Source organism: Schistocerca nitens, chromosome 1 (genome assembly GCF_023898315.1).
Source record: "Schistocerca nitens isolate TAMUIC-IGC-003100 chromosome 1, iqSchNite1.1, whole genome shotgun sequence".
NCBI lineage: Eukaryota > Metazoa > Arthropoda > Insecta > Orthoptera > Acrididae > Schistocerca > Schistocerca nitens.
The window spans coordinates 585,347,838-585,419,926 of record NC_064614.1 but is presented as its reverse complement, the minus strand read 5'-3'; the positions used below and the strand labels follow the sequence as shown (position 1 = coordinate 585,419,926).

The following is a 72,089-nucleotide window of genomic DNA, read 5'->3' as shown; positions in this document are numbered from 1 at the left end:
TATCACCATGTGAACCTTAGTAAGTGTCCCTGTGACAGTGTGTTTGAAAGCTGTGTTTGGCACAGCGGTAAGAGATCTGATTCGCATAAAAAGGGTTGCAGATTGCACTCCGCCCAATAGCAAATATTTTTGTGCTCCTTGACAATGGGTACACTACTGACATCACAATTAACCACAACATTATATAGGTTATTTTATTAATTTATGTAAGCACAAAAAGTATAGGCATAGGATGAAATGCGGGACTGCAAACATTTAAAAAGGGATTGTAGTTAACGCGTACACGGGAGCGTCGTGTACGTAAATCGATACTTCCATTCTTTTGCAATTGATCAATTACATGTACCGGGGTGATACTCATCAAAGAAAGAGGGGAAGCAATAATTTTGACCGCATCTTGCGCACGTTACAAACGCCGCCTTTTTGAAGTGACATGGTTTTTTTAAATGTCTCCTTAGAAAAACGAACTTGATTGACATTCCGACAACAGCTTCTTTCATTGCACAGTCCACGCATAACGCAGCATGTCGCTGAATACGTGCGAGGATAGCTGGTGATGTATAATGTAATGTAATGAGGTAAGTGCAGTTTTGACGTTTTTTAATTAGGTTTTTTACCTGACGATAAAAGTAGACATCGTAGGGTTGCACTAGTGGCGTACATTTGGGCGGGATTACTTTGATACTGCACGTTGGCAATCCCTCTTCATCTTGGAACGGTTCGTCATATATTTTCCAAGGAGCACAAAATTATTTCCCCGTAAGTAACGTCGAAGCCGCGCCCCCGTTACCACGAATCCGTTCTCTTACCGCTGAGCCAAACACTACTCCGTGTCACACGTTCACTGGGACAATTAATAAAGTCCACATGGTGGTACATCCGTATCAAAATTCCTTTTATTTCCTAAACGCTTGACCATCTGAAGTTCCCACTTGGGTCACTTTCACGTCTCCCCACGCCCTACATGTACCATGAATATGGAGGAATATGGCGATGACGAGTAGGCGTCCTCTCCTTATCAGTTATTACACTGAGGAGCCAAAGAAACAGCCTAATATCTCATAGGGACCCCGCGAGCACGCAGAATTGCCGCAACACGACGTGACATGGATTGGACTAATGTCTGAAGTAGTGCTGGATGGAACTAACACCATGAATCCTGCAGGGCTATCCATAAATCCGTAGGAGTACGAGTGGGTAGAGATCTCTTCTGAACAACACGTTGCTAGGCATCCCAGATATGCACAATTATGTTCATGTCTGAAGAGTTTAGTGGCCAGCGGAAATTTTTGAACTCAGAAGAGTGTTCCTGGAGCCACTCTGTAGCAATTCTGGGCGTGTGGAGTGTCGCATTGTACTGATGGAATTGCCCAAGTCCGTCGGAATGCACAATGGACGTGAATGGATGCAAGTGATCAGACAGGATGCTTATGTACGTATGACCTGTCGGAGTCGTATCTAGACGTATCAGGGATCCCACATCACTACAACTGCATACGCCCCACACCATTACAAAGCCTCCACCAGCTTGAACAGACCCCTGCTGACAAGCACGTCCATGGATTCATGAGGTTGTCTCCATACCCGTACACATCCATCCGCTCGATACAATTTGAAAAGAGACTCGTTTGACCAGGCAACATGTTTCCAGTCATCAACAGTCTAATGTCGGTGTTGACGAGCCCAGGCGAGGCGTAAAGCTTTGTGTTGTGCACTCATTAATGGTACACCAGTGGCCTTCGGCTCCGGAAGCCTGTATCGATGATGTTTCGTTGAATGGTTCGCACGCTTACACTTGTTGATGGCCCAGCATTAATATCTGCAGCAGTTTGCGGAAGGGTTGCACTTCCGTCACGTTGAACGATTCTCTTCAGTCGTCGTTGGTTTCGTTCTTGCAGGATCTTTTTTCCGGCCGCAGCGAAGTCGGAGATTTAATGTTTTATCGCGTTACTAATATTCACGGTAAACTCGTGAAATGGTCGTACGGGAAAATCCCAATTACATCGTTAACTCGGAGATGCTGTGCCCCAGCGGTCGTGCGTCGACTATAACACCATGTTCAAACTCACGTAAATCTTGATAACCTGCCACTGTAGCGGCGATAACCGATCTAACAACTGCGCCAGACACTTGTTTTCTTATATAGGCTTTGCCGACTGCAGCGCCGTGTTGTGCCTGCTTAGAAATCTCTGTATTTAAATACGCATGCCTGCACTAGTTTCTTCGGCGCTTCAGTGTATTATTAACGGACAAACTTCCGTGCACCCGTCGCTTGTTGCCCGTCGTTTTATGGCAGTAGTTCCACAACAGCTTTTTTCCGACCTATTGTTATCTGGAAATGTTTTCACGATTTCACATTCGATACTCTGCTTTGCCCTCAGTATGGGAGCGAAAAAAAGACTTGCTAGAAATTACACACTGGATATCTGTCCGAATTTTCAAAAAAAAAAGGAGTCGGGAATGGACAAAGGTGATACAGAATTGATCAGCCTGAGGTCTAGTTTTGCGAGAAAGATTTAATAGCTTGAAAGTAAATCAGCGTAATTAAGAAAAACCCAGTTAGTGATCTGAAAGATAACTGAAATATTACGGGAAGATGTGAAACGTAAATGAAGTGCTATATCAACGAAGTGTCAAAAACTGTCAGATCACAACGTAAACTGCCGGCCGCGGTGGTCTAGCGGTTCTAGGCGCTCAGTCAGGAACCGCGCGACTGCTACGGTCGCAGGTTCGAATCCTGCCTCGGGCATGGATGTGTGTGATGTCCTTAGGTTAGTTAGGTTTCAGTAGTTCTAAGTTCTAGGGGACTTATGACCACAGATGTTGAGTCCCATAGTGCTCACAGCCATTTGAACCTTTTGAACCACAACGTAAACTGAAACTTATCCGCTTACCCTTGATCTACATGCTCTTAATAATAACAGAATAGCGGTAGACACTTACGTATACCATACTTCTTGTTTTCTGAACAAAATTTGAAAATTTAAAACAAATTGAAAAAAATTTGTTAAATTTTTTGTGAAATGATTTGTCTAAAGTAAGGAATGAAATAGATTACAGAAACATTTGACGCTTATTTAAATGATTCTCTAAGTCATATACAGCAACTGAGATGCTCATATGTTAATGCCGTAAGGGGAGTGAAATTCCGTCAGATTAATATCCGATATCCCTCTTTAAAATTCTAAGAGTCTAACGGAGAAAAAACGGCAAGTGCCATACCCCGCTTTCGCAGGAACTTCGCTCAGTGGAAGAGGTCTCGAAATAAGCGAAAACGTTCTCGGCTTTTACGTACATATACGACCGTTTCTGAGAAAATGAACGAGGTACTTTACGTGTCTTTTAGCTATAAATAGTTCAGCCGAAGAGGTGATACAGTCGCTACTTTTTTTATATTTGTTTTTCATTTACCTACTTAAGTCCGTAAAAGATTACTACACAAATGTTTTCCAATGTATAGTGAAATGACTTTTTACACATTCATCTACTAATTGTATGTCTGGTGTATGAATTAAAAAAGGATAAAAAAAGAATGATATTATTTGAAATTCCTTTCGGTGAAATTTCTGTAGTACATCTTCATTCATAATCAACTAAAAGTGCCACTTTTCGGTAAAGTGATGCATTATGTGTCGTTTGCCACGAAATTATTGCCAACGCATGAAATATTCAGTAATGTTAACGACGTTTCTTTACCGAGTGAGATTCATACGAAGAAAGTTACCTTCGCGTGATGCTCGTGGTGTTCGGAATTTCTATGTTTCGGATGTTTCTACGATCGACATCATGCAAGAAAATCTCCCAAATCTTCCCGAAGAATATAAATAAAACACAAGAATAAAATATAAGAATTCATGTAAAAAAGAAATATAATAATGAGAATTTAAAAACGTAACCCCTGAAAATGTCATACGCATGCATACTATGGTATAATAAACGTGTCACAATAACTGTGAAACCCAGTTTATTTTTACGATTAATACAACGCTCTTGTGTCCCATAACTTGACAAGAAACATCTGTATAGTAACCTTCTATGGACATAGGTAGATTGAAAAATAAATAAATAAAAACGATGGTAACGACCGCTGTTCGAAAGCCTAGAAACATTCAATCCACGGCGGTGGCTCGATCAGTGTCCATGCTTTCGATCCACAGCACACATGTGAAGAGCGCGGATTAGATTTCGAACTGCCGGTGTTTTCGGTATCCATATTGGCTGTCATCAAGAAGAGCATTACGTTCAGTGTCCACAGGGAATGGACTCAGAAGACGTACAATTCAGCTAATGTGTGTTGTGAGTGATCTAGGGCCCTAAATGTGTGGATCAGTTCTAATTCCATTTCTGTAGTTCGTTGTGACCAACACTTTATTCCAATGGGAAATCACATCAAAATTGCGGACAGCGATAGCCCTATGGGTGTTCTACACGAACAATCCAGTCCATTTGTCTGTTAAGTTCATTTGGTAGGATTTTCCGGTCGTAGTTTTCCTGCTCTTCGAAAACATCTAGCAGCCTTCTCGGTGTTCCGACTTAAATAATCCTGGGCCAAGCATCAGGCGTGTAACTAAACACATCTTCTGAACAGAGCAAAAATTCGGAAAATTTATCTAAGGAAATCACTGTTTCATCTTGTTTCTACCACGCACAAAAACAGTCTCTTGTAACAGATCCCATACTTCCAAATAGCGCATTTTTTTCTAGCTGAATATTAAACGGAATCTGTGCCAAAAAGGCAAGAGAACTGCAAGAGTGGACACGTATTGCCCTGCATAACAGGAAAACGTCAACACTGTTTACCATCTTTAATCGACACTGCCGCTACATCGAACGTGTCTGTGATGTCCAATACATTGCATACGTTACCAAATCACGTACAGTAAATTGCTCCCCAATATAAACGCTTACCGAACCTTATAAAATCGGCTTTCGGCGTATTAAGCTCACAAAGTGTGTAGGAAATTTACATCATACCCACAGTTTTAAAAATAGCTATTTCGCCGCCGTCTTTTTAGGCACATAATTGCTTAGACGGTTCCGCGTATAAATCTTGCAGGACGCAGAGATAAAGAGACAATAATCGAGATTTAACAGCCTGTCAGTTCAGTAGAAATGTTAATTAACTGAAAATAAATTATGTGTAAAATAAGTCCATGTATTTTTTGATGGACAAGATATTGATCGTCTATTGCAATTACTGTATAATAAATCCATCTTAAGGGTTCGTGAAAGTCGTAGAAAGAAGCGACACTTACCAGTTACCACTTCCTATGGGGTTAATAGACGATGAAAAAGAGTTTGGCTCTGTCACAATTAAATCCGTGTGGGCAGGTCTTGAGGACAAAGCAAAGAATGTGCCTAAACCAATTTGTTGAAGTGGGAGTTTCTATTCAATTGAATCAGAAGTTAAAAATCAAAATTTGAGAACAGAGTTAGGTGAGGCCAGTTTGTTGTGGGATATGTCCTTCGGGGGTAGGTAGAGAAATGACGGAGACACCGCCAGCACCCGTCCATAGACGCGAACCTAGGACTGAGCAACTTGATGGTGGGACGACAGGGGAAGGGGTGGGGGAGAGATGCTTGACCCACGCCCTCACCTGGAAGCGGAGCGCGTGCAGAATGCCACGCTGGAGAGAGGGGGTGGGGGGAGCAGGAGATACATAAGCCCTGCGTCACCTGTTGGGCAGTCAGTTCATCAGTGCACCTGATAATGGCCACGTGGGTGTTTGCCGAAATATTGTGTGTGATCGACACTGACACCCGGTCATTCACCTTTAAACTATTTCCTCACTAAGAAAGCTATTAACATTTATATGTAAAATTGCTTATAATAACAGTATCAGAAGTTACAAACATGTCACCCCATGCGTACGTCACACCATAGGGTATATCTTGAAGACAGCTGTGAAATGACCATATTTTCTTAATATCATTATCATCATCATCATTTAAGACTGATTATGCCTTTCAGCGTTCAGTCTGGAGCATAGTCCCCCCTTATAAAATTCCTCCATGATCCCCTATTCAGTGCTAAAATTGGTGCCTCTTCTGATGTTAAGCCTATTACTTCAAAATCATTCTTAACCGAATCCAGGTACCTCCTCCTTGGTCTACCCCCGACTCCTCCTACTCTCTACTGCTGAACCCATGAGTCTCTTGGGTAACCTTGCTTCTCCCATGCGTGTAACATGACCCCATCATCTAAGCTTGTTTGCCCTGACTGCTACATCTATAGAGTTCATTCCCAGTTTTTCTCTGATTTCCTCATTGTGGACACCCTCCTGCCAGTGTTCCCATCTATTTATTTATCTTAATACTGAACATAAATGCCCGCATCTCGTGGTCGTGCGGTAGCGTTCTCGCTTCCCACACCCGGGTTCCCGGGTTCGATTCCCGGCGGGGTCAGGGATTTTCTCTGCCTCGTGATGGCTGGGTGTTGTGTGATGTCCTTAGGTTAGTTAGGTTTAAGTAGTTCTAAGTTCTAGGGGACTGATGACCATCGATGTTAAGTGCCATAGTGCTCAGAGCCATTTGAACCATTTGAACTGAACATAAATACTAATTGTTATAAATATGAAGATAGTAACTGTTCCCGAAAGAACAGATACCATTGATGACCGTGCAGCTTCTCTAGAATAAATGATAATTAATTGAAACCCTCAGCTGTCGACAGGTGTTGTTGATATACCTCGATGGGGCAGCTGAAAATGTGTTCCCCGACCGCGATTCGAACCGGGAATCTCCTGCTTATATGGGAGACGCTCTACCCATCTGAGCCACCGAGGACACAGAAGATTAGCACGACTGCAGGGAATTATCCTTTGCACGCTTCCCGTGTGACCCACATTCCCAACTGTCCAAGGTCTACATACGTTATGTTCCTAATAGATATTTGCCCATCCACTCATTACTCGCACCAACTAAGGTGACGATTCCCGTAAGAGTTCGGGCAACCTGTGCACATTCGCACAGACGAAGGTCAATGGCCAGGTAGCCATTTAACTGTATATGAAGATAGTAACTCTTACGGGAATCGTCACCTTAGTTGGCGCGATTAATGAGTGGATGGGCAAATATCTATCAGGAACATTACGTATGTAGATTGTGGACAGCTGGGAATGTGGGTCTCACGGGAAGCATGCAAGGGATAAGTACATGCAGTCGCGCTATTCATCTGTGTCGTTGGTGGCTCAGATGGATGCCGGCACGGTAGCTCAGCGTGTTCTGTCAGAGGGTTAGCTGCCCTCTGTAATAAAAAAAACTGAGTTAATGGATCAACGACGAACTTAAACGGATGTCTTACGACGTCAGCCCCGAGCAGACACAACGAACGAAAAACGAGCAAAATGAGATTTTTAAAATAGATGGATAGAGCGTCTGCCATGTAAACAGGAGATTTCGGGTTCGAGTCCCGATCGGGGATCACATTTTTAGCTGTCCCTATCGAGGTATATCAACAACACCTGTCGGCAGCTGAGGTGTCAATTAATTATCATTTATTGTTATAAATAATTTGTTCAAGAGTTGTTAATAGAGTGCCAAAACAAAGAGTTCTACATAGGTACACCATGGAATGGTGTCAGCATTCAGTTATTACCATTTGTTTATTCTCGTTTAATAACGAGTTTTATAATTCAGTGTCAGTAAGTTGCATGTTTGAGTAGCGCAGTATAGCAGCAGCAAGCTGAATAAAGTTACGAGTTTAACTATTGCTTGCGTTTCGTTTTGTAGTGTATACTATATGAATCACAGTTCATTATTCTATATTGTGTAACACGTAAAAAAGTAATATCTGTCTGAAAATTGCCTGAATATGTGCACTGGTGTGCAAAAGTTATGGAAGAAGGTAACTTTAGCACCGCCAAATATGTGTGTGTGTGTGAAATCTTGTGGGACTTAACTGCTAAGGTCATCAGTCCCTAAGCTTACACACTACTTAACCTAAATTATCCTAAGAACAAACACACACACCCATGCCCGAGGGAGGACTCGAACCTCCGCCGGGACCAGCCGCATAGTCCATTACTGCTACGCCTAGACCGCTCGGCTAATCCCGCGCGGCATCGCCAAATAATATAGAGCAATTTGACTTGGACCATACAGAGAAAGAAATGCTACAGTACAGTACATAAGGTAACTTAAGAAGTACAAAATGAAATGAACAGAAATAACACTTTTCTTCAAAGATAACACTTAAGTAACTGCGATTTATGACAGTGCCCTGGGCAATACAAAAGGCGGGACGTGGTTCTTAGTGATCACTGTGGACAACAATGCACGCTCTGAAACGTGTTCCCAAACTGGCCACAGTGCTGGTAAGGAGTCCGTGTAGCAGAGCGTTCCACTTCTCCACCACTACCATTGACAACTGCTACATGGTAGCTGGTGCACGTGGACGGGCTGCAGAACGTGTCTCCAGCGCATCCCATGCGTGTTCAATGGGATTTAAGTCGACGAAAGGGCAGGCCAGACCATTCGCCGAATATTCGCTGGTTCAAAGAGCTCCTCCACCCGCGATGTTTGATGCGGTCGCGCGTTGTCTTGCATAAGTCAAGCCCGACTGCACCTCTGAAAAGACGCACGTGGGGAAGGAGTGCAGTGTCGCAATAACGTTGACCGGTGAGTGTAACGTATTTGAAGGTCATTACGCCGATGCAATATTCAGTTTTGTCACGCCATAGCCGCGCGGTTTGGTCGCCTTGTCACGTTCCGCGCGGCTTCCCCCGCCCGAAGTTCGAGTCCTCCCTTGGGAATGGGTGTGTGTGTGTGTGTGTGTGTGTGTGTGTGTGTGTGTGTGTGTGTGTGTGTTGTCCTTAGCGTAAGTTAAAGTTAGGTCAAGTAATGCGTAAGCTTAGGGACCAATGACCTCAGCAGTTTGGGCCCAAAAGACCTTACCATAAATTTCCCAAATTTTCTCACGCCGCAACATCTAGAGCACCATCACCATTCCGGCCAGGGTGGCCGAGCGGTTCTAGGCGCTACAGTCTGGAACCGCGCACCGCTACGGTCGCAGGTTCGAATCCTGCCTCGGGCATGGATGTGTGTGACGTCCTTAGGTTAGTTAGGTTTAAGTAGTTCTAAGTTCTAGGGGACTGATGACCTCAGAAGTTAAGTCCCATAGGGCTCAGAGCCATTTGAAGCATCTGAACCATCACAATGAAGTACGGCAAGAACACTGTCGAATATGATCGTTTTGGTGTTCGAGTTGCTCTGTTTTGGGAAGCCATACTTTTCCATGTGCATACTCACCTCCAAATCTTCGAGCACAGTATCTTCAAAAAAATGGTTCAAATGGCTCTGAGCAGTATGCGACTTAACTTCTGACGTCATTAGTCGCCTATAACTTAGAACTACTTAAACCTAACTAACCTAAGGACATCACACACATCCATGCCCGAGTCAGGATTCGAACCTGCGACCGTAGCGGTCGCTCGGCTCCAAACTGTAGCGCCTAGAACCGCACGGCCACTCCGGCCGGCACAGTATCTTCACCGGTCAGCGTTATCGTAACACATTACTCCTGCTCCAGTGCGTCTGCCCATGGGTGCATTCGGCCCTGACTTCGTTTTTATGGTTTGTAATGCGCGACAGAATCGACCAGCGAATGTCGAGAAGCAGTTGGAATGAGAGGACAATCGGCGAATGGAGTGGCCTGCCCGTTCCACCGACTTAAATCCCACCGAGCGCGTGCGGGAGGCATTGGGCGGACGTTTTGCTGCACGTCCATATGCACCAACGACCGTGTAGCAGTTGTCAACCGCGAGCTAGTGTAGGAATGGAACGCCCTACCATAAGAAGTTCTTGCCAACACTGCGGCTAGCGTGGTAGTATGGCGCAGAGCAAGCACTGCCGCCGATCATAACCACACTTCCTATTAAGAACCCGTCCAGGGCGCCATCGTGAACCACAGTGACTTCATTTTGAACAAAAGAGCCTTTTTCTGTACGTCTGATTGCGTATTTCTTTCAGTTCTCTTCCGTAGTAAACTGTAACAGTCCATCCGAGGTGTGGTCCAAGATTTATCGAGCTACATTACTTGGCAATGACGCATCGCGAGAAAGTGTTTTCGTCCTTGAGTTTTCCACACTAGTGTAGTATAAATTTAAGTGTTAGGAAGTCTTTCCTGGAAGTATTTGTCTGGAATGTGGCCTTCTGCGGAAATGTAAGGTGGAGGATAAACGGATAAGATAAGAAGACAATAGAAGCTTGTGGAATGTGCCTCTATAGATGAATATTGAACATTAGTTAGGTAGGTCTAACAGATAATGAGTTGATACTGAGCCGAACTAGGGGACATAGAAATTGGTGGTACAACTCCATTAAAAGGAGAGACTGCTCATAGGACACATCCTGAGGCAAAAGGGAGTGGTCAACTTGGCAACTGAAGGAAGCGCGGAGGGATACAAACTCAGAGAGAGGCCAAAGTTTGAATACAGTAAGTACAGGGCGACAATTATTGAGCTGTATGAAATAAAATCGTCATAACTTCCGAACGGTTTGCGTTAGGACGTTCAAACTGCACGACTAGCCGCGGGACATGATGGGAACTAGTGAGTGCATGCATGCATGGTTTAGTGACGAAGCCCACTTTCATTTGGATGTGTTCGTCAATAAGCAAAATTGGCGCATTTGGGGGACTGAGAATCCGCATTTCGCGATCCAGAAGCCTCTTCACCCTCTACGAGTGACTGTGTGGTGTGCAGTGTCTAGAAACGAAATAATCTGTGCGATATTCCTTGATGGCACGGTGACTACCGTACAGTATCTGAAGATTTGGAAGATGATTTCATCCCCCTTATCCAAAGCGATCCTGATTCCAACAAGATGTGGTTCATACAAGACGTAGCTCGACCCCATAGAAGCAGGAGAGAGTTTGATGTGTTGGAGGCGCACTTTGGGGATCGCATTATGGCTCTGGGGTATCCAGAGGCCACTGGCATGGGCCTCGATTAGCCGCCATATTTTCCGGATCTGAAAACATGTGACCCTTTTGTGGGGCTATATTAAAGACAAGGTGTACAGCAATAACCCCAAAACCACTGCCGAGCTGAAAACAGCGATTCAGGAGGTCATCGACAGTATCGATGTTCAACACTTAAGCGGATTATGCAGAATTTCGCTATTAGTCTGCGCCATATCATCGCCAATGATAGCAGGCATATCGAACATGTCACAACCTAAATCCGAATATGTGTACTGACGTTTACTTGTTGAATAAAGTGTGTGCAGGCCGTAGCTTGTAACTAATTTACGTTTTTTTTCATATAGTTCAATAATTATCACCCTGTAGGTTCAACTCGATGGAGGCCGCGATGGTTATGGAGATACGTGTCAAGTAAAGAAAATTTATAACGTTGTGTCTGCTGTCAAATGCCCTGTTTGCAACTCTCAAAATTTGAATTAAAACTCCCACCAAAATACTATCATTAAAATGACCAGATTAAATGAGATCCGCCCTTATCATACAGCACTCGGTTTATTGCCTTTTAATCACTAACAACATTATCCCTACGAGCCTAATCACACTCGCTTTGCAGCTACATTCACACTTTTTGAATATAGTTTGTCGCTGCTTCTAAGTTCCTTACGGTCGGACATAATTTAAAATCCATAGAGTGTATTCGCAATTCTGAATGTGACATCAGATGTATAATGGAATGACAATGAAACTTTGTTCAGGACCGAGACTCGAACTCAATCTTCCCACTTATCACGAGCAGTCGCCTTAGCTTCACGGCCAAGCCCAAACTACCAAGTCTCGCCAGCTACAATGAAAAGCCAAAGAAATTGGTATACCTACGTAATGTCGTATAGTACTTCCACGAGCACGCAGAAGTGCTGAAATACGACGTGGCATGGACTCGACTAATGTCTGAGATAGTGCTGAAGGTAACTGATACCATGAATCCTGCAGGGCTGTCCATAAATCCGTAAGAGTACGAGGGGGTGAAGATCTCTTCTGAACAGCACGTTGCAACGCATCCCAGATATGCTAAATAATGTTCATGTCGGGAGAGTCTGGTGGCCCGCAGACCGCAGAACTGTTTAAACCCAGAAGAGTGTTTCTAGAGCCATTCTGTCGCAATTCTGGACGTGTGGAGTGTCGCATCGTCCTGCTAGAACTACCAAAGTTCGTCTGAATGCACATTGGGCGTGAATGGATGCATGTGATCAGACAGGTTGCTTACGTACGCGCCACCTGTCCGAGTCATGTCTAGACGTATCAGAGGTCCCATACCACTGCAACTGCACACGCCTCACACCATTACAGAGCCTCCACCAGCTTGAACAGTCCTCTACTAACATGCAGGGATTCATGACGTTGTCTCCATACCTGTACACGTATATCGGCTCGATACAATTTGACACGGGACTGATCCGACCAGGCAACATGTTTCCAGTCATCAACAGTCCAGTGTTGGTGTTGACGAGCCCAGGCGAGGCGTAAAGCTTTGTGTCGCGCAGTCATCAAGGATACACGAGTGGGCCTTCGGCTCCGAAAACCCGTATGGATGATTTTTCGTTGAATGGTTCGCACGCTGACACTTGTTAGTGCCCCAACACTGAAATCTGCAGCAATTTGCGAAAGGTTGCACTTCTGTCACGTAGAACGATTCTCTTCAGCCGCCATTGGTCCTGTTCTTGCAGGATCTTTTTCCAACCGCAGCGACGTCGGAGATTTGGTGTTTAACCGGATTCCTGATATTCACGGTATACTCGTGAAATAGTCGTACGGGAAAATCTCCACTTCATCACTACCTCGGAGATGCTGTGCCCCATCGCTCGTGCGCCGACTATAATATCACGTTGAAACTCATTTAAATCTTGACAACCTGCCATTTCAGCAACAGTAACGAGCCTAACAACTGCTCCAGACACTTTTTGTCTTATACAGGCGTTGCCAACCGCAGCGTCGTATTCTGCCTGTTTACATATCTCTGTATTTGAATACGCATGCCTATACCAGTTTTTTTGGCGCTTCAGTGTATGTGTCTACAGCCTGCATTCGTACATCGAATACGTATATAGTCGTAGGGGGGGGGGGGGGAGGAAATATAATTAGAAGAATTCCGCGGTCCGACGCATAAATACATTATTGCAATGTCTGTGTTATTTCAAATTACCATGCAATGTTCCTTCGGACATGCATGCGTCGTACTTCTGAACAACACGGGCACTGTAATACCCTACAATTTAAAATCGTACACACTTCCATAAATTAACGCCTTTTATTCCCGATCAGATACCGCACGGGCAATTGCGATCTTCTCTTTAAGAAGATTGAATAGGGACTGACTCACTTACGCGCCAAAGCAAACGATGTGCGCCAAGCATCGCCCTTCTAGTACAATGGGGGTTCCCCGTCAGGAACGCTAAATCGATGGATAAAAGATACGTTACAGAGATTCGATCTGTCGCAATAGTTGCACAGAGGCGAAGAGAGTTGCGCAAAGTAGACAAGCGTTTAGAGCTGCACCAACTCAATCTTCAGACTGAAAACCACGAAAATAAGAGTCGTTTATCACCTTAGTCTGACGTATATAGCTGTTATATTTTAATAAGAACCTGTCTCTGAAACGAACAGTTTTACACCCTTCTTTTTGTGTTCAGTTGTAAAGGATGTATTTAGGATTTCTGTTGGTGCTACGGTTTAATCTGACATGAATGAAGTAACCTCAAAGAGTACTGTGATGAACTAGAGTCGGCCGTGAGTTCTATCAGATTCTGGATGTCTGCACCGTCACAGCTGTTTTATATTCATGCATACCACCATTACTGTGTTCACAAATACTACACTACTGGCCATTAAAATTGCTACTCCACGAAGATGACGTGCTACAGACGCGAAATTTAACTGACAGGAAGAAGATGCTGTGATATACAAATGATTAGCTTTTCAGAGCATCCACACAAGGTTGGCGGCGGTGGCGACACCTACAACGTGCTGACATGAGGAAAGTTTCCAACCGATTTCTCATACACAAACAGCAGTTGATCGGCGTTGCCTAGCGAAACGTTGTTATGATGCCTCATGTAAGGAGGATAAATGTGTACCATCAAGATTCCGACTTTGGTAAAGGTCGGATTGTAGCCTATCGCGATTGCGGTTTATCGTATCGCGACATTGTTGCTCGCGTTGGCCGAGATCCAATGACTGTTAGCAGAATATGGAATCGGTGGGTTCAGGAGGGTAATACGGAACGCCGTGCTGGATCCCAGCGGCCCCGTATCACTAGCAGTCGAGATGACAGGCATCTTATCCGTATGGCTGAAACGGATCGTGCAGCCAGGTCTCGATCCCTGAGTCAACAGATGGGGACGTTTGCAAGACAACAACCATCTGCACGAACAGTTCGACGACGTTTGCAGCAGCATGGACCAGCTCGGAGACCATGACTGCGGTTACCCTTGACGCGTGTCTTCGGTGGCTCAGATAGATAGAGCGTCTGTCATGTAAGCAGGAGATCCCGGGTTCGAGTCCCGGTCGGGACACACATTTTAAGGCTAGCCGGAGTGGCCGAGCGGTTCTAGGCGCTACAGTCTGGAACCGCGCGACCGCTACAGTCTAAGGTTCTAATCTTGCCGCGGGCATGGATGTGTGTGATGTCCTTAAGTTAGTTAGGTTTAAGTAGTTCTAAGTTCTATGGGACTGATGACCTCAGAAGTTGAGTTCCATAGTGCTCAGAGCCATTTGAACCATTTTGAACCCTTGACGCTGCATCACAGACAGGAGCGCCTACGATTGTGTACTCAACGACAAACCTGGGTGCACGAATCCCAAAACGTCATTGTTTCGGATGAATCCAGATGCTGTTTACAGCATCATGATGGTCGCATCCGTGTTTGGCGACATCGCGGTGAACGCACATTGGAAGCGTGTATTCGTCATCGCCATACTGGCATATCACCTGGCTTGATAGTATGGGGTCCCATTGGCTACACGTCTCGGTCACCTCTTCTGCGCATTGACGGCACTTTGAACAGTGGACGTTACATTTCAGATGTGTTACGACCCGTGGCTCTACCCTACATTCGATCCCTGCGATACCCTACATTTCAGCAGGATAATGCACGACCGCATGTTGCACGTCCTGTACGGTCTTTCTGGACACAGAAAATGTTCGACTGCTGCCCTGGCCAGCACATTCTCCAGATCTCTCAGCAATTGAAAACGTTTGGTCAATGGTGGCCGAGCAACTGGCTCGTCACAATACGCCAGTCACTACTCTTGATGAACTGTGGTATCGTGTTGAAGCTGCATGGGCAGCTGTACCTGTACACGCCATCCAAGCTCTGTTTGACTCAATGCCCAGGCGTATCAAGGCCGTTATTACGGCCAGAGGTGGTTGTTCTGGGTACTGATTTCTCAGGATCTATGCACCCAAATTGCGTGAAAATGTAAACACAGTATACATAGTATAATATATTTGTCCAATGAATACCCGTTTATCATCTGCATTTCTTCTTGGTGTAGCAACTTTAATGGCCACTAGTGTACATGACCTTCTAGTCGCGCCCGAGTAGTTCCTGGTTTTCTCGTGTGAGTCGCAGTCGCCTTGTAACTGGCCCGGTGACGTCTTAAGAGCTGGAGGCCGGGTCCTGGAACGCCAGAGCGCTGCAGTCATTACTGGTGTCCGCTGGAGTGGGCCTAACGGCCGGCCATCAATGTTTCACGGCCGGCCCGTAAACAGCAGCGCCGCGGCGCCAACTTCATTCCAGATATTTATCAATCATTCAGCGCCCGGCCGCGACCGACGGCACCGCCGTTAAATATGGACGCCTTCCCGCCACGTTAACGTCGCGCCCGGCGCCGGCAGAGCGCACCTCAAAGTGACTCCTTCGTGGCCGTAGGCGGTGAGCTTCGGAAACTCGTGGAAGTGCAGTACGCAAGTAGGCGGCGGCTAAATTTCGCCGCGGGCGTGAGTTATTTTCCACATTGTCTGCCAGTTTCATGATAACTAAAACGTCTAACCGGCAGACTTACGTGTATGTCCTCCATTTGCGTAATATTCTTACATTTTCAGAGAGTCCTCGGCTCATTCCGGAATGTACCTGCGAATTAAATACATATTGCTGACGCTGTATCGACTACACTGCACACGTTTCGTTGGAAAGCCTTACATTTCCTCCGTACAAATCCAATCTCTCATCATTCTGTTTCCATATTTCGCAAGCCCTGAAGGAAGACGCGCTTGCCAGTCGATTTGTTTCGTGCGGTGCACGCCGGTATACAATCACGGCTCCGCAGGCAACCGCAAAACATTTTTCTATAAATGTATTGATCCTCCCTCAGTCTGGAATTAATGTAATAACCGTTATGTAAATTACTACAGTTTAGTCACTTTTTTGGTTCAAAAATGGTTCAAATGGCTCTGAGCACTATGGGACTTAAGAGCGGAGGTCATCAGTCCCCTAGAACTTAGAACTACTTAAACCTAACTAACCTAAGGACATCACACACATCCATGCCCGAGGCAGGATTCGAACCTGCGACCGTAGCAGTCGCACGGTTCCGGACAGCGCGCCTAGAACCGCGAGACCACCGCGGCCGGCAGTCACTTTTTTGCACCTACCTCACAGTGAGATAGATTTATTAACAGTTAAGACGACTTCTTTTGAAATAATGAACAGTTTACTTCTTTTTTTTTTTTCTATCTGTCACGTTTTCATGTGAATGCCTCTTATAATGTAATTTCCAACAGGATTAGCCGTATTTTGCGGAAATATGATGTGAAATGTGTTTTTCGACCACCTTCTAAGATTAAGGCCCTGTTGGCGTCCGCAAAAGATGATCTTGGTTTGCGTAAGGCTGAGGTCTATCGTATTCCTTGCAGTTGTGGCATGTCATATATTGGTCAGACAATCAGGACTGTGGAAGACCGGTGTATTGAACATAAGCGTCATACACGCTTACAACAGCCGAGCGAATCCACTATTGCAGAACATTGCCTTGACACCGGTCATCCTATGGAATACAACAACACGAAGATTCTGGCTTGCACGTCCAGCTATTGGGATAGTGTTATTAAGGAAGCTGTTGAAATCAGACTATCAAGCAACCTTATTAACAGAGATAGTGGATTTTGTTTAAATGCTGCTTGGATTCCGGCTCTGTCTCTCATCAAAAAGCAGAGGGACGGAATTAGTGCTACCTCACCTGTTGATTAATAGTAACTATCGATATTTCTGATGTTGATTATCTTTGGTTGTATTGACACTTGTTCTGTGTGTGGTGTCTTCCTTGTTTCTCCTCTGTGAACCGAGGTATTAAATTTGCTTGTACATTTCTTCTTCCTTGCATTTGTGCCTTGAGAATGGCAGGGTGTGCTCCTGTCGAAATAGCGGCGGTGTTCGACGACGTCACCCGGCAGCAGACCCGTAATTTACTTGAACAGTCAATTCCTCGGGAAAAGTTAAGGTCTAACATCGCTTTGGTTCACTCCGAGGAGCCTGGACACTTCCCTTGTTGAGAGCCCTTCCTGGCACAAAGTAACAATGCGGACGCAATCGAACCGCGGTATTGACTGTCTAGACATGGTTGAACTACAGTCAACACGAGCCGTGTACCTCCTTCCTGGTGGAAAGACTGGAACTGATTGGCTGTCGGACCCCCTCCGTCTAATAGGGGCTGTTCATGCATGGTTGTTTACATCTTTGTGCGGGTTTAGTGACGTCTCTGAACAGCCAAAGGGACTGTGTCTGTGGTCCAATATCCACAGTCAACGTCTATCTTCTGGAGTTCTGGGAAACGGGGTGTTGCAAAACTTTTTTTGATGTGTGTACTTTCGGAGGAATTCTTAGGCATTTTTAACAGACATATATTCCACACTTCAATATGTATTTGTCGAACCTCTGCCACTTATTGACATTATTTTTCATTCACGCAATTGTTTCTTGTACGTAATAAACCAGTTTCTCAGTTCAGTCTCATTTTTTGTTTTAATGTTTTCTCAATTTGTTTCTAGTCTACACATGCATAAAACAGTTTTTTCTCCAGCAACGTAACAGCAGGAGACTAAAAAGATGGTGCTTTCATTAACAGTCCCCATAGCGTGTACCTCCATTGCATTATGTGAATTGCAATTACTTTAACGTCAATCAACAGTTATTATACTCAATATAGGATCATGTGAAGTTACTTTTGTCTTGTGCTTTGGCTACATAGTCTTTGAGCTCTTCAGCTTGACTGACTACCTGAGCAGAATGTCCCTATTATCAGACACGACGCCTGTCCACTACAGATGGAACACAAAAACTGCATACAGATGTAAGCTCAATAGTCACTTAACGTGGTAAGTGATTCTTCCGTCATTTCTTCGTAGCCGAATTTCACATTCATAAGTGAAAAGCACAGAACTGTGTATGTTCTACAGTATATCATAAAAATCCAGAGTACTCTGCGTTTTCAGGTATTTATTTGTCACAATCTTCTACTAGCCTATCTACACCTTTCCCCTCTGTCCATCTCCTCCTGCCCCCCCTGTCCATCTCCTCCTACACTTCCGTCTGTCCATCTGCTCCTCTTCCTCTCCCTCTGGCCATCGCCTCCTTTCCCCCTCTAAGTCCACCTTCCCTTCCTCCTCAAAGTTCATTTCCTCGCCTCCTCACTCCCTCTCCCTTCTCTCTCTGTCCATCTCCTCCAATCCCCTCCTTCCCCTCTCTTTGTCAGTTTCCTAATCTCTTCTCTCTGTCCATCTCCTCCTCCTGTCTCTGCCAAACTCCTCCCACATCTCACTGACCATCTCATCCTCTTCCCTTTCTCTGCTAATTTCCTCCTACCTCCTGTCTGTCCATCTTCTCCTCCCCCTCTCTGTCCATCTCATCCTCCACACTTTCTCTCGCCATCACCGTACTTACCCCCACAATATTTCTTTCCAGATAGTAGTAATATGTCTACTAAATTTGGTTGTAATCGATCCAGGGGTTTAGGAGCTTTTTAGCCGCAAATTTGCTAGAGTAGGCACATGTCACATATATTTCACATACATTTAACATATTTCTCACATAATTGTGCACATATTTCAAATATATCTGTAGCAAATTGCACCCTGCAGTTGCGTTTTCAGGCAGCTTAATCTTTATGACGTCGTGTATCCTGTATTAAGCATCGTACGAAGATATACTTTTGCAGGTACTTTCAGTAGTATATTACAATACTGCTTGTAAAATGTGTTGCGACTTTAGTGAGTAGAAAGGACGTAATAAATTAAAACGTCATACATAATGCGGTAGTTTGTCATGCATCTCAATGTTTATGACATATCTCCTGAACTAGTTATAAATTTAAATGTCAGGCGTGTGCTGCAGTTTTTCACACACCTCTGTGCTTATAACCTATAATTTTGCTGGTACATTCAGTACCATGTGTGAATATTGTCCGCAAAATGTGTCGCAAATACAATTATTTGTGAAGAGATAATAAATCCAAACATCGTGCTGTTTTACTGCATAAATAACGAAAATGTAATAAGCGGTATACTTTTTTCCTTTAAACATTTTTTGTGTATTGTCAGCGAGATAAGGTTTCATAAAAGTCTGAAATAATGTGTGAAGTTTGTTGAAAATCACTACAGCTACATGGTCCCATTCTCAAATACTGGATGGTTATTAATGCATGGATATTCGAGCGTTGTGAGCTACACTTCTTTCTCCCCCTCACCTCTTTGATAGGAAGATAGTTTTTACCCCAACAATGATTCTTTCTAGACAGTAAGTGCTATGTGTACGAAGTTCGATTGAAAACTGTCCAATGGTTATGGAGGAGACATGGAACATACATACATACATTTTTATAATATATATGGATTAACGGACTGACAGATTTTGACATTTATAGTAAAAAATCTCCCTCGATGATGTCTCTACTAAGAACTCAAGATAAAGAACCATTTGGCACGTGAAAGTATTTGAAAAATATATTAGTACTTACCGCAGAAGAAATCAAAATTTAAAAAAATAATTTTGTTTGAGCTATCCATCTTCTGATTATTTTGATGCGGCCCGCCCCGAATACTTTTGTTGTGCCAATCTCTTCGTGTCAGAGTAGCAATTGCACACTACATTCCCAATATTTTATTGCATGTTTTCCAAAGTGTGTCTTCCATATAGTTTTTCACATATACAGGTCCCTCTAGTATCATGGAACTTATTCCCTGACATAGAAATACGTGTCCTTTATGTGCTTTCATCCTATCCCTCCGTCTTCTCAGTGTCTTCCATATGTTTCTTTATTCATAGATTCTGCCGAAAACCTCCTCATCATCAGATCACCTAATTTTGTCGGTTCACCTGAGTTTATCAGTTCACCTAATTTAGAACGTCCTCTTTCAGCACCACATCTCAATCGCTTCGAGTCTCTTTATTTTCCTACTATCCCATCATACAATGCTGGGCTCCCAACGTACATATTCAGAAATTTCTCTCTCAAATTAAGGCCTATGTTTAATATTAGCCGTCATCTTTTAGCCAGAAATACCCTCTTTGCCTGTGCTGGTCTGCTTTTTATGTCCTCCCTGCGTCGTCCTTCATGTGTTATTTTGCTTCCAAGGCAACACATTTCCTTTACTTCATCTACTTCACGGTCACCGATTTTGATGTAATATTTAACCTCACTTCTGCTACTGCTCACTACTTCCGCGTATTTTCTGTTTACTGCCAATCCGTATTCTGTAATGATTCGACTGTTCACTCCTATTATTCTTCTTCACTTTCAGTGAGAGTACCAATGCCATTAGAGTACATTATCATTGATATTGTTTCGCTCTGAATTTTAATCCCACTTCTGAACCTTTCTTTTATTTCCGTTATTGCTTCTTCGACGTATAATTTGAACAGCATGAAGATAAGATTGCGTCCATGTCTTACACCCTTTTTCATCCGAGCACTTCGTTCTTGGTGTTCTATTCTTATTGTTCCCTCTTTTTTCTTGTACGTATTGTGTATATTCCATCTTTCCCTATAGCTCACTGCTACTTTTCTCATTATTGTTAACATCTTGCACCATTTTACATCATCAAACTCTTTTTCTGCATTGACAAACCGTATGGACGTGCATATTTGAATTGCAGTTTAGAACTCAGGTTAACTGTTGCTGGTGCATACGATTCTTTGCATTACTATGACATTGTTGTGACGATGTCGCTTGGTACAGTGCGTATTAAACTGGAGGTAGCTGTTAACAATAGGTTAATCAATACATAGGACAATTAACTTTTCAATTTTGTTAGTGGGGGAACTATCTAGTTAACTGATTTGCGGTTGATCGGTCATTAACACTACCTCTGGCTTTGAAGTGACGTGATAGTCCAAGAATAGTTTAAATATTTCACCAAATACAAAAGTCCGTGAGAAGAGGTAACTAGTTTGGTCGATTGGCACCTAGGTATAAGTTATCAAACGAAAAGCGGTAGATGCTAGGTCCACGACAGGATTAACATAGGTCTTAGAAACGTTCTTCGTTATGTAATTCACAAAGTGAGACAACGGTTTATACCTATGGGTTGCGTGGAGAGCGATCAAATAAGGTCAACTGACAGGTGCTTTTACAGAAAGAAGAAACAAGAGTAAGAGGCGATCCAACTACGGACTGCATTCGCAGATGGCATCTGTCGTTGTTAGGCAACATGAACTCGATGAATGGCTACAAATGGTCTCCAAGTAGCCGAACATAACAATTTCCAGTCAATGAGACAGTCCATTCTACGTAAACACAGCCCGGACCATTATGGAGCCACCATCAGCTTGCACACTGCGTTGTGTCCATGGCTTCAAATGGATCAAATGGCTCTGAGCACTAGACTTAACATCTGGGGTCATCAGTCCCCTATAACTTAGAACTACTTAAACCTAACTAACCTAAGGACACACCATGCCCGAGGCAGGATTGGAACCTGCGACCGTAGCGTCTGCGCGGTTCGAGACTGAAGCGCCTAGAACCGCTCGGCCACACTGGCCGGCTCCATGGCTTCGTGGGGTCTGCGCCACGCTCGAACCCCACCATCAGCTCTTACCAACTGAAATCGGGACTCATTTGACTACGCCACCGCTTTCCAATCGTCTAGGCTTCACGACCCCAGGAGAGGCGCTGCGGGGCGACATCGTGCTGTTAGCACAGCCACTCGCGTCGATGTCTGCTGCCATGGCCCATTAACGCCAAATTTCGCCATACTGTCTTAACGGACATCTTCCTCGTACATCCCACACTGATTCCTGCTATTATTTCACGCACTGTTGCTTGTCTGTTAGCACTGACAACTCTATGCAAACGCCGCTGCTCTCGGTTGTTAAGTGAAGGTCATCGGCCGCTGCGTTTTCCGCGGTGAGAGGCAATGCCTGAAATTTGATATTGATCTTGCAATATTGTATTCCCTAACGATTTCCGAAATGCAATATTTCAGACTTCTAGTTCCAACTACCATTAGGTGTTCAAAGTCTGTGAACTCTTGTCGTGCGGCCATAATCACGTAGGAAAACTTTTCACACGAATCACCTGAGCAGAAATGGGAGCTCCGCCAATGCAATGACTTACTACAACTTATGTATGCGATACTACCGCCACTATATATGTGGGTATTGCTATCCCATGACTTTGTCACCTCGTGTGCATGTGACACTAAAAACTTATCATATCCCAGAGAATTGTTGGTTATCCAGTGTATATTTGGATAAAAACTAGACTATAAATTATGTTGTGTGCAAGTGCCCCTTTTTCACCCTCTTGAGGACACTAAAAATGGTTCAAATGGCTCTGAGCACTATGGGACTTAACTTCTGAGGTCATAAGTCCCCTAGAACTTAGAACTACTTAAACCTAACTAACCTAAGGACATCACATACATCCATGCCCAAGGCAGGATTCGAACTTGCGACCGTAGAGGCCGCGCGGTTCCAGACTTGTAGCGCCTAGAACCGCTCGGCCACACTGGCCGGCCTTGCGGACGCCTATAAATGCGCGTAATACTACAGTTTCGGTCGTTTGCCTGAAACGCAAACACCAGCCATATACCAAAAGTCACGTGATTTTTATCCAGTGGATGTTGGAGAGATGCGCAGTACGCTATGCGCACTCTATAGATATTCCTACAATTTACAACCGCACACTTTGCTCACTCAGACCCTGTTATCGCCTGAAATATTCGTTCTGACCATTGATTACTGATTTTCCAATTTTGAATTTAGGATTCTCTATCATTTATGTAATTCTGACCCTGTATACCAATCGTTTCAAAAAACACTATCAGATCATCGTTGCACAAACAATGTGTTACAGGTAATATTGTGAATGAACCATTATTCATATCGCACTTCCTCCAAACGGAGGTTGTAAACCTCTACGCACTCCCGTCGATAAGCCAACTGTAGCTTGACTAACTGCGTCTCGTGTAGCAGTAATACGTGTGTAGTCACCAGATGGCTGGAGCGTACTTGAACTCTTCGGTGGGGAATAACACCACTTTCTCAGCAGTGCAGATGTAGACGACGAGCTTAATTTCATAAAATTTGTTGTTTCTGTTGTGAGTTAAAGCCAATTTGACCCATGTCAATTCAAACAAGAAACAGGTAGATGAACAGCTAAGCCTTTTGCTTAAGATACACATATCGATTTTTCACGTGCTTCGTCAAAACCCACGCCGATACCCGCTCGTTAGTAGCACGTCGCTTCCTAGATTCGGAGAAGTGCGTCGGCCCCGGATCGAATCGACACCTCCGAAAATACTCGAAGGTGTCGATCTAATCCCCCCGGAGGATTAACGACGAAGGCCGGAAAGCTGGCCAACTTGGATCTGGTTTTGACGTGGTTTCCAGTTGGGTTGGTGCATAAGGTTGTAGCGTTTTCCCACAAGTTTAATAAACACAACAAATCCAGAATCGGAGACTTTATTCAGCAATGATATATTTCCCTTGGCTATTTACAACAGTCTGCCAACGCTGGGGTAACTTTTCGATTCCACGACTGTAGAAATCGGGTGGTTCTGTAGCGAAGAACTCGTTGAGCCATGTTCAAAACGCATTTTCAACCGAAAAGAAAATTCCTTGAAGGTTGTTCAATTGGGAGCGGAAAATGTGAAAATCTGACAGCGCAAGACCAGGTGAATAAGGTGGTTGCCGAATGACTTCCAAATCCAACTCTTGTATAGTGTTTTTTTTTTATGTCTAGCAAACCGCGGGCGGCCGTTATCGTGGAGTTGCATCACTTCACGCAGTCTTTCTGGTCGTTGTTGTTAACTGCATCTGCAAGGTGTCTCAAGTTATTGATAATAGATGTCAGCAATGACGATTACACCTCGGGAAGCAATTTGTAGTAGACCACACCGTCACTGTTCCACCAGATGCATAACATTATCTTTGCGAGCATGACTTTGTAAGGGGAGTTGCTGCTTTGTTTAGGCTTAACCATTCCTTTCTCTTCCTTATGTAGCATAACTACACCATTTCTTGTCACCAATAACGATTCGGGATAGGAATGGGCGGTGTTGTTCAAGACACAACTGATGACGAGCAAGCGGAGATGTACATATGGCCACCCGCTGATTTTTGTTAATTTGGTTTACAGCATGTCTTTCCCATACACCCGATTTTTGAAACATCGCCATTGCTTGCAAACGTCGCACGCCGGTGGACTGATCATAGTTCATTACATTTGCTAGTTGTCGAGTAGATCGACGTGAGTCACTGTCGATTTGTGCGTTTAAACGCTCTTCATCAAACCCCGAAGGCCTCTCTGAACGTGTAGAGTGATTAATGTCAAAATGATCCTCCTCAAAACGCGAAAACCATTTTCTTACCGTGCTCTGTCGAATAGCACTGTCCACATGCACGGCGCAAATGTTTCTGGCTGCCTCCGCTGCTGTCATCCCTCACTGATCTCAAAACAGAAGAAAATGCCGGAAATTTTCCGATTTCTCCATTTTGCATACCATTGCGGTCCCACTCAGTATCTCCAAATGACAAAATAACAGTGTGTAAACTCAAATAGCAATAGTGAACTATAAATAATAAACTCATAGCAACGGACTACCAGCAGACAAAAAAAGCTAAGAACTTATGCATCAGTTCAATACATCTGGCTAGGTGAATTCTGGGCTGGTTCCCGCGTCCCGCCTCAGATACGCGGTCAAGCTGCGCAGACAGATGCCAAACAAGGGTTAACATGCCGATACTGTGAAGGCATGGGTTAAGGACAGGAAAAAAGGACAGCAAAAAGCATGCATTGCTGACAACAAACTGAAAGGAATCATGTCTTAAGAAAGTAGGCACTGTTGATTAGCGAAGGGGAGTGCAGATTCTGACCCCTCTACTGTCTTTAGAACTATAAAAGTACCAAAACTAAATTAAAATGTTCTTAATGAAGCCCATGTTACGCATTTACAGCGTTTGTTGGAGATTATATGTCATCAGCTATTAAAATCTTGAGATACAGGGAGAAAGCATCAGTAAAAAATATTTTGAACTTCATTTATTTCTCGTTGTTGTCTGTAATTTCTTTTTTCTCTTGGCGCAGTCATTGTAGGTTAATATTCCCTTCACGCTGAAGCTCCAAAGAGGTGCCCACGTTCTGTTTATAAACAGATCACGTCAGTAATACTATGAAACAGGAAAATATTTTCTCTTTAAAATTATTTTTTTATATATATTTTCCAGTTTTCACAAATGAACACACTTCATGACATGAACTGCAAACTTCCAACAGATACATCACACATCAAGATACGCTTTTACAACTGCATTCCGCCAAAACAAAATTCATCCTCTACATTAACAAGAACAGAGATATATCCATTTCTGTACAAAAACATGTTTACATAACTGATATGCTTGGCCAAAGAATTATGGTTTGATTAATGTTTCATGAAAGCAAAAAGAAATAAGTCATCCATTTATTTTTTCTTTCTGAATAATTACAGAAAACAGTAAGTATGATGATAAGACTAAACCTACATATTCTCGACCTCACAACGAACAGAACTGTGAAGTACATTAGAAACACAAAAATAATTAATTTCCTTATAAAATAATTAACTTTATGTCATCATTATGTTTCATCAATGTACATTGACATCAAAATTGTAGAAAATACACAATTTGCAATTTAAATCTCTTTAGTTCATGTTGTGATTTATAATGTACTGAGTTTTTCGATTCTTGACAAAAAAAGAGGTGTACTGAATACAATAGCCAAACAAGAATTATGTAAGCATGAACATGTGACACCAAAATAATGTAACTAATCATAGCTGTCTTTAACCAGCAGAAAATAAAAGAGATAACTGACTTTCTAAAAGTGAAGTATTTCTTTTGTATATAGATGTTGTAATGATTAAGTAGTGTTGTAAACACAGTTACATAACACAGGTATTTGCAAATGGCATAAAAGAATGATCCATTACCTAAGTAAACAATACTAAATACAGATACATTTAGTGCAGAAGGTTTTCCAAACTGTTCATACAACACTCAGTGCACATTTACTTCATTTACCAGGGTATCTTATAGCAACAACATGTAAATTACGTTCTTTTGCACATGAAGAATAGCAACAGTTATCACTTAATATCATGCAGTTTTTCTTACAAAAGAAGTAGTTTTTAGAAGAAGAGGTACAAACATTATCACGTTCAAACCTTACTATACTTTCATTTCATTTTTTCCAGTCTTTATATTATTATTTGTAATGTACCAGTCTTTTTCATGCCTTGGTTTGGTAGAATGTTTTTTTACATGAGTACAATATCGGTAGCAAAAAAGTCACTAATTAGTTTCCAGTGACATTATCAGTCATACATAAACAAAGGGGTGTCAGATTTAAATACCTAGCATTGGCTTATTTTCTGGGTGAAGTAGACTCATATCAACTTATATTCTGAGTAAGTCATTCTGGCAAAAAGAATAGATCAAAGTCAGAATTGTAACTGAGACAGATATTTGTACAGGGCATTAATATAACAACATATGACTCAAAAGATGAAATAATAACACCACTATTTAAATATAAATAAATAAATGTTATTAAAATTTGAGACTGAAAAATTAGTGTTGTCATTGTATTAAATAAAATCAACTTTTAAGATAAAATATTGCAAACATTACTTTTATAAAATGCTAATTCTCTTTCAAATAATATTAATAACAATGTTTCTTATGATCAGAATTTTTTTAGCTTTTTGGAGTTATCAGATGGCCAGCAATGACCTAACATTACACAGATTTCTCACATTCATTTGTTCTATTACTTCCATCACTTTTACAGCCCCAAGCTATCTTTTATTAAATAATTATTTGATGATACTTACATGTTTTCTTACAGCTGTCAAAACCACAGAAATAATATTATGAGCTTACAACATTTACATTCACCATAGTCAAACATGATTCTATAATACAAAGTGAAGTTCCCTAACCCTAAATTCAGCCTTTTCATCAGCATGATCAACATTTAAATCATTAACATAAGAATCATCATCAACAAAATCATCACAATATCATGAAAACGTCATCATTACATCTCCTCCCCTATCAACATTTCCACAAAATCTTATGAAGATCCTAATTCAAAATACTATGACCACAATGTATTCTCCAAAAGCATCATCATTATTATATTGTAAATTAATCTGTTCATAGTGCTTATGTAGTCAAACTACCATCAATCCCAGCACATGCATATCACTCAGCTACTCTTATCCGAAAATATCACTATCATTATCAACACTTTTCTCATCTAAGTGGTGTGAAAACCAGCTTCTGTGCTTAATTGGCATTCATTGTATAATATCATTAAGACAATACTTGTTTTCAATATACATAAGATTTCATGCTTTAGTTCAAAATAAGATTATTTTAAATATTTCAGTATTTCCATCATAATTCATGTGCTGTACATTGCACCAATCCTGACCCATCAAAAAAATGACAAACGTTTTCAAACAGATCACATGAGCTTACCTATTCAAATATCTACTAATTGACTACAAGATTTTTAATAAATGCATATTGTTAAATAACATACTTGACACATTTAATAAAATGTTAGTTCTGCTTTCAAAGAAAAATTCATTGAACTCTAGGTATCTACATAACTTTATTACTGATAATTTACAGAAGGGAGATATAGTTCTTAGCAAAAGAAACAAGATCTAAGTAGTTCAGACACTGGAACAAGGGAAGGACAATACATCAAGATATATAGATGGAAAGAAAGACAGGAAGATGGCATTGTTGGATAAGTTTAGCTGAAACTACACCTCATCTACAGAAGAATAAAGAAAGGATAACAACAGTGATAAGGCAATGGGGTAAGAATATGAAAGGGGAGGGCTTAAATAAAGTTGAGTAGCATTCTCCAGCAACTGCGCACTGACATAAATTCACAATGCAGATTGGCAGAAAGTACGAATGTGGTCATACAACTAACAGATATATAGGAAACGTCAACATCGAAATATTTCTCAGAAACTCGAAACTGTATGCCATAGAGAATGTAAAAATGAACATCAGTATGTGTATTCACACACAGAAAAGCATGAATACAGAACTTGATATAAGTACATAAGTGAAAAAGGTTCAGCAAATGATTGTGAGACTATAACAAAAACTGATTCAACATGTTACAATCATATTACAATGATTAACAAAGACCATCAGATAATAAAACAATTCACAAGACAAAAATGTGCACATCAAACTTATTATTCTTTCAAATGAATGAGAGTTAGTATGGATACATAAAAATAACATTGTTAGAATGAAATAAGGTAGATTTAAAGAGAATGTAGCACCGAAAATGGGATGGGAGCAGTGCTACAACAGCTCGAGACATTGTGCTCACTATGTACATAATATACTAATTAGTGCATTCCTCTGGGTGATTCATTTACACCATCATACAAAGTTGACACATTGCAGTAAAAATAATGAAAATATTAATTAACACATGTATGTATCTAAACACAGCAATTTATAAATGCAACTTTCAACATCTCGTTAATAGGAAACATGTTCAGTTCTTTTCCCACTGACAGCGCTACACTATAAACCAGAATACATTTCTCTAAGTTCATCATTTTTCCACAGTACACATTTCATGTCAACTTCCTATACATTATCATCTCAGCATCACCTCAAATAACCTCATTTCTCATAACACATAGGCACCTTACAACACCAGTCATCTTCCTATTACAAAACAAAAATATTTTGACAGTAGCAAATATATTATCCAAATTATTGTCATTCAGTATCTGTTGCTAGCTTTCCTGACTTCCGTCTTAGAACAGGGTTTTCAGGCTCCACCCATGTGGTGTCAAAAAAAATTCTCTCTCTCAAAAACAACATCCTCCCCAAAAATGTTGCTGGGATTGGATAAAAAATTATTTAACATGGCCTCAGGTTGATGTACTATGTACTTAGCCCTAAACACTCTTTGTTGATTCAGTTTTTCATAACAGTTCTGTTCAAGTGCTAGCAGCAAAAAATAAAAGACTGTGTCTGATATCAAACATATTCCTTAAATGATTCCCAAAGGTATCCAAAAATATGCATATACTCTTCTATGAAAATAAGCAGCAAAGAAGTTCAGAAGACATTTAATGACATTACTTCCCAAAAAGTATTGTTAATATAGATTGTGCAATAAGGTTCCAAATAATCTTAGATTCCATGTACCAAAATTCTGTCACACCAATAACAACAAAGTTTAAAGCACACCTATTGAAAAAAATTTCAGTAATATTTCCTATCAAAATCAGTCAATTGTACATTCCACTTTAAAATCAGCTTATTATTGGTTAAGTAATTGCAAAAGATAGCACCTCAAAACTTTTTCATAACCTAGACAAAATGTAAAATTATATGGCAAAACATAGCTAATAAATTTATATAAAACATGTAACTACTACAAGATCTTCATTCAGGCTACTTTATGCGCCACATATTTTGTTGTTCCCAAACTGTTCATACAATGCATGGAATGTTCCATCATGGAGCACCTGCCTTCACTTATTTTTGACATTTCTTATCCCTTCTAAACATTAAATATCGCTTTAAACTACGTTCGCATTACTGGTATTTGATTTGTCGTCCCAATGTGGCTTTTTAATGTAAGAAAGTAATCGACAGCACTATTTAAACTAAACAGACACTTGATTTCTTGGCTGCAGGAGTCAATTTGTTTGTTAGATTCACATTTTATGAGTTTGTGTTTCTAAGAAAAAGCGCCATAGATTGACTGGGTATTTACCATCAGCTTTATGGATTGTTAGTAAGACGAAATAATTCCGATATAATATCCAGAAATGGAAGATTGGTTACATAATGTAAAGGAACGGCAGCTTATAAGAAACATAGATGGAATCTGAAGCAGCTCAAACCAAGATGTATGGCCACACTATAAGCGAACTGCCACTGAACGAAATAGCAACCAAACGACTAGGAAATATTACCACAAAATCAGAAGTTAACAAGTCTAAAAGACGTAAACAGGGTGTGTCAGGAGGAAAGGTGCATGTTTTGAGGGATGATAGTATTACGGATTCTGAACAAAAAAATTCATATGGACGTATGCCCTATTACGAATGGTTTCCGAGATAGAACACATTTAATATCACTTTTGTACGTTTTTCTTTAATAATTCGAAAACCGCACTCTCCAGCGAAAACGTGTCGCAGTACAAAATTAATCTGTATTAAATTTCCTACAAAAACGGTCCTGTTCATTTTTTTTCTCTAGAACTAATGGTTTGTGCGAAGAGAGCGCGAGAATGTTGAAAAACTATCTCGACGCACATGCACTGTAGTTTATGTAGTATTTGTAGACCAATTTCAGGTAGCATATTGATGTAGCAAGTTGAGACTAACAGTTTGATACGGGACAGTTGTGGTCTATCAAGTCGGGAAACTACCTGTCAGTCAAAAGACGTCCTGTACGATTTGGGCTGTACGTGTCCCTTCACCTTGCCACTTCACTATCACATCTGAAACGGTGGACATAGGGATGTCTAAGAGTTTGGAAATCTCGCGCACAGACATGTGACGTAAGTGACACCCAATCACGTGACCACCTTCGAAGTCCGTGAGTTCCGCGGCGGAGCGCCCTATTCTGCTCTCTCACGATTAATGACTACTGAGGTCGCTGATATAGAGTACCTGGCAGTAGGTGGCAGCACAATGCACCTAATATGAAAAACGTATGCTTTTGGGGATACCCGGATACTTGTGATCACATAGTGTGTATGATGCTAGGAGTGTCTTGCCGTCACAGCAACTTTCCTTCCAGGTTGCAAGTGATACATCTGCCCAGTTTGGTAGATACTGCCTCAGGCGTTACAAAAGAGGTGCGTCTCTAAATCGAATGATGTCGCAGGATCCTTTCTGCAGTAGGGTAATTTACGCATATTACGCCTGCAATGGCTGTCACCCAGTCTGCTAAGCACAGCCATTGTACAAGAACTCCAATAGAACAGGCTGTGGTACTCTGCTTTATGCTTATCTGTCACCCCATTTTCACCCCCTCCCCCTCTCCTATTGCAAATAAGTGGTTTTTACCAACTCACTATATTGCTTTGTCATCCACTTCTGACCTATGTTTAAAATATCGAGCATCTAGCTCATCCGGGAGTTAGTTTCAAATCAACTGCAAAATTTGTACCGAACAGACAGACAGACAAGAAAGGACCTAATAAAAATGTGTTAAAAATAAGCTGCCTGCAACAATTTGGTAGGTCTTCGTGGCGCAAATTGCATACGAAGGAACCCATTTGTGTCAGAGTGCCGCGCGGGATTAGCCGAGCGGTCTTAGGCGCTACAGTCGTGGACTGTGCGGCTGGTCCCGGCGGAGGTTCGAGTCCTCCCTCGGGCATGGGTGTGTGTGTTTGTCCTTAGGATAATTTAGGTTAAGTAGTGTGCAAGCTTACGGACTGATGACCTTAGCAGTTAAGTCCCATAAGATTTCACACACATTAGAACATTTTTTTGTGTCAGAGTTACGCATGAAATACCGATCGGTGTGTAAACCTCTTGCCGATGTCGCTATACGCAGCGTGAGCAAATGTGGCCGCCGGATCATTAAACAGAATCCGCTTGCTGCGGGTGTTGATGACACGGCGGGAGCAAGATCAGGCTCTGGCGTAATCCGGGGAAAGAACCGCGACAAGCGGGTGTCGCCAGCAGAGCCTCTCTCCGTACTTCCAGCGCAGTCTAACACACGTTCGGCGCGACGGCAAAATGCTCCCTGTCGTTGAGTGCAGGAGCGCAGTTGGACTGCGCTGGCGCTGCCAGTGCGCAGTGCTGTCCCAGCCGTTTCTGAACATGCAGCCGGGGAGTTTGCAGGACATTGAGAGCGTCGCCGACACGCCCTCGGGAGTGGCTTTTCTGCAGACGGCGCAGCCGTGTCGTTCTGCTGGAACAGGCTGCCAGCCAGCCAGCGGTTGCGTTGTCTCTGCGGGCCCTCTGCTCGCCGCAGTGGCCAATCCCCGTGCGCAATGCTCTGGCGCAGATGCGAGAGATTGCTTCAGTCAGACTGCTACTAGGACCAGAAGCTCCACTTCGCTCCCAGCTGCAATTTGAAAAAACGGGACTGCTTCGCTTTCCTGTCGTTGGGTATGCAAATTATACGGGGTGTTACAAAAAGATACGGCCAAACTTTCAGGAAACATTCCTCACACACAAATAAAGAGAAGATGTTATGTGGACGTGTGTCCGGAAACACTTAATTTCCATGTTAGAGATCATTTTAGTTTCGTCAGTATGTACTGTACTTCCTCGATTCACCGCCAGTTGGCCCAATTAAAGGAAGGTAATGTTGACTTCGGTGCTTGTGTTGACATGCAACTCATTGCTCTACAGTACGTAGCATCAACAGGTTAGTGTTCATCACGAATGTGGTTTTGCAGTCAGTGCAATGTTTACAATGCGAAGTTGGCAGATGCCCGTTTGATGTATGGATTAGCACGGGGCAATAGCCGTGGCGCGGTACGTTTGTATCGAGACAGATTTCCACAACGAAGGTGTCCCGACAGGAAGACGTTCGAAGCAATTGATCGGCGTCTTAGGGAGCACGAAACATTCAAGCCTATGACTCGCGACTGGGGAAGACCTAGAACGACGAGGACACCTGCAGTGGACGAGGCAATTCTTCGTGCAGTTGACGATAACCCTAATGTCAGCGTCAGAGAAGTTGCTGCTGTACAAGGTAACGTTGACCGCGTCACTGTATGGAGAGTGCTACGGGAGAACCAGTTGTTTCCGTACCATGTACAGCGTGTGCAGGCACTATCAGCAGCTGATTGGCCTCCACGGGTACACTTCTGCGAATGGTTCATCCAACAATGTGTCAATCCTCATTTCAGTGCAAATGTTCTCTTTACGGATGAGGCTTTATTCCAACGTGATCAAATTGTAAATTTTCGCACTCAGCATGTGTGGGCTGACGAGAGTCCGCACGCAATTGTGCAATCATGTCATCAACACAGATTTTCTGTGAACGTTTGGGCAGGCATTGTTGGTGATGTCTTGATTGGGCCCCATGTTCTTCCACCTACGCTCAATGGACCTATCATGATTTCATACGGGATACTCTACCTGTGCTGCTAGAACATGTGCCTTTACAAGTACGACACAACAAGTGGTTCATGCACGATGGAGCTCCTGCACATTTCAGTCGAAGTGTTCGTCAGTGGTTAGCACACAGGACTCGCATTCGGGAGGACAACGGTTCAATCCCGTCTCCGGCCATCCTGATTTAGGTTTTCCGTGATTTCCCTAAATCGCTTCAGGCAAATGCCGGGATGGTTCCTTTGAAAGGGCACGGCCGATTTCCTTCCCCATCCTTCCCTCACCCGAGCTTGCGCTCCGTCTCTAATGACCTCGTTGTCGACGGGACGTTAAACGCTAATCTCCTCCTCCTCCTCTCGAAGTGTTCGTACGCTTCTCAACAACAGATTCGGTGACCGATGGATTGGTAGAGGCGGACCAATTCCATGGCCTCCACGCTCTCCTGACCTCAATCCTCTTGACTTTCATTTATGGGGGTATTTGAAAGCTCTTGCCTACGCAATCCCGGTACCAAATGTAGAGACTCTTCGTGCTTGTATTGTGGACGGCTGTGATACAATACGCCATTCTCCTGGGCTGCATCAGCGCATCAGGGATTCCATGCGACGGAGGGTGGATGCATGTATCCTCGCTAACGGAGGACATTTTGAACATTTCCTGTAACAAAGTGTTTGAAGTCACGCTGGTACGTTCTGTTGCTGTGTGTTTCCATTCCATGATTAATGTGATTTGAAGAGAAGTAATAAAATGCGCTCTAACATGGAAAGTAAGCGTTTCCGGACACATGTCCACATAACATATTTTCTTTCTTTGTGTGTGAGGAATGTTTCCTGAAAGTTTGGCCGTACCTTTTTGTAACACCCTGTATGTAGCAAGTACGATTACCTATCACTGTTAAAGGCGGCCTTCTTTGCCTCTGTGTGCCTGCCAGTGTTATACGTTAACTAGGAGATAACGGGTCTCCATAAATAATAGACTGAAAGTCAATGCACATATTTCTCTCACTGTAAAAACGTTACAATTTAAAGCCCCGTCGAGACCATTACATTTAAATCCAGGGGGTGGACAAAAATGTGGAAACATCAAAGACACCACACATCACCATCTACATCCACATGGATACTCTGCAAATCGAATTTTTTAAGTGCTTGGCAGAGGGTTCATCGAACCATCTTCACAATAATTCTCTATTATTCCAATCTCGTACAGCGTGCGGAAAAAATTAACACCTATATCCGTCCGTGCGAGCTCTGATTTCCCTTATTTTATTATGGTGATCATTTCTTCCGATGTAGAATGGCGTCAACAAAATATTTTCGCATTCGGAGGACAAAGTTGGTGACTGAAATTTTGTGAGAAGATTCCCCCGCAACGAAAAACGCCTTGTGTTAATTATGTCCACCTCAAATCCTGTATCATTTCAGGGGCAGTCTCTCCCCTATTTCTCGATGATACAATACGTGCTGCCCTTCTTTGAACTTTCTCGATGTACTCCGTGAGTCCTATCTGTAAAGGATCCCACACCCCGCAGCAGTATTCTAAGAGTAGTGCAGGCAATCTCTTTAGTAGATATGTTACATTTTCTAAAGCGTCCTGTCAATAAGATGCAGTCTTTGGTTAGCCTTCCCCATGACATTTTCTATGTGTTCATTTCAATTTAAGTTGTTCCTACTTGTAATTCCTAGGTATTTAGTTGAATTTACGGCCTTAAGATTTGACTCATTTATCTTGTGACCGAAGTTTATCAGATTCCTTTTAGCACTCAGGTAGATGATCTCACACTTTTCGTTATTTAGGCTCAATTGGCAATTTTTGCGCCATACTTTTGTAAATCGTTTTGCAATTCATTTTGATCTTATGATGACTTTACTAGAACGGTGCAGGAAAACCGTCGCCACTCAAAACAGTTGTCAGTTGCCTTGGAATGGGGAAATACAGGTCCTGCATGGTTTTCAAGTGAATCTTATACCATTATTCCTTTAAACCAGTGGCAAGTTCAGGTATCAGTGACGGAGATGGGTAGCGATCACCGTCCTCTTCAAAGCAGCCCTCAAAGGGTGAATAACACTGAGACCTGATGACTGTAATGGCCAGAGGAGACGCGACACAAAACCAGTCCCAGACGATGTGAGCTGTATGAACAGTGGCCCATTCGTCTTGAAACACACCACCACCGTTGTGGAACAAACACTGTACCGTTGGATGGACGTGATCAGCCAAAATGACATAACCCACGGCGGTAATGTGACCTTGCAAAGTGACCATGAGGCCCAAGGAATATCACGATATGACTGCCCGAACCCCAGCCTTGTCTCATTCTTACGACATAATCTCGGCGAAAGGTCAGAAACATCCGACCAAATGGCATTCCTTCATTGTTTCACAGTTCACGTTCTATGGCTTCGACACCACTGCTTCCTTTTATGGGTATTTGCATCACGGATAAGTGGTTTCCGAATTCCAGCTGGCCTTGTAATTCCCTGCTCTATTTGTGTTATCTGGTGGTGAGAGGGTTTGCGACTCAGTTCTGCAGTGGCTTTTACAACTGTCGTCCTCTTATTTTCCGTCACGTCCTCTTCCGTGACCGTCCGTAACGATTACTCAATGCACACTTCCGTCCACGTTGTGACTTAGCGGATGATGTTTTTCCTCTTTCCCTATGCGCGGTATAAATCTTCGATACGGTGCCTCTTGGAACGCCAAACACTTCGGCTCCCTTGGTTACGGATGACCTCACCATTCGAGCTCCAACAATTTGCTCAATTTCTAATTTACTTAACTCTGACGTAATGCCTCACAGCTACACAGAACACTATTCTGACCATAACTGATATTCGCAAGACATCGCACAGGTGCCCTTAGTAGTCAGATAAAAATGCGCAAGTTGCAGGCATGATTAGCATCTGCACTTATGTTCAAGCATGCATCTGTCACGGTGTTTCCATATTTTGTCCAACCCCTGTATACACTCTACAGTCCACTGTACAGTGCATAGGATACATTTCACTATTATTATTTTTTTTTCCCTATTGTTATGAACGAGAAGAAAACCACTATTCATTTAGCTCTGTCCATGCCCTTAAAAATAGGTGCGAGCCCCTCCACGCTCGCACAAGCATGGTGACCAACTCAAAAGGTCTACTGTCACCTCTGCATTGTTGGCATTTAGAATCGAGGAGATCGCAGGAGCGAGGAACTGCGATGTTATCCGTACGTCTGGATAAGATTACCCATTAATACGGGAGCATCTGGGTGATAGAAGTGGTCGAAAAAGCTTGACAGAATCAATCTTGAAAGAAGGTTAATTTAATGGGCAAAGGGAAAAAATTGCCAAGGCAAGTGCCAAGGGAAAAAACCTCTGCGACAGTGTCAGGTTGAGTAGTAAGGGCAGTAGCGGTTTCTTGCTATCTGCGACAGATCGTGCAAGGTAAGGTTGCGTTAGTGGTTGGGTATTATGCATCAGTGTCATAGAAGCAGTGCCAGATTATCATGGAATGATCAGTCCTGTCGAGGAGGTGAGCGCTGCTGCTGCTGCTGGGCTGACGATGTCTCCTGGGCCAGCTGCTGCTGCTGCTGCTCCTGTAACATAGCCATGTCGTTGTAGGTTTGTCAGTTAGATGGTCTTCTAAGGAACTGGCAGTGTGGTATGTGTTGGGGGTTTGTTTGTGAGCGATTGCCAGTTCTCATGGCAGAGGTTCAGCTAGCGAGCTAGTCAGTGGCTAATGTGCAGGGGCTCGCCTCATTGTGTCGTTTGCGTAGTTACAAAGTTACCATAGATGGTTAGTCCCTAAGGAGTGTCTTTGGGCGCTTGTGTTTCCATCTATGGTTGTGATCGTAGTTGCCCAGGTGTAGGATGTGAGGATTGTTCGGGTGACTTGATTTCTTGTACAGTCTTGTGCCGAGTTTTTTGAATACCTCCTGGAGAGTCTCCAGTCGGTATTCTCGGTGAAGGTCCGCTGTCCGCGTGTATCGGGGAGCATTGCTTATGATATGTAATGCCTTGTTCTGTATTTTCTGGAGCCGGTCCAGGTGTGTGGACGCTGCGTATCCCCAGACAGGAGCTCCGTATGTCATTAGCGGTCTAATCAGTGTCATGTATAATGTCCTAGACACCCTCCTATTCAGTGTACTATTCCTGTTGGGCATAGGGTAGAGTTGTTTGAGCCCCGCGTTTTCCCTGTTGGTCATGTGTTGTATGTGATCCCCCCATGTAAGCTTCCGGTCTAGCCAAACACCGAGGTATCTGACTTTCGCAGTGAAGCGTATTGGGCTTGCATGTAGTGTTCGTGCCCTAATCTCTCTTATCTTTTTATCCCTACGCGAGCTCGTAAATGATGGTTGCAGCATGGTGGTCGCGCAGTCTTCTGCGAATACTGGTGTTCTAAATTCACCCATAAGGATTTAGCGACAACCATGTCGTCTTTCTTCCAAGGATTCACATTTATGTTCTCGGAGCATTTCTGTTACAACTTTGTATGGGCAAAACCGGCCTATTACAACCTAGCAGTGCATCTTTCTACTCGTTCCATGTCTATTGTAACACTTTTTTTGTAAAAAATCGAAACACTGGAACAATACTCTAGAATTGGTCGCATTAGCGTTTTATATGTGGTTTCCTTTAAACATGAACTGCACTTTCTCAGAACCCTTCCAACAAATCTAAGTCTTCCATTCGTCTCCCCTAATACTGATGTTATGTTGTGATCTACATCTACATTTATGCTCTGCAAACGATTGTGAAGTGCGTATAGAGGGTACGTTCCGTAGTACCACTTAAAGGGAAATTCAGTTGCAACAATTTTTCTTCTATTTCCAGAGTCCAAGAATTTTTCGACAAATGAAGTATACTCGGTATCCTTCCACGGTTCCTCAGAGATGTTATTTGTTATCAAATCTACCGAGCTTCATCAGCTATGCATGAGTATTTAGAAGTTATTAAAATGTAATCACGTCACCCATAATTCTTCCATCAAATTTGTACATGCTTTGATGTCATATTATTAAATATTATCAGTTATCTTCTTTATTTTTGTTCCTTTATGGAAAAAAACAGGTATTTATCGTTCCCTCTTTCGCCGCAATGCTCCTTTACCGATACAACATAATTCTGTCTACCGTTATACGTACTATCTGACTACCAGCGCCGGCCGCGGTGGTCTAGCGGTTCTAGGCGCTCAGTCCGGAACCGCGCGACTGCTACGGTCGCAGGTTCGAATCCTGCCTCGGGCATGGATGTGTGTGATGTCCTTAGGTTAGTTAGGTTTAAGTAGTTCTAAGTTCTAGGGGACTGATGACCACAGATGTTGAGTCCCATAGTGCTCAGAGCCATTTGAACCTTTTTTTTTTTTTTTTTGACTACCAGGTTGTTTTTGTCGTTGGAGCTTTTGACTACATGGTTTTTTATCAGTAGCGACACAAAACGCAAGGCTGACAGGATTTTGATTGTTGTGTCAGCTCGGTTTTCAGCAAATTTCACAATCAGTGCTTCGTGTATAGCTATAAGTTCTGCTGTTAACATAGAGATCTCCTAGGAAAGTCTGAATCATCCTCATCGTTGAGTCATTACATATTCTCACCACTCATGAACAATGTTATGCTCGGGGATGCAGATACGTTCTGTTGAACTTGAATACTGGAAGTAATGTCCACAGCTCGAGGCCTAGTGGCACCTACAATTTATTTTTTCATTGTTTTAGCGTTTTTACACTGGGTAGCTAGACATTTTTACCAACGATAAAAACGACATAAAGAACGTTAAATGCGTCTGCGTATACCCTTTAACAATATTTTGTCAACTTCAAACAATGTTTTATATAACAATTGTTCTAGACAAGAAAACTATGTTATCAACACTTTCTGTGCATCTAGAAACACGAATTTGTTGAAAATCGTATGTTGTTGTTGTCTCAGTCCGAAGACTGGTCCCATGCTACTCTATCCTGTGCAAGCCTCTTCATCTCCGAGTGACTATTTCAACCTACATCCCCCTAAATCTGCTTACTGTTTTCATCTCTTGGTCTCCCTCTAGTATTTTTACCCCACACGTTTCCCTCCAGTACTAAATTGGTGATCCCTTGCTGTCTCAGTTATGCCCTTCCAACCGATCATTTCTTTTGGTCACCGAGCGAGGTGGCGCAGTGGTTAGACACTGGACTCGCATTCGGGAGGACGACGGTTCAATCCCGCGTCCGGCCATCCTGATTTAGGTTTTCCGTGATTTCCCTAAATCACTCCAGGCAAATGCCGGGATGGTTCCTCTGAAAGGGCACGGCCGACTTCCTTCCCCATCCTTCCCTAATCCGATGAGACCGATGACCACGCTGTCTGGTCTCCTTCCCCAAACCAACCAACCAACCAATCTTTTGGTCAGGTTGTACCACAAATTTCTCTTCTATTCAGTACATCCTCATCAGTTACGTGATCTACCCATCTAATCCTCAGAATTCTTCTGCAGCACCACATTTCAAAAGCTTCTATTCTCTTCTTGTCTAAACTCCCCTATTACCGTCCTTGTTTCACTTCCATACATGGCTACACTCCATACAAATATGGTACTTTCACAATAGGCTTCCTAATATTTAAATGTATACTCAATATTAATAGATTTATCTTCTTCAGAAACGCTTTTCATGCCATTGCCAGTCTGTATTTCATATCCTTCCTACTTCCACCATCATCAGTTACTTTGCTCCCCAAATAGCAAAATTCATTCACTACTTTAAGTGTCGCATATCGTAATCTAATTCCCTCAGCATCGCCTGATTTATTTCGACTACATTCCACTATCCTCGTTTTGCTTTTGTTGATGTTCATCTTATATCCTCTTTTCAAGATATTGTCCATTCCGCTCAACTGGTCTTTCCAGTTCTCTGCTGTCTCTGCTAAATTGCAATGTCATCGCCAAACCTCAAAGTTTTTATTTCTTCTCCCTGGACTTTAATTCCTATTCCAGATTTTTCCTTTGTTCCCTTTACTGCTTGCTCAATATATAGATTGAATAACATTGGGGGTAGGCTACAACCCTGTCTCACTCCCTTCCCAACCACTCATTGCCTTTCCTGCCCCTCGACTCTTATAACTGCCCTCTGGTTTCTGTAAAAACTGTAAATAGCCTTTTGCTCCCTGTATTTTACCCCTGCCACTTTTAAAATTTGAAAGAGAACATTACAGTCAACATTGCCAAAAGCTTTCTCTAAGTCTACAAATGCTAGAAACGTAGGTTTGCCTTTCCATAACCTATCTTCTATGAGAAGTCGTAGGGTCGGTATTGACTCGCGTGTTCATATATTTGTCCGGAATCCAAACTGATCTCCCCGACGTCGGCTTCTACGAGTTTTTCCAATCTTCTGTGAATAATTCGTGTTCGTATTTTGCAGCCGTTACTTATTAAACTGATAGTTCGGTAATTTTAACACCTGTCAGCACTTGCTTTCTTTGGAACCACAATCATTATATTCTTCCTAAAGTCTGAGAGTATTTCACCTGTCTCGTACATCTTGCTCACCAGATGGAAGAGTTTTGTCATGGCTGGCTCTCCCAAGGCTATCAGTAGCTCTAACGGAATGTTGTCTACTCCCGGGGCCTTGTTTCACCTTATGTCTTTCAGTGCTTTGTCAAATTCTTCACGCAGTGTCATATCTCCCTTCTCATCTTCCTCTACGTCTTCTTCCATTTCCAAAATATCGCCCTGAAGTGCATCTCCCTTGTATAGACCCTCTACATACTCCTTCCACCTTTCTATTTTTCTTCTTTACTTAGGACTGGTTTTCCATCTGAGCTCTTGTTGTCCATACAGGTGGCTCTCTTTACTCCAAAGGTCTCTCTAATTTTTCTGTAGCCACTATCTGTCTTACACCTAGTGATATATGCTTCTACATCCTTACATTTGTCCTCTAGCCATTCCTGCTTAGTCATTTTGCACTTCCTGTTAACTTCATTTTTTAGACCTTTGTATTCCCTTTCGCTTGCTTAATTTACTGCATGTTTTATTTTCTCCTTTCATCGATTAAATTCAAAATCTCTCGTGTTATCCAAGGATTTACACTAGCCCTCGCCTTTTCGCCTACTTGATCCTCTGCTGCCTTTACTATTTCATCTCTCAAATCTACCCGTTCTTCTTCTATATTCCTTTCCCTTCTTCTTGTCAATCGTTCCCTAATGCTCCCCCTGAAACCCTCTACAACCTCTGGTTCTTTCGGTTTATCCAGGTCCCATCTCCTTCAATTCCTTTTAATCTGCAGTTCATAAAAAATAAATTGTGGTCAGAGTTCACATCTGCCCCTGAAAATGTCTTACAATTTAAAATCTGATTCCTAAATCTGAATCTAACCATTCTATAATCAATCTGAAACCTTCCGATGTTTACAGGAAATTCTACCAGACGGCTTCCTCTTTCATTCGTTTTCCCAGTCCATATTCACCCACTACTTTTCCTTCTCTTCCTTTGCTTACTATCGAATTCCAGTCCCCCAAGACTATTAAATTTTCGGCTCCCTTAACTATCTCAATAATTTCTTTTATCTCGTCATAGATTTCCTCAATGTCCTCCTCATCTGCAGAGCTAGTTGGCATGTAAACTTCTACTACTCTGGTGGCTGTGGGCTTCGTGTGAATCTTGGCTACATTAATGCGTTCACTATGCTGTTCGTAGTAGCTTATCCGTGTTCCTATTTTTTTTACTAATTATTAAACCTGCTCCTGCATTAGCCCTATCTGATTTTGTATTTATAACCCTGTATTCACATTACCAGAAGTCCTGTTCCTTCTGCCACCGATCTTCACTAATTCCCACTACATCTAACTTTAATCTACCCATTTCCCTTTTTAAATTTTCTAGCCTACCTGCCCGATTAAGGGATCTAACATTCCACCCTCCGATCCGTAGAACGCCAGTTTTGTCTCTCTTGCTGACGACGTCCTCCTGAGTAGTCCCCGGCCGGAGATCCGAATCCCCTTACTTTCAGCCGTTCGCAGTACCAACACAGCAAGACCGTTTTGGTTCACGTTAGAAGGCCAGGTCAGTCTATCATCGAGACTGTTGTTGCCCTTGTAACTACTGAAAAGGCTACTGCCCCTCGTCAGGAACACACGCTTGTCTGGCGTCTCAACAGATACCCCTCCGTTGTGGTTGCACCTACGGTACGAGTCTCTGTATCGCTGTGGCAAGCAAGCCTCCCCACCATCGGCAAGGTCCATGGTTGAAGGAGGGGGGGAGGGGGGGACATTGAATATTACAGTAAAATTGGGTCCTTCTTGGTCTCCCTCTCCCCACGACGCTCTTTTGAAAGGTTCGGCTGACACAGTTACTTTTGAAACTGATGGTGTCAATTAATTATTATTATCCTATGAATATGCTTCGTCTTACAATTAATTTAAGGCAGTTTTAAAATTGCTTCGAAACAGGAAATATGCGGTCTTCACTACAGAATGTTGCACAAATTTCTAAACAATGAACGAAGTACAACAGGTAATTCGCAAGATAGATCTGTAAGAAACAGAAATCATCTTGAGTACATTACTCAAGCACCAAAATATACAATATTCTGTCGTATGTGTAAGTAATGACATTAGAAATAAATAGATACAAAAGTCCTTACACTCTACTTACACTTAAATTTGAGGTACCTGTACCGTTATGATCTCCATATTGCAACTTCACACCTGTGAGCACTATTCACATAACACCTGAACATATATACGTATTATAATATAAAGAAATGCTCACTGTCGCTGTAATATTTTTTTTAGGTGTTAACGACGTAGTATCCTAGAACTAGTATCATGATGTAATAAATCTGTATACTGTTCAATATAGGTTTGTAACTGCTTTACGGTAATATCTAATAATTAATAATCCATTATTCACGTAATTATTCTGTAAAAATAGAGCTGCAAAGTCGCATCTGTACTTTCAGTGTGGAATGTATTTGTAATTTGACACTTTTTATATCCTAGCAATACACTTAGATCCATGGAAAACGAAACAAATAAAACAACTAAATTTTAAAAAAGTGGTTAGCGTCGCTCACTGTGGCCTTGAAAGTCCTGGGTTCGATTCCCTGCCAGGCCGGAGATTTTTATCCTCTCGGGGGCTTTGTGTTGTCCTAAACATTTAATCTTCTCTTCATCGACACGCAAGTTGCAGAAGTGGCGTCAAACAGAAAGATCTGCACCGGACGGCCATAAAACCACAAATTGAGTATCCCAGAAAAAATGACTTAAGACCATTTCATTTCAGTGGAAAACATCGCCGATTCAAGCAAACTTTGTAATACTTGTCCCGTGATATTTGGGGAACCTACAGAAATCCCCGGCAAGAAATTGCCGGTGTGGGATCCGTACCAGACAGGGTTGATAGTAGAGATAGAGAAGAGCCAACGCAAAGCAGCGCGCTTCGTTACAGGATCATTTAGTAGTCGCAAAAGCGTTACGGAGATGATAGATAAACTCCATTGGAAGAATCTGCAAGAGAGAAGCTCAGTAGCTCGGTACGGGCTTTTGTTGAACTTTAGAGAACATACCTTCACCGAGGAGTCAAGCAGTATATTGCTCCCTCCTACGAATATCTCGCGAAGAGACCATGAGGATAAAATCAGAGAGGTTAGAGACCACACAGAGGCATACAGACAATCTTTCTTTCCACGAACAATACGAGGCTGGAATAGAAGGGAGAACCGATAGAGGTACTCAAAGTACCCTCCGCCACACACCGTCAGGTGGCTTGCGGAGTATGGATGTAGATGTAGATGAAATCCTTTTCTTCTTGAATACCGTGTCCAAGATACCAATTTCGCCGGGAAATCCTCAGGCGGCACCATCGAGCAAGAAGACGCAAGCATTAGGCAACATGACGGTTCAAATATGCATCCGACCAACCAGATGTTGTTGGGTTGTTTTTGGGGAAGGAGACCAGACAGCGAGGTCATCGGTCTCATCGGATTAGGGAAGGACGGGGAAGGAAGTCGGCCGTGCCCTTTGAAAGGAACCATCCCGGCATTTGCCTGGAGCGATTTTAGGGAAATCACGGAAAACCTAAATCAGGATGGCCGGACGCGGGATTGAACCGTCGTCCTCCCGAATGTGAGTCCAGTGTTTAACCACTGCGCCACCTCGCTCGGTGACCAACCAGATTTAGGTTTTCCACTATTTCCATGATACCGGTATGGTTCCTTTGAAAGGAGACGGCCGGTTTACATTCCTATTCTTGACTGAATCCGAGCTTGCGCTTCGTCTCTAATGACCCAGATGTAGATGGGATGTTACACACTCACCTTCCTTCTTTATTGCCGGCCGGTGTGGCCGTGCGGTTCTAGGCGCTTCAGTCTGGAACCGCGTGACCGCTACGGTCGCAGGTTCGAATCCTGCCTCGGGCATGGATGTGTGTGATGTCCTTAGCTTTGTTAGGTTTAAGTAGTTTTAAGTTCTAGGGGACTGATGGCCACAGATGTTAAGTCCCATAGTGCTCAGAGCCATTTGAACCAGCCTTCTTTATTCAGGTCGTGTTTAATGTGTGTTCTTCTGTTAAATTTGTGTGAAAGAAATTCAAAACAAGAACTGAGATTGGTAAACGTAGCATTACGCTCAGTATTGTGATTCATTTAGGGGAAAAAACTTCAGTTATTTAACGTAAACTAAGATAAATTGGTGGCAGCTGCGTTCCTGTTCTTGTCAATCTGTGTTCTTATCCTGCCTCAGAGAGGCTGCACGAAGTTGCTAAATTTCAGTAGTATTTTCGTTGATGAAACGCGTACTTGCAAAAATTCTATTTAACTTATGAACAAGCTGCCTTTCGGATTACATAGACAATTCTTGTAACAACTATCAAAATCGAGAGAAACACCTGCTGATTTCGATATGTATTTTTCTTCTATGAATATATGCAATGTCTTTGACTGCAACATTCAATTGTCGGCGGAGGTTGGCATTTTTAATACTTAATAAACGCAATTTCAAAGGGCGAATATTGAATTGGAAAATTCACAATTATGTATTTTATTTTCTAATTTGAATTGTTTTATTAATTTTCGATGCCACGCTGCAGTACGTTTATGATTTGACGTCGAAGTCGTTAAAGACAGTTTATTATCACGTGCATTTTCTTGTTATGTTGCAGACAGAAGCATCGTCGGTTGCAGGCCGACCTACAGCGGAAGCCTTGATGTCCGGTAAGTCTTCTGCCTATTCTGATGTCAGTTTGTTTATTATAATGTGGTTCTCAACTAGAACCTTGATTCACAGTTATGTATCATTAATATTTCCTGGTACAATATTAGAAGCAGTAGGTCTTTAATAGGTATCACTGAATTAATATATTTAACAGTATAGGTTCTTCAAAGTCCCATGTTTGAGAGTTGCAGTATCATCCTAGCAGCATAGCTTCTAACTGAAGTCTGTGAGCTAATGTTTGTTTGTGATATGTGTATGAAATCATGCAGACATATAGTTTTTTTTTTATATAACTAGTTGCGCCCGCAGGTGGTGGTGACATGTCAGTCAGTATTTTGTTAGTTCCTTTGTCTGCATGAGACAGCCGTGCTCTGGTGGAATTCAGCATTTTCATTTGTTTGTGATACATTTATTTCCAATTTGATTGTTGGGTTTACATTGTCTGCTGTCAGATGATACATATGATCATATTTCACATACATCAAAAATTTTAGTTGCACTACAAAGAACCCAACGAATTTAATTTGTATTCCGGAAGTTCAGTGCCTTCAGAGGTAAAACGAGGTATTCCTATAATCGAGGTCTCTTTGATGCCATAAGCCAGTTCATATTCATGCATCATTATGCTCTGCAAATTTTTATATGAACACGTGTATTCGTCGTGTCTCCCGGGATACTTCGCCGAGACATTTATGTACCAGTTATTATGGTTAAACGTGGCGCTATAAGCGGGCAGTACTGAAATTCTGCTTTACACTTGTAACATGCAAATATTTGTGATAATGCTCCACGGTACTGTATTATTCATCATTACGTCTTACAAGTAACGAGACGCGTCAGCTTATTTCTCCAAACTGTTCCTCCCGTCCTAATGTGACGACCGAGAGTCGTGATGCAACCGCGCTCGTACTACCAACGGAAGCCAACAGATGGCCGTACGGGCGATATCTTCCTCTGGTAAGCAGCACTGATACTTAGCAGATGTCGCCAGAAGCTTCGTAGGTCGGCTTTGCAGTGCTATTCAGTGGAACTTGCTCTTTCTGTACTTCGTAGCTACATATCGTTCGTTCTGAACTCAGTCCACTCATACAAAAGTATATCAGAAAACTATTTTATGTCCCGGGCAACCGCAGCTGTTGAAAGTCATGATATCAGGTATAACTCCGCTTACAGCTGGTAAAATTGTTGTTTATTAAAACACACCATCAGAAATCAATATGAGAAAATACTAAGTCTGTTCAACAGCAGATATAAAATTCTGTACAGCGTTTTCATGTCTATGATCTTACGAACATTCCAAAGGAAACGATGTCGTTCAGAAGCCCCGTCACAAATATTCAGGTCTGCAACACGCACGTAAATTTCTAAGTAAGAGCAATAATGGACATGGTAAAACTATAATTTCACCCGGTTGTATCATTTGCCAAACTCCAACAACAAATCGCTATCCAAGCCAAAATAGAGCAAGCGGCAGATTACAAATGCAAGTGAGATCATACAAGACAACAAACTTATGCTGGTTTTAAAGCTCTAACGTTTCTAAATCGAGGGAACGTACGTGGGTGGGAAGGGCGAAAATAGTTTCATACGGTTGTATTATTTGACTAATCACAATAAATCTGTATCCATGCCCAAATAGAACGAGCAGCAGATCATAAGAGTGAGGTCATACAATTTCTAGACAGCGAATTTACGCCGCTGCTGAACTACAACGTATCTAAATCGAAAGAACATCGTGGGTAAAGAAATAAAATATTTTGAGGTCCCACCGAGATTTGAACTCGGATCGCTGGATTCAAAGTCCAGAGTGCTAACCATTACACCATGGGACCTTCTTGCTAGACAAGTTCTTTAATTTTAAACTTAACAAAGCAACACGTTACATGGTTTTTCCTTTGGTTAAATATTGTTAATAACTGGTTTAAAGACACTCACAGCTTTGGCCAGTACACGAAATACGGCGGCAATATAACAAAAACAGAAACGCCACCACGGAATATTTCTTACGCCATGTCTATTTACCGTAAAATAAAAAAAAATGGTTGACGCATTTAATTGCATGATAAACTCCAAGCTTCAAAACCTACGAATAGTTTGCGAGATCCCATTTTAATTTTTACGTGTACTTCCTGTACATAATAAGTAATATTACAAGCAGTAAACTGATATCAATTTCAAATGAAAGTTAGGCAGCCATGTTTGAAAGTTAATCTGCCCAGTCAGCTGATATCACTTTGTTTTGCATACATTATACTCAAAGTGCTGCTAGAAAACCATTGCTAGCGATTATACTTAAATATTGTTCCTTCCCACAACAGATTATATCAATCTCCAAATACAGAACATCGCATTACACAAATTAAGGCACAAATTCCACCAGCATTTCCTGCAAGTACTGTATCTACATTTTGAGGGCTCCACTTCATGTATTAAGTATTTAAGTAAAAACCCATGTTATGACCAGGAAAGACGAAAAACGCCGACATATATTACGAAAAACATTCAACCACGTTTTAATGAGACAGGGAGAAGTGGTCGTTCTCAAACGTACAACGTGAGAGTTAAAAAAAGATCCGAAAATTTACGTGAAGAAATAAATAACAAAATGAACTGTATTACATAACGGAAACAAATGCATTAGCTAACTATGCGTTCATGCACCAGACCATAAAATTCCACTAGCGAAACTACAGTGTTTTGGCGTTGTAGGCATCTGCTCGAACGGATGCAGTCACATCGTCACAAGAGAAAACATAGGGCAACATAAATGATAACACAGATACAAAACTGAATCTAGAGCTGGAAAAAATGTGGTGCCCCCTCCTCCAAGATTTGCATAATTCTGAGAGAATTAGTCCACTCCAGTTTCTTGTTTGGACTAAGGTTTTTTATTGCTCTTTCAAATTCATCTTTCCGGTTTTGCTTCCTCCATCGCATCTTCATCCACTCCCTCTTCCCTTTCCATGACACTGTCGTAATGTTTCTGCCCTTCACGTATTACTTCTGCACATTTCTTCCAACTTTTAGGTTTCCCTGCTTTGCTTGGCATTTGTTTGCCAGCTGCAGTGTCCATGTTCAATCAACCGCTTCATTTTTCTCCAGCGGTTTCTTTAGTTTTCGCAATTACACATGCAGATAACACTTATTACATTTGCGGTACAATTTCATAAATCCTTAATATATACTGTACAATTTGGTACATCGATTCTTTGAACTGAATAATAATTCAAAGTATCCCAGATACTCGATGGCCAAGTTAATAGGCGGGGTTGTTAGTTATGGCACCTCATCTTATGTCGAGACGTGCTATTTTCGGTATACATGTGTGCAATGAATGCAGCACACACAGACGAGAAGCATGTAGCAGCGGCACGAGGCGCCCCCGACTGTGCCCAGGTAAAACTGTCGGCGCCTTTAATGAAATATTTGGATGGCATAATTCGCGTAAGGTTTTTATCAATCATTACTCAAAATGTATATTATATGAAGTTGAGAAAAATGCAGTATTTCAGTACAAGAACAGTTGTCCAATGGGCCCACAGTTCGCTTTCGTCGTTCCATACAGACCACTCCGCACCGCCTGTCCTTTTTTCTTTTTGCCATTGCTGCCAACGCCAGGGACCTACCAGTTGTAGCATCATACTTCCGTGGCGAAGCTGTTTATAATCAGTGTGGCGAAGCTGTTTATAATCAATGGCGTAGCTAACATAGGGCTCCGGAGCCCCCAAGCTCAAGGTGCCGCTCGCCCTCCATGAATGATGTTGTATAACATGTTAGTTGAATCAAGAATTTTCGACTGACCAACAAACTTCGAATGGCACGAACGGAAATCACAAAAATTTCTCCCATCTCCAGAAGAAAAACATAACAGGGTGCATTGCTTGTCCTCGAAGACCGACGGACGGGTGTTATCGATTGAGTCGGTATTGCCGTGGCTGCCAATCAATGCGAACTAACAATGAATGACGCTGAATTACTAGCAGTGAGTTTGACAGTAAGTGTGTGACCACATCTGAATATGAAATATCTACAATGTAATTATTACGGAACACTGTTGTTGCCGCACGTCATTTTTAATTTCGAAAACGATAAAGTGTGTGGCCACATCTGAATATGAAATATCTACAGTGTAATTATTACGGAACATTGTTGTTGCCGCACGTCATTTTTAATTTCGAAAACGATAGTTATTGTGCGCGAAATTACAGGCCCTGCAAGGGAACGACCTTTACTCCCCGCGTCTGCTAAGGTCTTGCTCCGCACGGCCCCAGTCTTCTCGGCGGCAGCGAGGGGCCAAGTCGTAGCGGATAAGCAATAATACGACATTCAGCGTGGTAACCTGTTTGTGTAGGGAATTGCCCTGAGGGAAGCCGATCGAGGTGGCCCATTGGTCAGCACACTGGACTCGCATTCGTGAGGACGACAGTTCAGACCCGCCTCCGGCCATCCTGATTTAGGTTTTCCGTGATTCCCTAAATCCCTCCAGGCAAATGCCGGGATAATTCCTTTGAGAGGGCACGGCCAACTTCCTTTCCTAATCCAATGGGACCGATGACCTCGCTGTTTGTTCCCTTCTCCCCCAAATCAACCAACCCTAAGCAAATGGTCCTTAATCATAGATACCAATAAAGTGTTGTAACCAATCGCATTCTGAATTTCGTGAAAGAAGAGGAGAAAATGTGGATGGTTTTGTGGATCGTGTTAGTGATCAGGTCGTCGTCGGTGTAGCAGATAACGTCTCCAGTGGTGATCTGTATGACTGTATCCATCGGATATCGAGGGAGCTATAAAAGGTTACCAGACGAGTTAATGACGGTAAATACTGCTTTCAGTGGCTTCACTTTCTTTACCTGCTCTTTTTCTGACAGTCACATTGTAATATTTCTAGCTTTGCAGCCATCATATTCAGCTTCTCAGAGCAGCTGGGAAGGCACTGAGGTACCGATGACAGATGGTTTGTTCGGTAGGCCTGTGGTGAGAAAGACCGCCTAAAGTGTGGTCCTCCTCCGCGATTGGCTGCTGCGTTCGGAAGTAGCACGCCTAAATGATAAGTTTCTGTTATTAATATTAGAAAAACTAAACTGTGAATTTACTTGCATTTCATATTAATGCATCTCTCAATAGCAGGCTATCGTTCTATTATTTCAAAAGTGTTAATAACACGCAGAATAATAAACAACTTCTAGATGAAAAGGCAGACGAAGCATTTCGGAGATCATCGGATCACGCGTAACTTGGATCGAGGGCGAAATGGTTCGGCTGTAAGATCAGAGCTGGCTTGGCAGTATCGGAAGACAAGACATGTTGTCAACCTTGGTCGTTATCGGTTAAGAAATAGCAATCTCTGGTAATGTGGAAATGGAACTGAGAACAATTTGATAGTAATTACGCAAATACGCAGTTCATTGTTTTGTTTATTTTCCATGAAAGTGTGAAGAATGTAGATTATTTGTAATTCATCAAGTGGATTATAATTGTGCAGTTTCTCGTGTCCTGCTAATAAAAAGGGAGTGGCATCCCACATAAACAAACTAATTGAAGATATAGTTATTTATACAATAAACAAAGAGTTTATCACAGCCTCAGTATAACGGATTCACGAGTGCTGTATTCTACGCAGGAAACAACAGCTATAGAAGACTGCAGGTTGGTGAACATTAATCAGAATTTACAGGAGGAGTATTCCACGCAGGGCAGTGGGAGCAAATAGGCACCTCGCGTGTACTGAAATCTTAGTACAAATGAGATCACTGGCATGTCATCTGTGGTAATACAGAGGGAGTATGAAGGAGAGAAATTTTCGAGGAAAAGGGTATATCATACCCACTATATATATATATATATATATATATATATATATATATATATATATATATATATATATATATATATATATATTCCTCTTGCCGTAATATGCTTTCCACTTGGCTGTTCAAGTGCGTATTTCCGAAGTTTTACCGTATTTTAATTCATTATCTTAAAATCAATTAGCATTTGCTGTTTTGTTGTTTCTCAGCAGGAATCTGCAGGTGTTCATATTAGTTAGCTGGCACAGCTAACCAGTCAGCGCAAATGTGCCTGTAATATTTGTGTGGTTGAAAGATTTTTTCGGTCTTATCGGCGACATTAAGGCACAAGTTGTATTACTGTCCGTGATGGCTGGGTGTTGTGTGATGTCCTTAGGTTAGTTAGGTTTAAGTAGTTCTAAGTTCTAGGGGACTGATGACCATAGCTGTTAAGTCCCATAGTGCTCAGAGCCATTTTTTTTGTATTATTGTCATCTTATTTGAGTGTACTCGAGAGGGAGTGCATTAAGTTGCACGTAAACGACAGGCCGATGAGGTAACAGCAAACGCGGAAGTATACATAGCGCAATGTTTACGTCAGGTTTAATCTTAAAATGTAGCGTCAGTGCTGTGCAGTGAGTATTCGACTTCGACTCGAACACATAACGGGTACCAAGCATTAGGACTGTTTGCTTACAGAGTTTTTGTTGATGTGAACTAAAATCATGGATAAAAAAATAACCCAATGGTGAGTTTAAGTGAAAACAACGTCAGGAAAAAGAAGAGAGTAAACAAACACTGACAAACTTCATACCCAGCCTTCTGCAAGTCTTCCGGCCCAAACATTTGTGACTCAGATAACGTGCTATCTGTTGAGAGGCCTACTGAAGACGATCCGATAATAATTGCAGTTAAAAATATCGCCGGCCACGACGACGCCACCGATCATGTCGACGACATCTGCGTAGCATACGAAACAGGGAATGAACAGTCGACCTATACATTCTTCGAAAAGGTAAATAAAACTTACTATGACTTGGGAAACGCCGGCCGCTGTGGTCGAGCGGTTCTAGGCGCTTCAGTATCGTACTATGTTTCAGTTTCGGAGTTTCGGAGTATTGACAAGTTAAACTTGTTGGTTGTTTGCTATGCAAAAGAGTAAAGTACTGTGTACGGGTAATCAGGACTGAAAGCACTTATCAGAAAGAATAAAAGACACAGTTCCTCGAGTGGCCGTACGGATGCATGTGCTGTGAAAAAAATATGAAAAAAGGACGATACTTTCGACAAGGGAGTTGAATATGCAATTCGTAAAGAAGCATCATTTTGAAAAATGGTTCTTAGAAAGTCATTCGATATCATACTTGCTCTAGCAAAAATTTCATTTTCTTTCAGAGGACACCGAGAGAACTTCAAAAGTTAGGAAGAAGTATATCACTCCAATTTTCTGTCCGTTGCAGAGCTTGTGGCCCGGTATGATCACATTTGGTGGCAAGTTTCGGATATGCCCAAAGGTAATCGTTTTTACTTCTAACAAATTTTTTTAGAATTTTATTTTTTTTATTCTTTAAATTGCTTGCATCCGAAAACATTTTTAAAATTATGCCTTTTCCTTTACACGCTCTAAGCGTATCCGAGTCCAACAATTCAAACTGAAATGATTGAGTGCTTAGGAAAAAAACCGTTAATGAGATGCTAGAATAAATTACAGCATCATCGTTTTTCACCATCATAGTGGACACTGCACAGGATATATCGGCGGTAGATCAGCTAAGCATTGTTATGAGATGTGCACTAATAACGAGGTTGGAAAATGGACACCCAATCGATATAGAAGTAAAAGGATTATTTCTAGGCTTTTATGCACTTATCATACATGGCGCAGCAGATTTTGTCAAACAGGTGACTAAATTATTTTTTATTGACAAAAATACTGATTTAAAAAAGTGTCTGGGTCAAGGTATGAGGGGGTCTGATGAGCAACCGTTTATAATGGTGTACAAAAGCAGATTAAAAATAGTCAGCCAAATGCGGAGTATGTACATTGCGCCAGTCATAATTTGAATTTAGTAATAAACGATGCCGTTAGCAGTTTTGTGGAAGTACAGCTTTTCTTCGAAACAGTACAAGACATATATTTTTTCAGAAATAGCATTAAGCGTTGGGATCTGCTATCGAATTTCACTGGCTAATCGGAAGCCACCCCAAGAAAATTAAATTTGGCGAGATGGTCTAGCAGAGTTAATACGACATCCGCAATGAAAGTTCGTTTTTTTTTTATATGATCAGACATTATCAGAAATACGTAGTACTGAAGAGTTCCAGTGAAGATCAGCGTAGCGAAGCAGAAAGCAATAAAACAAAAATGCTAAATTTCGAGTTCGTATTCCTTTGTGAATTCATGCGCCAAATATTGAATGACATCAATTATGCATCCAGAATTTAAAAAAAAAAAAAACGCGATTTCGATTTGTACGAGACAAGTAAAGCTTTAGAAGATGTTAAAACAAAATGATATTGTATAGAAGTGATTTCGAATCAATCAAGCGCAAAGCCAGTGATTTTGATGAACTAGCTTCTGACCACTGATTTTGATAAAGGGAAGAAATTTGTAAAGTTCCCATTTTCAAAAATGTACTAGACGCAGAATGTGCAACCGGTAGGCTGTATAATCCTATGTTGAAACTAGTATACGGTTGCTGAGTAACAGCCATGTTTAACACTGTAAGATACAGGGTGGTCCATTGATAGTGACCGGGCCAAATATCTCACGAAATAAGCATCAAACGAAAACTCTACAAAGAACGAAACTCGTCTAGCTTGAAGGGGGAAACCAGATGGCGCTATGGTTGGACAGCTAGATGGCGCTGCCATAGGTCAAACGGATATCAACTGCGTTTCTTTAATTAGGAACTCCCATTTTTCTTACATATTCGTGTAGTGCGTAAAGAAATATGAATGTTTTGGATGGACCACTTTTTTCACTTTGTGTTAGATGGCGATGTAATAGTCACAAACGTATAAGTACGTGGTATCACGTAACATTCTGCCAGTGCGGACAGCATTTGCTTCCTGATACATTACCGTGTTAAAATGGACCGTTTACCAATTGCGGAAAAGATCGATATCTTGTTGATGCATGGCTATTGTGATCAAAATGCCCAACGGGCGTGTGCTATGTGTGCTGCTCGATGTCCTGGACGACATCATCCAAGTGTCCGGACCGTTCGCCGGATGGTTACGTTATTTAAGGAAACAGGAAGTGTTCAGCCACATGTGAAACGTCAACCACGACCTGCAACAAATGATGATGCCCAAGTAGGTGATTTAGCTGCTGTCGCGGCTAATCCGCACATCAGTAGCAGACAAATTGCGCGAGAATCGGGAATCTCAAAAACGTCGGTGTTGAGAATGTTACATCAACACCGATTGCACCCGTACCATATTTCTATGTACCAGGAATTGCATGGCGACGGCTTTGAACGTCGTCTACACTTCTGCCACTGGACACAAGAGAAATTACGGGACGATGACAGATTTTTTGCACGCGTTCTATTTAGCGACGAAGCGTCATTCACCAACAGCGGTAACGTAAACCGGCATAATATGCACTATTCGGCAACGGAAAATACACGATGACTGCGACAAGTGGAACATCAGCGACCTTGGCGGGTTAATGTATGGTGCGGCATTATGGGAGGAAGGATAATTGGCACCCATTTTATCGATGGCAATCTAAATGGTGCAATGTATGCTGATTTCCTATGTTCTACCGATGTTACTACAAGATGTTTCATGGCATGACAGAATGGCGATGTACTTCCAACATGATAGATGTCCGGCACATAGCTCGCGTGCAGTTGAAGCGGTATTGAATAGCATATTTCATGACAGGTGGATTGGTCGTCGAAGCACCATACCATGGCCCGCACGTTCACCGGATCGGACGTCCCCGAATTTCTTTCTGTGGGGAAAGTTGAAGGATATTTGCCATCGTGATCCACCGACAACGCCTGACAACATGCGTCAGCGCATTGTCAATGCATGTGCGAACATTACGGAAGTCGAACTACTCGCTGTTGAGAGGAATGTCGTTACACGTATTGCCAAATGCATTGAGATTGACGGACACCATTTCGAGCATTTATTGCATTAATGTGGTATTTACAGGTAATCACGCTGTAACAGCATGCGTTCTCAGAAATGATAAGTTCACAGAGGTACATATATCACATTGGAACAACCGAAATAAAATTTTTAACGTACCTACGTTCTGCATTTTAATATAAAAAAACCTACCTGTTACCAACTGTTCGTCAAAAATTATGAGCCATATGTTTGTGACTATAACAGCGCCATCTATCACAAAGCGAAAAAAGTGGTCCAACTAAAAGATTCATATTTCTTTACGTACTACACGAATATGTAATAAAAATGGGGGTTCCTACTTAAAAAAACGCAGTTGATATCCGTTTGACCTACAGCAGCGCCATCTAGCGGGCCAACCATAGCGCCATCTGGTTTCCCCCTTCAAGCTAGACAAGTTTCGTTTTTTGAAGTTTTTTTCGTTTGACGCTTATTTCGTGAGATATTTGGCCCGGTCACGATCAATGAACCACCCTGTATAATTTCTTAACACCATCATTATTGGTCACTGTAGATGAAGCAACTTTATTACAAAAATGTGACCAGTTCCAAAGTAAATATTTTGTTATAATAGGTCCAAATTTTTCACTTCAATATATTTTATCACTTTGTTCTACCTAAATGAACTCCGGAATGGTCTGTTCACCAATTAAGCAAGGAAATTATAACTAAATACGCAATGCTAGGATGCTATAATACGGATGTGTTTACCGCAGTATTATTATTTTATACAATACCTGTCATTTCTGCAACAGCCGACGGATCATTCACCAAATTAAAAATGATCAAAACTTATTTAAGAAATAGTATGGGTCAACCTCGACTCCGCTATTTGACACTCATAGTACTGGAAAACAAGACCGCATTAAGTCGACAATTTACCGTACTTATTGATGATTTTGCAAAACCAAAAGCCAGAAAACAATTGCAAAATATATTGTTAAAATAAAATTCTCTACTTCGTTTACTTGTCTGCTTATCTAACGCAATCTACTACAGCTACGAAAACATGGACTCTGACGCTTACCGACAATTACCGATCGGAAATCGTAGCTCTCTGATCGGTACGGCGCACTGATCTCACAGCGCACTAGTTCAGCGAGAGTGAGTTGCCGGCACCGGCTCCCCGCACCTCTGTGCCACCGCGTACACGGAAGCCCTGACTTCTTGTACCTAGCGTGCTCCGCGGCAAGGGGACATGTTTTCATGGCTGAGCACTACTTCACCAGTTTATTTTTTACTTGCTTCTGCCCGCAACTTCGTTTACCTAGTATGGACAACATTGAAAATTATCTCACGGGATCATTTTATCGATATGAAAGTAACCTATGTCCCTTTCAGGTCGAACTGTACCCGTTTGCAAAATTTCATCCAAATCCAGCCAGTAGTTTCTGCGTGAAAATGAAAAAAACTTTCATGTTTACGAGTACAAAATTAAAAGGAAGTACGGTTAAATATTATCTGCTGCGCTACGCATAATAATTTACTTAGCAGTACGTAGGTTTGCCTTATTATGCCATGCAACTGGCGGTAAGATCATGATGAAGCAGTTCTGCAGCTGCAAAGTATTTAGTTTAACTAGGGCCCCAATCACATTTTCCCCCCGGGCTCTTGGTTATATAGCCACGCCACTGTTTATAACGCAGCTGTATGGTGTTATGTTCCTTGCTACTAATTAATATCGCATCTGAATAGGAACATCTCTGTCATTCGTATTCACAAATTTATGGTACTTCCATGTGAAATCTATACCGCAGCAGTAGTGGCAGATTTACATAGGCACGGGCCTAGGGGCGGCACCTTAAGGGGGCGGCATTTTTTGCTCTGTACTCATTTTAATCTTTTACGTTTTAACATAACTGCGCTTACATCTACATCTACATCTACTTCTACATGCATACTCTGCAAATCACATGTAAGTGCCTGGCAGAGGGTTCATCGAACCACCTTGACAATTCTCTAGTATTCCAATCTCGAATAGTGAGCGGAAAGAACGAACACCAATATCTTTCCGTACGAGCTCTGATTTCCCGTATTTCATCGTGGTGATCGTTTCTCCCTATGTAGGTCGGTGTCAACAAAATATTTTCGCATTCGAAGAAGGTTGGTGACTGGAATATCGTGAGAAGACTCCGTCGCAATGAAAAACGCCTTTCTTTTAATGATGTCCAACCCATATCCTGTAACATTTCAGTGACACTCTCTCCCCTACTTCGCGATAATACAAAACGTGCAGCCCTTCTTTAAACTTTTTCGATGTACTCCGTCAGTCCTATCTGGTAAGGATCCCACACCGCGCAGCAATATTCTAAAAGGGGACGGAATAAGCTTAGTGAAGGCAGTCCTCTTAGTATTCTTGTTACATTTTCCAAGTTTCCTGACAATAAAACGCAGTCTTTGGTTAGCATTTCCCACAACATTTACTGTGTGTTTTTAATATTGTTAAACAACTTGCTAGTTTAAATAAGCCTTAAGAACGAAATTCGACATATATACATAGTTTACTTGATGACTGAATGGAAATTTAATATTGGGTTTCTGTCTGGTATCATCTTCATGATTGTTCAAAATATTTTGAAGTAAGCTGTCAGGACGGAAATCTACAATACAATGTTTGAAGCGTCATTATTCCGAGAATGTTGTCGGCTTCTACTTAACTCTACCATATTTTCCCCTTGAAAATACCGGGACACATGAAAAGCTGTGATAAACAATCAGCAGTTTCTTAAATACTGTAACATGTGTGGGCCTCAATATGTAAAACCTGGCTCTACTTAAATTTCTTGTAGAAATTACGGGGAAGTATCAAGTCAACCTTCCATTGCAGTAATTAATGTGAAAGTTCTGTGGTCTTCAAAATCTGAGCTTTGATTTAATGACACCTGTTTTACAAAACATGTTGATACTGGAAATGTGTGTGTGTGTGTGAGTTCTTAAGGGACCAAACTGCAGAGGTCATCGGTCCCTAGACTTACACACTACTTAAACTAACTTACACTAAGGACAACACACACACCCATGCCCGAGGGAGGACTCGAACCTCCGGCGGGAGCGGCCGCCCAGTCAGTGACATGGCGCCTCTAACCGCGTGGCCACTCCGCGCGGCATACTGGAAATGTTTTACATTTTTAAACACATGTTTATACGAAAAGAACATAAGCAGAATATCTAATAATGTGTGAAATACACTTCACAACAGTTTAAAAATTTTGTTTATTTGTTTACTTATTTACTTTTTTTGGTGAAAAAAGATGAAGAAACCAACTCCCGTTTGCCTCAGTTATTGTACTGCAGCCTGTACGATATCATAGTTCCCACTCTGTGCAATCGAAAAGCACGTAGCATTGCAAATTTTATATTAAACTTCTTAACTAAGCTTTTTTTCTTCTAGGAAAGGTTATTTTTATTTTGTATTAGAACAAAAGGTGCAATTTCGTGCAGATGTAACAGCAGTGTTCATACAAATGACAACACACCACCTCAACTGCCAACAAGACTACGTAAACTTTGTAGTCTGTCTTCTCTTCCCAGAGAAACCGCTAAAATGTTATAAGACTAAGTGGAATAAGAGTCGATCCAGCACACCCTCACTGCAAGAAATTGCAAAAATTATTTGCTTTTTAAATTAGAAAGATAGTAAAAAGCTTTGTGCTCATGTGCAGTGTAGTACGATTGGAACTGGACATAGTCTTTCTTTCTTTCCTTTTACAATTTTTTTCCTTTTGTTCTGACTGTTGGTTGACAATTTTGTAAGTGCCGTATCATGAATAACAGAACATATTTGCGTCCTAGCTAAAATTCCGGCGACGCGAGAAACAGAAGCCAAAAAGGGACTGTCCCGTTTTGACAACAGAGAACCAGGCGACAATGAAATTAAATTATTCTGCCTTGTTCCTTCATAGCACAGTTACGTCGAGTAATCCGAGTTCGTCAGTTCATCGCTTGTAAGCTAACCTGTTTCTACGGGTTATTACGTTATTATTGGGAATGGAAATGCTTATTGATTGTGAAATTAATGTGAGAAGATTAGGATCGCCACCGACTCTAACCATACAACTAATCAAAGGTTTGGTCGAGTCGGAAAATAAATTAATTTGATCACAGACCAAAAACTCATAAAAATGCATACATCATGATATCGCTCATAGGGGATGCGATGTAATTAATAGTATTTCCCGTGCACTGTTCATGAGAATGAACCATTTAAAATAAAATGGCACATGCAAGAACACTGTTCAGAAGATCAGCTCCCAGCAACACACCTGAAAATAAGTCTTACTCTAAAATAAAAGGGAAACTAATCACTGGACCTGTGCGTAAGGAAACGCGTTGGATGTGCTAACAGGAAAGCTACGAGGTGAGTGGCTTAGGTGCAAAAACGTAACCTCGGAATACAAGAGAAAATTGTGGATAAAATCATTTATTCCTAGGATATGGATGTGAGGCATGTACACAATTCCTGATAACATTAATTCCTAAAACATTAAAGAAAAGCATCTATACATTTACCGTTATAATCTACACCTAAAATCATTGGTGTGAATCATTCATACAACTGCTGTTGCCTGATAACTGATCGCAATAACTCGTGAAACGGTACACGTGCCCACGTGGTTTGTGGAGACGCAATTTCTAGGTATCGTGGCCAAGTTGCAACAATATCACATCACACAATCATGAACAATTAACATTCTTTAAAACAAACATGAGACCGGACAGTTAGTGATGACGGTAGCCCAACAAACTCTAATGTTCAACCACGTGGTCGGCTCCCCACTGACGGATGATACATAAAGCAAGGAAAATTTACGAGAAGGCAAAGCTATTAATATTTAGAAAAATGAATGGTTATACAGGCACAGCTGAAGGCAGACATTCATGCAGAAGCGAGTGCCCACTTCTTATCGACACCTTTGTGTGGCGCTCTTCCGGTGGATCCAAGTCTGCTATAGATAGAGGTCTGCGCGGATAAGAAAAGTGCAATCCGCATCCGCACCGCATCCGCAAGGTCCTAATCCGCAACCGCATCCGCGGCAATTAATCCGCATCCGCAAGTTCCTTATCCGCATCCGCATATATTTAAGTTTTGAATGAGTGATTAATAGTAATAGACAGTAGTACTTAGAATTATCGTATGTAATGACATAGTTATTGTCAGGGTGCCATTTCTGCGACAACTTAACTACTTTCTGTATATACTAAGATGGTATCTGTTCATTCGGACATGTCCGAAAGAACAGATACCATCGGTGACCATGCAGCTCATTAGAATGAAATTACAATGAAATGAACACCCTTAGTTGTTTACAGGCGTTGACATACGCCAACGGGGAAAGATGAAAATGTGAGCCCCGACCGGGACTTGAACCCTGGATCTCCTGCTTACATGGCAGACGCTCTTCCGCTCTACCCGGGCCCTGCAAGATTCCAAGAATGTCAAGAAGTTTTCAACTAACATTGCAACATACGTACTGGGCAGATGCCTTGCTCATTATCCGCAGATGACCCGCGGGTCGCGATTTTATCCGCCAAGTAACAAATACCGCGGATATCCGCGGATATATCCGCGGATATCCGCATCCGCGCAGACCTCTAGCTATAGAAATTTACTAAAAGGAAAAATCTACCAAAGTTTTGCATTCCTTGCTGCGACAAGGCAAAGCAATATTTCAGAGTTGAAAAGCGAGACCAAAAGCTAACAGCTCTCCCCTCGCTAAGTAACAACGCGCCACGCGGTCAATCTAACTCACCCTTCTTCGGCTGGAGCACAGCTGTGGACACTGCCCGTACCGGCGGCAGACAGTACCCTTTTTCATCTATAGCCTCCACCACGCTCCGCTCCGGAAAACCCAAAGATGCCATCTCCGCCACCAACCTAACGCAGGTGGATTTCTCACAAGTAGCGCAAACCTCTTTGCCTACTTGACCACTACGAGAGTTGGCTATTCTGTACAATTACTGCTGAATCTGTATCACTATCGCAGACTTTCTGCAGCAGACTACGCCACCGTCTAGCAGCGTGACACACAACCACATTCGTTCAATCACACCACTATGAGAGTTATGAGAAAAGATAAATAAGGAAAAGAAAGAGAAAAGCTAGTGAAAATGGGCTACCGGACTAATGAAAGGTGGCTACAGGACCCTTTCATGCTCTGTGTTTAAAGGAAAAATCTTTGTGCTCATGTGCCATGTTTAAAGTAAAAAGCTTTGTGCGGTGTAGTACGATTGGAACTGGACACAGTCTTTCTTTCTTTCCTTTTACAATTTTTTTCCTTTTGTTTTGAGTGTTGATTGACAACTTTGTAAGTGCCTTAACATGAATAACAGTGAAAAAAAAAAAACCATGCAGAATTAAGTGGGGTGGCATTTCGGAAATTATCGAAGGAAAGGCGAGAACGAGAAGCCAATGTTCTAAAAACGCTTTCTGGCACTGCTGCTGTTGTAAAAGAAGTAAATACAGACGAAACAAAAGTTAAAAATGAAGAAAAGCAAGTTGTTCCTGATTTCGAGTTTCACGAAAAACTAAGTGTCGAATCAGACATTACAAAAAGAAATAACCTCATTAGTGCTGATCCTGCAGAATGGAGTGCCAATGAATCAACAATCGACATTCTCTTACAATGTGGCATTAATCGAAATTGTAACGGTGATTTTTCTAATTCAAGAAGATCAATAGGCGATAAAACCAGATATTTGAACAAAAATGTATTTTACTGTAAACTTTTAAATGGCGAATCCACTTTGCGTGATTTTCTAGTATACTCCTGTAGCACCGATGCTGCTTTTTGTGCACCTTGTAAATTGTTCGGCGGTAATGCCGATTGCTACTAATGGTACTGCAGATTGGAAAAATATTCCTAATATTTTATCTCATCATGAGAATTCACTTGAACACAAAAATTCTGAGTTATCACTCTTGACAAGAAAAAAGTCACTTGGAACAATAGGTAACCATTTCGAGTCATATGTTGAGACAGAAAAGAATCTACTGGCGCAGTGTGTTGAAAAGGGTGTTGGTAGTAGTGAAGAAGTTAACAAGTCGTGGACTTCCCCTATGTGGACACGTTGAAAGATTCCATTCGTTACATAATGGTCAATTTATGATGATGTCTCTTGAACTTATAGCCAAGTTTGATCCTTATCTCGCAGAGCACATTGAACAATATGGAAATCGAAGGCAGGGAACATACAAGTTATCTTTCTTCAACAATCCGTGATGAAATAACAGAGCTTCTTTCTGAACAAATAAAAAAAATTATCATAAGTGAAGTAAAACAGGCCAATTATTTCTCTTTAATAGCAGATTCTACTGCGGACATTTCTCATATTGATCAATTATCTATCGTGGTAAGATATGTGAACGAGAATGGTGAACCTGTTGAAAGTTTCCTTCTGTTTTTGCCAAACCCGGGACACAAATCCGAAAACTTAACTGAGGCCACACTAAAAGTCCTGTCTACTGACTGTAGAGACCAGTCATATGAAAACGCAAGCAATGTCAGAAACCTACACTGATTTGCAGGCACGCGTTAAACAACGAAATCCGAAAGCGCATTATGTGCCTTGTACAGTACATTCTTTGAATTTAGTCAACAGTAGTGCTACAAGCTGTTGTCGGGAAGCATGTTCATTTTTCAATGTAGTGCGAAACCTTTATAATTTTTTCTCTGCTTCTACACAGCGCTGGGATAAACTTCTTTCTTAAACTTCTTTCTTTCATGAAACCAGGAAGCAAAACGGTAAAAAGTTTATCAAAAACAGGTTGGCCAGCAAGAGAGGAAGTGTGTGAAAGTCTAAATCAAAACTGGGAGGGTGTTATCAATGCCCTCACACATATTGCCAATAATACGTTTGAAAAACCACTTGTGCGAAATGAGGCTTCAGCTTTATTGAATCAACTCAGCGAACTAGAAAGAGTATTCATGATGACAGTTTGGAAGGACCATACTCCAGAGATTTAGTAGTGTAAATCTGAAATTGCAAAGTGAAAATAGTACATGAATTATATGAATCACTTGTAGGATTTATTGCGTGTATTTGTCGCATGTTCGACTATTATGAAAATAAATCCATGAAGATTGTGACTGATATTGACTATGAATGCACCTATAAAAGATCACGAAAATGCAAACTTTATGATGAAGAAGTGGACTCCGAAGATGTTTTTTCTGATTGGAAGGGAAAAATTTAGAATCGAAACATTTCTCCAAGTACTCGACAACGTGTACGCCGAATTAGTGAGGAGGAAGGAAAGCTGTAGAACACTCTTTGACTCCTTCACAGTTTTCAGTAATCTTAAGGAAAGTTCACCTGACGATATTGCTGAACGTGCAGCAAATCTCCAAGCGTCACATGACACAGATTTAGAGCCTTCTTTCCCTAGTGAATTTGTACATTTCGCGGAACTATTGAAATCTTCTGATCTTCTGAGATTAGTGATATACCAGTTGAAATCAGTAAATTTTTACGAAAAGAGAGGTTGCAGTCCGTGTTTCCGAATGTTGACATTGCTCTTAGAATATTTCTATTTACGGCACTTACAAATTGTTCAGCAGAACGCTCGTTTTCGGCTCTTAGAAGACTGAAATCGGACCTACGTTCTACGTTGTCTGAGGAGAAATTGATCGCCTTGTCCATTCTTCACATAGAAGCCGACCTCCTAACTGATAACCGTCTGAATACGAAGATATGATCAACGAGTTTTCTGCCGTCAAAGCCACAGGCAAACTTTGCTGACTGGTGAGTTTGTTTATTAATTCATATTAGTTTTAAAAATTTAAGATTATAATATGATTTTTGTTATAACTTAGAGCACATTCATTGGATTTACAAATACGTATTACCTGTTTATTTTACAATTGCCGATGGTAGAACGCGGAACTAAACCTCGTTTAAGTGCAGACGTGATCGAAGGCGCTCGACAATACTAAACAATACCAGAACAACCCAGGCCGCTCGGCGGTGGACAGTCAAGTCATACAATATCTAGTTATCGCGGAAATATACATTATCGGAGAGTACGTTCAGATGAAAAAGTGTTAATAAATAACGTAGTTCAGTTCTGTCGATAAATAGGTAAAAGCTTTTCTAATACCGTTAGAAATAGCTGTGGTGAGAGCAGTAGCTGCAGTACAGAACTGGTCAGCCCTTACATGGATTAAAGGTATTGTGTACACTTATTATGCAGCATCTAGCTACACAGACCCCAATGCTTTACACGTTAACTATTAGATTATAAAACAAATTTGATTTTTTCACACTAGTCTGTAAAATTATGTAATAGCAAATACCGAAATCTCTATTTCATTTTCATTTCTTACGCTCTCCTATAGATTCATGTATTACTACCGAACTTTTTTTTTTTTTTTTTTTTTTTTTTTTTTGCTACACATTCAAGTTATTAGATCGTAAAACGACAGTTTTAAGTAGTATCCTTTTCTAATGTATGACACGTTCACTTCAATTTTTAGATCGTAACACAACCTTTTCATTTTCGTTTTCAACGGTTTCATGTAAAAGAACATATTAAAAGTGAATGTATAACAAAAATCCGCTGTCTCTTACAAGCACTCCTGAATTTTTAGGCCACTAAAGAAACTTTCCTTGTGTTCGTTTCTGTTGTCTTTCGACAGAAGAATGTGTAAACGCAATGCAGTTTTAAGTTTGTTTTATCCGCTGCTGTACACCAAGTACAGTTCACGAACCATATTACATTTTGATTGGGCGCGACTAGACCGCTGACACGTCCTTCAGAACAACGAATAGCAGAGTACAGGAACAGCTGACAGCGCTCCCACCCAAAACGGCAACTGTGAAGTGATCGGGTAATAGTTATTATTTAAAACATGTTTTTAGGGGGGGGGGGGGCGCATACGATATGGTGTGCCTAGGGGCGCAAAATTTCTAAATCCGCCACTGCGCAGCAGTCGATCGGTAGAAGATGCGCTTGGCGTCGGGCAGTGCCCTAATGTGGGTTGACAGTGCCGAGCCGTCGCAGGTGCCATCTTTCTACTTCCTCCGCCCCAGCGCTTCCCAGTGTAACCAGCACTCCCCAATGTAACTGGACATCTTCTCTTGCGCCACCTGTAGCCACACATGAAGGAATCCCATACTCTTATGTCTGAATTTTTAAAATGCTGTTACAACACAGTGATTACGGTATACATCACGTTACGTATCATCAGAAAATGAACTGTGGTTGTCGCTATGATCTGGTTACGCGCGACAAAGAGAAAAATTGAAATTGGCAGGAGTTCGGTATTGAGGTGAGAATTCATTCCCCATTTTATTCAGGGAGTGACAGGAGAAGATGATCAACCATTTGTCGGGTTCAGCTTTCTTATTTTTCTTTCAGTGCTGACGAATCACGGGAGTATGCGCTTTACACTGATCAGCTGATGTGCTATAACTTTCACACGGAAGTAACACTTATCTGTGATCATCAGGGTTAGGACTATTAGGTGGGCACCTTTTCTCCTCTGGTAAACTAAAGCTGTTCGGAAAGATATCACAGTGTGAAATTTTTTCTAGTTGCGAAGAGACGCGTTTTTTCACGCATCTTTTTCCTTTTTTGGGAACTTCACCTTTCCCTCCCCCCCTTCTATAAGATTTCCAATCAGTATAAAATATTTAACTTTCAGGTAACATCTCCTCAGCTTGCTCTGTACGTGCGAACCACAAGCCTACCTATTTCATTAAACGCCGCGCGGAAGCTGAAAGCACGCCTGCAACAAAACCTCATTCTCTCGCTTTACCGCTATAAAGTAGCACGCAATAATGCAGTTGACAATGAGCGATTCTATCATACAAGAGTCAGTAGTCTTGTTCACGATTGTGAGTTTGTCACTGAGAGAGAGGTCATCTGTTCGCGTGGAGGCGGGGGCTGGTCACGCAGAGACAGCTGTTACCGAACCCGCGTAGTTCCGAGAATTGAGACTGGGTTCTGCTCGAAGTTACTAGAAATTGCTGAGACTGCAGTTCCAGCATGAATGAGCAGATTCTGGTAACTGTCCCTGTGTTGAGCGTGGATAGCGAGTGGGCGCAGGAGTGCTGTCTGACAGTCGCACTGAGTTAGCAACTGAAATGGTGTTAGCTCTTTGTTACTATACTAAACGAGTTTACTACTAGATTTTACCATGCCAAAGGTGTCCTGTGCCCGATTTTATTGTTCTGGCTCTAGAATTCAAAAACGATTTCATAGACACTGATGGAACTGTTATGGGATGTACTGTTTACGATTCAGAAATTTTGTTATATGAAAAATCATCAAACACACATTTCCAGCTCTAAGCATCAAATGAATAGAGCTCTTCAAGCAAACAAATCTATTACGAAATGCATTTCAACAGAATTCTTCAAAAAGCTAAAATTTGAAGGAATTAAATATTGATTTGTGTGCAGCTCTTACACAAGTAGGAGTTCCGCTCAGTAAGGTGAACCATTCAGCCTTCAAGGCATTTCTTGAAAAATACACAAAGATGTCAATGCCCGATGAGAGTACTTTAAGAAAAAAACTTTCTTTACCCAGAAACCACACAAAGAATCAAGCAGAAAGTGTCTGATTGCGTTGTGGGAATCATCGTGCATGAAACCATAGACTCAATGGAACGATATGTTTGGGAAACTGTAGTTTTTCCCTTAGGAGGGGAGAAAGTGAAGCCCATGTTGTTAAAAATGTATGAGCTACAGAAAGCCAATGCCAGTATAGTAATGCAATTAATTACGGACATCTGCCAAAAACTCTAACCTACCGGAATAGGGTTTGAAAAACTTCTTGTGGTTACGGACCAGGCTCCATACATGGTTCAGCTGTTAACTAATTGAAACCTTTACTACGTAAGTTGAAGCATACTTGGTTCGCGCCCTTCACAGGATTTGAGAATCCATGAGGAACGAATACGATATCGCAGATCAATTAAACTCTGCATTGAAGAAGATTGTACTGAAAGCTCCGAGTTGCGTTGATTCCTACAGGGAAACCACTGGCCTGCCCCTTCCAAATCCCCCGGTCATTACTCGTTGGGGATTTTGGATTGAGTGTGCTGCTATGTTCTATAAGAATTTGGACAAAATTAGAGAGTTTGTGCTTTCTTTGGATCCAGCCGACGAAGGTGCAATTTCCAAGGCACATCAACTTACGTTACCGGAGAAAATCAATAATTTTCAGAGAGAACTATATTGTGCCCGTAGTTACAAGTACCTGACCGCAGCTATTAAAACGATTAGAAGAACGACGTCTGGAAAAGGAAAAACAGTGGGATATTTTTACTTCCGTGAGAGAGCGGTTAGATGACTTTACCAAAGACAAACTTGAGTCTAGCCTTCAGAAGAATCAAGAGATTGAGGAATTCACCTTATCTGTAGCGTTGCCATTCTGAGTGAATACAAGGTTTGCCCCACGGTTTCTGTGGATGTCGAAAGAAGCTTTAGCATCTACAAAGACATTCTATCTCCTAATAGAAACAGACTTACTTTTAAAAATGTAGAGATGCTTAATGTCTTGAAGAACAACAGCTTCATGTTTTTGCTTCTTTTGATGTGTTATAATTTGATATAGTTGTTCGTAATTCAATATACTAGAAGAGAGGAAAGAGAGATGATTGAATTAGTTAAATAAATCAGCACCTTTTGTCGCTTTTTTAGCTTATTTCAGCACCTTTTCCCTTCCTTTTTTCATCTAAAATTTGCACCTGAAAATCCTAACCCTAGTGATCATGCATGTTAGAACCAGTGAGCTGCATGTGCTAGGGATGGCTGATGAATTGAGGCAGTCACCCTCAAATGAGGTTCTTTGTAAGAAGGAATGTGAAATTAAATGAAAACTGTTGTAATGTAGGCCCTAATGCAACGAGAATAAAAGTGATACTCTCTTTAATTCCAGAACAATGGGCGCGAAGGATTCAGAAAGGCTCCAAATGGTTCCGACACTTGAGCCGCTGCCTGTTTCGCGCCTTTTCTTTACGGACAGCTTTTATAGCCAGTCACAACACTCAGGTCACATTACTCAGTAAAACTTTGTGAAAGGGTGAAGTTGCACCAGGCATCCTCTGTGTAAATATAATCATCGTCGGATTAAGTAAACTTGAAATGAGTCTAGTTGCCGGCCTCTGTGACCGAGCGGTTCTAGGCGCTTCAGTCCGAACCGCGCTGCTGCTACGGTCGCAGGTTCGAATCCTGCCTCGGGCATGGATATGTGTGATGTCCTTAGGTTAGTTAGGTTTAAGTAGTTTGGACTGGCTATCAAAACCATATAAAGAAACGAAAAAGAGAAGAGGAACGAGATAGAAAGTCAACAGAAAACAGCAACCATTATAAAACTGTACCATTTCCATCCAAATAATTTTCTGAATCCTTTGGGAGTGATAAATCGGATCCCGATGTTGTGTGGTCTTCAAAAAGTGCTTTATACAGTGGTGTTTCCCTGTTTCATGGAAATCTAGCTGTGTTGTTCAGCTTTAATCACGCTCGCAAAACGTTGGTGGGAGCTCTCTCTCCAACCCTCTCGGCTAATCAAGTTCAAATATCCTTTATTGTGTTTGGTAATTCTGAAGAAGGCGATCATACGATAGATTTATCGTTTGCGGTATGGCGAGTTGCAAGTCCACGAGTTTCTCTTATGTTTGGAAGATTTTTGGTTTTAAATGAAAAAGTGTAGTTGGGTTATGAGAAGTTCAGTGTGAACAGTAGTACGGCAGTCACAGTTTTTACTTTAAACATAAACTTTCCAACCCAAGTGAAAATCGCGGACACTTAATTCGCCATACGCCGATCGCTATGTATCACTTTGACCACTTTCTTCAAAATTACCAATGTTTTGTTGGAGGGAGAAGGGGAAGGGGGCGAGGATAAACTGTATTTGCGTGCGACTTAATTCACGATATTTTGTTATATGAATCCAATAGAGCGCTTTTCACTTGCGCCACTCATTTTAGATCTCAGCTTGCAACCATCAAAACTTGATTAAACGAACACCGTTTCTTAAGCTAGTATCAAAAATGTTTTGTTTAGTTTTACTTTAATAGTCTTCTTGTGATGCCTATGCAAACAAACATTAAGACAGATAAAAACTCCAAAAATCAATGATTTGGCTATTGCTGAAGTTACATCTCTGGTGTGATTTTTCTGGACTGAACGTAGAAACAGTGGCAGTTCAGTTTATTATATGAACAGTACTGATGAGACTTTTTACTATCGAAAACAGGGAAAACACATTGTACTTGTTACTTCGTTACTGTGTGATAGGGTTTAGTTGTTTACTAATCAATAGAATGGCTTTGTGTTGACTTGCTGTGTTTAATTGCTTGTTTACGGAAATATAAGCTTAAGCCTCCTACTTCTGATAGGCGTTAAGTGAACGAGAAACAGTATATTGTCATATATTTGCAACTGCTAGCAACTTCAGAAAGCTGACAGTTGAGGCGTTATACCATGGTGATGATGTCTTGTGTTGTGTGTATGTCAGTTGAGAACTAAATTAATAATATGCAACACACATGAACACGAACATCTATAAAGCGCTTACACAAGCCTTTCAATTTATGTGCAGTGTATACTATAGCTGTTGCCTGCTGGTCCACTGCTCCTTATAGCAGCATTGTGAGAGAGACCGGCAAAATATATGTAATAACCTTAGGCAAATCATTCACTCTCTCAAGTTCTCCCACTCCGACACAGCCTGATGCTTTTAGGAATCGTTAGCCGGAGTATCTTTCATCGTAGAAGTCCCACCCATCCACTCCCCCACTGAAGAATTGATATTTTCATAAAGTACAACACGTCAACTACGATAATCACAATGGCAAGTGTCTTTAATGGCGTTGCAAAATTTTGAAGACAGAGGAGCTCTAAACTGAATCAGATTAGCAATTATGGTATCATAAAAGTCAGAGTATCTATCAAGTCGTAGCATCTAAAATTCATTTTTCTACGCAGCAGTTAGATTGTCGTATGAAATGAACTACACAAAGAAGTTTTCTGTGTATTTCTTCAGAGATAACTGGAAGATCTGCTACAATTATTATAATGATAGTGTTGTGTCAGACTTTGTGCCATTGCGTCACTTTAAGATTTCAACAAACTGAATTTGTTATTTAACGTACCAGTCGAAACATTGGTGAAGTAAAGTAGCGAAAGCATTCTCAACAGTCTCGAAACTCTCTTCTCCAGATTTATCAAGAATCATACGAGACAATGAGCTTCGCCGGCTAACATCGCACACTTCCCTGTGCAAGTCCATTGTTGGATGTATTATTTCAGCGTCTTGTCAGTTTCTACTTCTCAGGCGTTATCACTTTATCTTCGGTGCACATAATAATTTTGGATAACCCGAAATGCGTTATACTACAAATATTTCAAAAATGGCTCAAATGGCTCTAAGCACTATAGGACTAGTAGTTCCCTAGACTTAGAACTACTTAAACCTAACTAACCGAAGGTCATCACAGACATCCATGCCCGTGGCAGGATTCGAACCTGCGACCGTAGCAGCAGCACGGTTCCGGACTGAAGCGCCTAGAACCGATCGGCCACATTGGCCGGCCAAACATTTCACTTCCGTTTCATGTACTGGGGAGTACCAATGTAAAAAAGACGTCCGACAATGGGATATGTGAAGTAAGACATCTCACATGTGTGCATGTGAGGAGAGAGAGAGAGAGGAGGGGGGGGGGGGCGCTTGAAATTATTATCGTGCGGGGCTGCGGAATCCCCACGAACCGGCTCTGTATGTCGGCTCCACTCGGAGCACTTCAAGCCGACTGCCCTATGTTTCCGATGGTTATCGGCCTCAGCGATCACTATTGACCATTTTTCTCCCACTTCCTGCGTTGCACAATAACCTTTATTTAATTTCACATTCTTCGCTACAAACGAGAACCATTCTTGTAGGTGATCGGTTCTACAATGGCCATTTACAGCTCTGTTACCGACCGAAATTTATACCATAGCAGTTGATGTGTAACTCACGCGTGTTAGTTGGCTGTGCTCAGCGAGGAACACCTAATCATTTGTGTTTCTATGTCCCCCCTCCCCCCTACACGACTTTATGTAGCGGCTTAGCTACTGTACCTCTGCATTCCGCCTCTTCCCTGACGTAATCGGTCGGCTTTTCATGGCTTACAGTACGTGTTGCGGATAAATCTGCTTCTTACGTCTGTTTGTATGTGTATGCTATGTGGTTAAAATTATTAAACCATTGTTCCCTTTGCGTTTTAATTCCAAGAATTATTCAAATTCATCAGATCATCTGCAAAGCAACGAAAAATATTTCTGTCTGAAAGCTTTAGGCCTAAGAGGTTTAAACTGAATTTAAAGAGTTAGTAAGACACTTTATTGCTTACAATTTAGCCTTTACGCCTTACTGCGTATTCTAATTGTGATACCGAAGTTCATGCTTTAGATATTATAAGACGTATGTGAGAGAAAAACGGTATAAAATTTTCAAATA

At 41.8% G+C, this 72,089-nt stretch overlaps 1 non-coding gene across 1 annotated transcript; it reads right to left on the bottom strand.

The window, feature by feature from the left end:
- Positions 1-47,470: 47,470 nt before the first annotated feature.
- Trnaq-uug (transfer RNA glutamine (anticodon UUG)) lies at positions 47,471-47,542 on the bottom strand. Its single transcript has one exon. It is a non-coding gene; the product is annotated as a tRNA-Gln (tRNA).
- Between the last annotated feature and the right edge of the window lie 24,547 nt (positions 47,543-72,089).